Source organism: Calypte anna, chromosome 13, assembly GCF_003957555.1.
Source record: "Calypte anna isolate BGI_N300 chromosome 13, bCalAnn1_v1.p, whole genome shotgun sequence".
Classification (NCBI taxonomy): Eukaryota; Metazoa; Chordata; class Aves; order Apodiformes; family Trochilidae; genus Calypte; species Calypte anna.
In genome coordinates, this window is record NC_044259.1 from 8,354,753 (window position 1) to 8,426,353 (window position 71,601).

Here is a 71,601-nt window from a genome sequence, read left to right on the forward strand (position 1 = left end):
CTTGGCCTGAAAAGCCTGGTTCCTTTCTGGATCTCCTTCCAGATGCTCTCTCCCAGCTCCTTGCCTGCTCCTGTGCCCCAGCTGAGCATGGCCAGATTTCAGAGCTCTGTCACCACTCTGCAGGGACATTTGGAAAAAAGATCAGAACTCTGGCCTGAAGTTTCCAAGCAAGGACTTAGATTTAATTTCCTACTATTTTCTGCCTACAGACCAGGCACAACTGAGATCAGAGTTCTGGAGGCAGTGCAGGTCATTATATGAGGTTTTTTTTTCTTTGTCCCCAGTGCCCTGTGTCTGCAATGACAACTGAGCAAATGCACTACAGTCTAGTGCTCAGATTTTCAGATGTTGCTTCTAAAACTAAGAGATTACAGAGAAAATTGTTCTTCTTTTAGGGATAGTCTTCAGTGTCTTCCCAGACTCCTACATTCTCCTGAAAGGGGAGGCTTTGTCCCCAAAACTACTTAGCCTCTTTGACTTTGAATTCAGCTTGGGTTTTTTGTTTTTGTTTTGAGGGCAGTGAATTGGCCATAATTGTGCCTGCTATTTCTGAGAAGAATTTGCATCCTATGGTTTCAAGTGACAATCCCTAGAAGTTTAAATGAAACTTCAAACAGGTTTGATGGGGTTAGTTTAGGGCAAGTAAAGTAACTGGATAATATATAGAATTTACCACTTAGCCTGAGATTGCATGGAAAAGGATGCAAATCTTTCTAATTTGACATATTGCATGCACATAGAGAAAAGTGTATTGTAACCCACAGCTTGCTTCACACCAGATCTTTTCAGTATCCGAATTTGACTTGAAGCCCACATACATTTCAGAAGAGAACTATATTCTGCATCTCTAACTGCTGGAAGTTGGCACAGATCTGTCCCCAAACAGAAACCAGAGAAAAGGCTCTGTTCCAGAAAGTCTGTTGCCAGATGGCCATTTTGAGCTGGAGGAAAAGAAGAAAATGTTAAATACTGCTCTGCTTTGAGAGGTGGCTTCATAAATGCAGCTTAATGCACTGTAAAGTTATTGGTTGTTCTTTCCAAAGTAGTGCCAAGAGGTGGATGTCTACAATTCATCAATGTGTCTGTTCCCTGAAATGAATTTTTCTCTTGAGATACTTAAACCCACCTGGATACAATCCTGTGTAATGTGCTATAGGTGATCCTGCTATAGGGGAAGAGTTGGATTTGATGATCTCTAGAGGTCCCTTCCAACTCTGATAATTCTGTGATTCTATGAATGCAATAGAAATATTTAAAGCCCTAGACTCTTATTTTTTCTATATTGCATCTTTTTGTATTCTTCTTGTCTGTATAAATCACACTACTGTGTTGTACCCCTTGCTATTGACCAGTCCGTGAGTTCTTCTTTTTTTTTTTTTTTTTTTTTTTTTTTTTTAATACTTATTTCTCCCAGTATTTTTCCTGGCATCACAGTTAAGCATATAGGTCTATAATTGCCTAGTTCCTCCCATCCCATGCTTCTGAAGTAGGATGCTACCTTTGCCCTTTGCCCATCTGCTGGTATCTCACCTGTCCCTCACAACTTGCTAATGGCCAAGATAACTGGCTCCTGAGTATCCTGAGTATCCAAGGATAAAATTCCTCTGGGACAGCTGATCAGGAAATATCACTCTTATCTATATACTTTCCAGATTGTTCCCTCCCTGCTCAAAACTGAGCTCCCATTCTACCCTTGCTATTAACTGTGGCCACTGCAGATGCTTTTGGTGAAGAGAAAACCCAAAACTGGTGCCATGCACTGAGCCATCACCCAGGGGCCCTGTGCAGCTGTGAATCACCTCAGTCCTGCACTTTATAAAACCATGATTGAAGAGTGGTAAAAACCCCATTTAGAGGAACTAAATGAAAAGCCAGCAGTGTGCAGATGAATCAAACCATATCAAAACAATTCAGTTGTTTTTCCTCCCCGTCTCTCCACCTGCAAGGTGGGATCTGCCTTGGGCAAGAGAGCTGCGGTGCTTTCCCAGATGGATTCTTCTTATAGACATCTGTGGCGCAAGGTTGCCTTCAAGTGAAACCAGAAAGGTACTGCAGGGAGGGGAGGATGAGGACTGGGGATGTTGGGAAAGGCTGAAGCAGATTTCGGAGCTGCACTCCCAGCTGGAGCGGGGCCAGGCAGGTTTCACAGGCTGTGAGTAAAAAAGGCACAGGAGCAACAAGCCCCAAGCCAGCAATTTGAGTAATTGTACATAACTTTGGTAATCCCGACCACACTCTGTGGCCTCTACAACCCACTGGGTTTAGAAACAATTTATGCTCCTTTCCCACTCCTAGACGTGGCTTTGTGGGAAAAATGTTATGCCAAAAGGAGGTGAAGCTTTGCCTTGAAGAGTAAACATACAATGTGGTGGCTGTTCTCAGTCCTCCTCTGGTTAAGATATCTGGGCTTTTCTTTAGCAGAAATCAGATTTTATGTGCACTCACACTGACTGACACAAGGGGGAAAATGCACCCTGGAGTATGCAGGAGGATGAGCTTTGTCCTGCTTCTCAGCTGCATGCCACTCCACTTCTCTTTTACTTTTTTTTTAAAAAGGCTTTTGAAATAATAACTTAAAGCTTATTTAAAGTTAATATTGAGTTTCCACTGTTTCAGAACCCACTGGTCATTTTTCTGCTACTTGTAAATCAATATTCTTCCTATTTTAAGTACTTGCACCTCCTCTTCTGTTATTCTCAGTTATCTGAGAAATTTAGATACTGACAGCAGAGAGCTGAGTTTCTCTCCAGATGCAAGGAGACCTTGCTAAGGCTGTCATGAAACACAGAGAACACCTGAAGCAAACACCACAATGCACTTTGTGTTCCCTCTGCTTTCTTGTAATGTCTGATATTGCCTTAGCTGTGGGAGGTGAGAGTTGCTGTTGCTGCTGTGATTTCAGTCATTGCCTTTGCTCTCCCTGGTGCTCTGAAACTGCCCAGGACAGAGCATGAAAGACCTGGGTTGGGTCTGGGGAACAACATTTTAGAGGTTGTAGAGGCAGATGATACTTTTTAGACTCCTGCTGCTGTCTTTGTGCGGATGATTCAGAGACTTTAGCAGATTGCAGGAAAGGGTCTGTGAAAGCAGAAGAGTTTAACAATAAAATATGAATCTGGCAAACTATTCCCAGGTTCATTTGAACCCCTGTGTTAATGCTGGGGATTTCTGGGATGCTGAATGCCATAATTTTCCATCCTTAATAAAAATATTTCATCTACTGTCTGTTTTGGTTCTGGTTGCAAGTGCAGTCCAGGCTGCCGTGTCCTTCAGGTCCACCTCTCCATGCTGCTGCTGAGAAAGGTGCTTTCCTCCCTCTTGCTGCAAGATGGTGCTGCAGAATAGGGAAATGGTCTCTAGGAGAGGTCTGAGCAATGTGCAGAGGCTTTGCTGCTGGAGGCCAGGGCCCTCCTGCAAAGTTTGCACAGCTCATGGCTGCGGGAGGGTGCAGATGCTGCTGGCAGCATGGGTGGACCTTATGGGTCAGGGTGATGGAGAGCTCAGTGAGCCCCAAAAATGCTGGGGTGGGCTGTGGGTTGCATCTAACCTGCCCTGATTCCTCCTTGCCCGGAGAAAACTGACTCAGTGGTGATCCCTCCATCTCTTCTCTGCACTGCAGATATGGGGGTGGAATTACGGGGTGGGGTAATATGAGAGGAAATTCCTTATCTGCCTTTGCTGTATTGCTGTGCCTTTTTCTGTGTCATGCACAGGAGAAGAGCAGCTTTGGCTTGAGCATGGTGGGCTGGTATGTGACGAAAATCACTGACATTATCATGCTTTAAATCAAGGTGTTCATGTCGTGAATTCCAGTCCTGCTCTGGACTGATGCAGGTTTTAATTACTTCCTTGCAGAAATCCTGAGTCACTTTGTTGGGACTGTTTGCTGTCAGACTTTCTGTCTAATGTGCTCTGGTGAATGCAGTGACATCAGCTTAAGATTCCTGCCCTCTCTGACCCCCCCCCCCAAGTTCCCCATCTTGTGTTCCTGTGGGACAGGATGAGCTCCACTTCCAATTTGCCAGCCCAGCAGCTTATTGTTTAGCAGGATAAACTGACTTTTGCCAGTGCCTTAAGCTGATGTAGCAAACTCATCTCTGAAGCTCCTGAGATGGAGGTGTGTGTCCCCTAATGCTGGTTTTGCTCTAGGAATGGTGACTGTCAGCAAGCCACAGAAAAATCCTTTGGGCATCTTAAACTAGTCTGCTGTGGTTGACCAGAGAATGTAGGTCAGAGCCCTAAATACAACCCTTGCACTACGTTTGTTCTGGTTTTTGCCATACCTGTACACATTTACTTACACAGTTACACAACTTCCCATGTGTTTATTCAGATTCTCAGAAGGAGACTTTATTACATAAGAAAATGATGCATAGCACTTTTTTTGGTTCTTTTATTTTTGGCCAGACTTGATTTTCTTTTGTTATTTGTCTTTAAATTTAGCAGAATTAAAATTGGAATTCAGGAAAGAAATCACAAGGGGGAATTATTATCTAAATGGAACTGTCTAATGTATCTAATACATATGAAAAACAAAGCAAGTATAGAGAGGCCTGTCCTGTGTGTAAACCTGAAGCATTAAGGTTATTTTTAAGTAGTACATTAAATGAGGTATTTTCCCTGGTCGGGGTCTTCAAGGTTTTCATACTAGCAGAATGCATTCTGCAATACTTCATCATGGCTAAACCAGGAAAAAAAACTTTCCTCCTTTTCAAGTAATTAACACCTACATGGTAAAGTGCCTCAATCAAACCAATGGAATAAATCAGAATTAACAGTTGTAGTTCTTTTTTCCATACTTGCAGTAAAAGTTATTCTCATCTAAAGCTTGTTGAGCTTTTCAGCATGTTCTGATCGTGGTCTGTGGCTTCCACTTAACTTTCCTTTCAAATGCTGTCATCATGTATGATTTGGGCAATTTTTCTTCATAGTGCAAAGGATTTCAACCGATTATGGTATAAGTTTGATTCTGTGTCTAATGTAATTTAAAATGTAGATGAGTGAAATGAAAAAATAAAATTTAATAAGTTAATGTTTATTTACAGTGAGAGCACCCACTGTCTGTCTATATGTAACCCAGCAGGTCACTTTCTGGCTGACAGTGATTTTGCTGATGATATTGGCCTTGACTGGGCACAGTGTCTTTCTCTTCTCATCCTGATGACATTTATTCCTAAAGCATGTGGTCCTAAGAGTTTTTGTGAGGGTTTTAGACCTTTTTCCTCAGAGTCCACATGATGTTGCTTCCAAATACTTCCCGGAGGTTTTTCCCCAGCTCAGAGCTGAATCCTTGTGTGAGGGGACAGCCTCGCCCAGGGCAATGGGCACTGCTCTTAGAATAAGCCTGTAGTAAATTTTGCAAACTTAGGTGGCCTACTTGGCCTCCAACTGCTGCTCCAGAAGGCCACCAATCTCCAGAAGGTCCTGGGTCATACCTGCCAGCTCTGGGTGGATGTCTCGGACAACCGAGCACATGTCAACTGGTTCCTGACACCTATATTTTTGCAACAACCCCCTTCCACCTTGCAGTAGTTGTTGCTGTTGTTCTGCTGCATGCTTCTGAGCAAGTCACTTTTCACTGCTTCATTCATCCTTTGCTGTGGCTGTTTTGAGCGTCATCTCCTTGGTCCATGGACTCTTGTACCATGTATTTACCTGGATCTGAGGAGGAATAACGAGTAATAATTGTGTGGCCCAGACCCACCTGCCAACTGCAGCAGGTCTGACAGGTCCAGCTGGCCAGGCACACTCACAGCAGGCTCCTGGGATGTGCAGGACACTGCTTGGGGACCATGCAAGGGCATCTTGCCCAGACCTCATGTTCATTTCAACCTGGGGCTGTCCAACATCTGGAAATTGAGTAGGGCACTGTAAGGGATGGGCAGAAGGGGGGACCAGGAAATTGGTGGGTAGGTGCAGGAATAGCCAGGGATGTGGTGGTAGCAGGTGCAAAGTTATCAGTGTCTTGGCTTTCCCTTCCCTTCCTGCTGGACGAGCACATCCCTTTGCACTTGGAGCAGAGTTTTCAGGGACTGTAGCTGCCTCTCTTTGTGCTATGCTGTGTACACAAGGCTATGTCTCATTAGCAGCTCATTAGTAGTGCTCTTCCCTTTTTTATAAGATTTAAAAAAATTTCTTATATCTTCTACATACAGCAAGCAGCCAGTGGAGAGGTAACACATCTCTGGAGTGTTTCTATACTCTCTGTGCCTTATATATCTGCCCAGTGTCTCTTTGCAGAAAATATAGCTCCTCAGGGAAGGGATGAGTTTAGTTTGCCTTTTGCCATCCACCCACAGTGAACAATTTCTACTATCAGCTTCACTTTCTCAGAGCTCCTTAAAGTGGAAATTGTGGAGCAGCTTAAGGTTCTCATTTGCATTCCCTTCTTTCCAGATCTCTGTTCTTCCCTTTCTTTTTTGACTGTTCTTACACTTTCCTTTCTGATTGTTATTTCCCTCTCTTTTCCTTTCTTCATTTTGTCCTTCTCTCATTTCTCCCCCCTTTTCTTCCTTTCTCTCTCCCTTTCTCTTGCTGCTGGATATTATGAGCAGTGACAGCAGTCGCTGGGAGCTGGAATCCAGGCAGATAACAGCATTGCCATGAGAATCAGCCTGCTCAGTTGCAATTAGTCCTGCTGATATCTTTCACCTGGACAGAGCTGCCTTATCATTGCTACTTCTTGGAAAATGAAGGGTCACAGATACTGATCGCAGATAGCATGACTCTGGCATTTCCCTCTGGTTTTCATGTTGCTGGAATCCCTTTTTGGCTCCCTTCTCCACACGATTAGTTTTGCATCTCTCTTGTTCAGCTCTGCTGCTGTCAGATGGAAAGCAGGCACCAAAGCTTTGCAGCGGCTGCGTGGCTGAAACAGAGACCCTGGGTGAATTCACCTGGTGTGAGTGATGGCACATGCCGGTGGAGCTGGGTGTTTCTGAAGTTCAAAGCCAGAAATAAAAGAATGCGTCAGTGCCCCAGGGCCTCTTTATAGTAAATTGTTGCCCTGTTTTTGGAACCTATTGAGAAGGGTGCAAGGCAGAGCCAGCTGGGCTTGTTAATGTTGGGCTGATCCACCCACCCTTCTCCCGGCTGATTGCGCAGTTCCTGACTAGTGATGTGAGGATGTTGGCAAATGCTTCCACAGTTCTTTTTTCTTTTTTCTTTTTTCTTTTTTCTTTTTTCTTTTTCTTTTTTCTTTTTTCTTTTTTCTTTTTCTTTTTCTCTTTCTCTTTCTCTTTTTCTCTTTCTCTTTCTCTTTCTCTTTCTCTTTCTCTTTCTCTCTTTTTCTTTTTCTTTTTCTTTTTCCTTTTCCTTTTCCTTTTCCTTTTCCTTTTCCTTTTCCTTTTCCTTTCCTTTTCCTTTTCCTTTTCCTTTTCCTTTTCCTTTTCCTTTTCCTTTTCCTTTTCCTTTTCCTTTTCCTTTTCCTTTTCCTTTTCCTTTTCTTTTTCTTTTTCTTTTCCTTTTCCTTTTCCTTTTCCTTTTCCTTTTCCTTTTCCTTTTCCTTTTCCTTTTCCTTTTCCTTTTCCTTTTCCTTTTCCTTTTCCTCTTTCTCTTTCTCTTTCTCTTTCTCTTTCTCTTCTCTTTCTCTTTTTCTCTTTTTCTTTTTCTGTTTCTGTTTTTTCCTTTTCCTTTTCCTTTTCATTTTCATTTTTTTCCTTTTCCTTTTCATTTTCATTTTTTTCCTTTTCCTTTTCATTTTCATTTTTTTCCCTGCCAGGGATGGGCTTTAGCAACTGTTTCTTGAGTCTGGAAACAGCAGTGTTGTCCTTCCTAGCCTTTGTTTTGGTAGCAATTTCACCTAGCTGATAAAAAAGGCACTAAAGCAGTTTGAGGCAGCTAATTCAATCCCTGCTTCGCCTCTCCCCTTTCTTCTGATATCTTTCTTATAAATACAGCTCCACAACAGGAAGAAACCCTAATTCCTTGTCTTTCTGGAGCTTGAAATCATCCAAACTATAGGAGAAGTTCAGCAGAGATGGCTTTCTTGCTTGCATGTCTTCTTTCTCTCTTGCTTTTCAGCACCTTAGAGACAGAGTTGCCATTGTTAGAGATCTGTCAGGTTGCATTCAGATGTTAGGCATAGAAATACTGAAATTAAAGAAGTGGCACTTGGTCTTGTTGGAAGAGAAAACTTAGATTTGCAGGGAATTGGTGCCTCACTGACCAGTTAATAAAACCACCTTTCAGGACAGGTGTAGGGATGACTCCTGATGTGTTCTCTCTCTGGTTTTGCTAGAGATTTGCTCCATTTTCAGGTAGCAACAGAGTGGGAATCAGCCCTATGTAAGGATAAAAGCTGATGTTTCCTTGGCTTTATTTTTACTGCTCCACCTTTTCCTCTAATCTGGTTTGACTCTGTGCACTACTGGGTTGCTCAGAAACATACACCTGGTTGAGATGCACCACAACAACATATATTGGGAGCAGCCAGTTTGGGACCAGCTTTATGTTCTTGTAGTGATTGTGGTGGATTATGAGATTGCAATTTGAATGATTTCTCATTTATCCAATACCAGATACCATACTGGGGGGACACCACCCTTCATGTCACAAAGCCGCTGCGTTGCCACCCCCCTAGGAGTGGTCCTACACCTGATCCCACTGTGTTTCTGCCAGAGGAATGTTCTGTGTTGGGGTGTGTGTGTGTGTGTGACTGTGTGTATTACAGCCAGGGCTGGGTAAGCTTTACAACAGGTGTCCCATGCTGCAGCTACACCTGGGATGCTGCAGTGGCAGCCAGGGGACAATCCTGGATCCTGCAGCAGCACTCTGTCTTCTGCTGGTGACAGCCCTAAGGACAGAGCCTGCTCATTGCAACAGAGATGCCTCACGTGTTCTGCAGGCAGGGGTGAGGGCTGGAGGCTCTCTGCTGAAGCCCGTCTGCCTTTTAGGTAGCTGTTCCAGCAGCTCTGTGCCTCACTCTGTCCTTGCTGCTCGCAGGCTGCTGGGCACACACCCTGCCTGTTGCAGGTGAGCTGCTTCTCAGGACAGGTCCTCCTCCTTTCCTGAGGATCTTGCTCCCAAGCAATCCCTCAGTGGTAGTACCTGGTTTGTAAAGGCTTGGTGGGTTTTATGGCCTGTGAAGGATTTTAAGTTCTCTCGCCCATGGGAGAGTTGCAAGGATGGGAAAAGAGTTGCATTTTTCTTTCAAAGATAAGGATGAGGTTTCTTTTTCCCTCTGAAGCTTTGGCTTTCCATTGCAGCCTCTGCCTGTGCCTCTTCCTGATAGAGAATGTGATCCTATTAACTGCTCACCATCCACTTGAACCCTTGGTCCCTACAGAAGAAAACATAGGTGAATCGCCAGAGGAATGTGAATCCAATAAGTTGCAACATTTGTATATTTATCTGACCTTCAGTGTTTACAAGTTTGGCCGGCAGTCTCATGAGAGAGGATTTGACCAACTTATTGGTCAATTGGACCTTAATGCTCTTCTTGTTTCTGCTCGGTCTGGCAATACTGTAAGAACAGCTTGTTCCAAGCAGGCTCCTAAATGAGTTTATGTGCTTAAACAGCATCGTCGTGTATGCTCAGTACTGTCCCTGGTCTTTTTTTCCTCCACCCTTTCAAGTTTTGGACTTCTATGCTGTTATTAAGAATAATGGCTGTACTTTCCCAAATAAGTTGTATCATCCTGCTACCATCTTCCTTGGTCTTTCCTCCTATGAGGAGAGGGCCTGACCACTTTTCCAGGCTGTACAAAAGCTGTGCTATGTGATAGGATATGCTATTTGAAGGATAGCCAGAATTCAAGCAATATGGTATATAATGTCATAAAACCTGGTAAACTTTATTTCAGGTTTTAAAAAGCAGCGTTAAAGTCTTATTTTTGTCATATTTGAAGTGTCATACAATTCTGAATGCTGTTGAAGACACTATGGATTGTCTGCTTTTCCACAGTTTGCAAATGGTCTATTCTTAGGGAGTGCTGAAAAAACCCCACCCTGTGCCTCAGATCCAGGCATTTCTGAATGTGGGATGTTTGAGAACAGGTTATTTTCAGCCTCATCTATTTTCTGATTTTGTAAAGACTATTGCTGATAAGCCTTTTTAGTTAGAAAAGCTTCAGTGATTCCCAGCTCCAGGAGGAGCCTAATCCTAATGTCCTACTGTTATCAATAAGATGTTTTATCCAAGGCTTTGGTGAACCCAAGGTTGGACTTTTAGTTATTATTCAAGGCTCATTCCTCAGCCCTGGCTCGTCGGCTGTGGCCAGCTTTCAGTAGTCCATGTAATGCAGATAGCCACAAAATACATATCTCCCAGGAATCTGCAGAGTCAGCCAGCTGCAGCTGTGGGCTGCCCAGACCCTCAGGAGCCCTTTCTTGCTGCAGAGCAGTTTCAGCTTCCCTGGGCATCCTTTGCCCCTTCCAAGGCACCCTGGCTGCTCTAATTCCCTCCTTTTGTAGAGGCCAAAATCCTTTTACTGGGCTTCTGCAGACTCATCATGAGTTAGTGTGAGCTTTCGGACTAGCAAATACAGGTGGCAGATCTGAGAGAAAATTGTATAATTCCTGTGATTACTGTTTAGAAATATCTTGGGCAGTGAATTAATGCTGAGTGCCCAGGTAGACACTTTGATTTTCTGCATGCAGAGGCAAAGGATAGTGTTCCTTCTACCAATGGTGATGGAAACTCTTTTTGGCCAGGACTCTCCTGTGATGTATGGATTGGTAGCTCCAAGGCTGGGACTTGCTGACAGCCAGGAGATACCACAATTATTAATAATAAAAATAATATTTTCAAGAAGGCTTCAAGAATGTGCACCACACCACTCTGCAAACTGATTTCATAGTGGCTTGATTTCATGTCAGTTTAACAAAATGCTGAATGTGCATAGTTCCTCTTCATTTTATCTTAAAATAGGACATCTAAATAAGGCACTCCGTAGGCCTTTCCCAGTCTCTCCTGGCTGTCAGCTTTCACTGAGCTTCCCCACACCTCCCACTTCATTTTTCTCCAGGGTAGGAAGAGACTCTGCAGTGTAAGTGGGATTATTCATGGGTGACAAATGTAGTTCTGTGTGATTGCAGGATAGAGAAAAGCAGATACAAACTGGAGAAAATTTGAGAAATGGAAGTGGGGTTTACAGAGGGGATTATGTGCTATACATAATGCCATAGATAGTGGGGGTCTGATCCTGCTCTGTGTTAAAATGCAGCCTGGTTTTAGCTTTTCCGTTAGCTTGGGGTTCCAAAGACACCAGGGAACCTGGCTCTGTCTGTGCCATAGGGGCATTTAGTGCTTGCACTGTATAAACAGACCCAGGCTCAGTTTCAACACTCTTGAAAACCACGTGTCAGACCTGATCTCTGCAGTGTCACCAGAGCCACTGAGATGCAGGGCAGTACAGTCCAGGATGCTCACTGCAATGGCACTGTCCCTCAGGCACAACTTGCCAGCAGCAAAGGAATACCCTTAAAAAAAACCCCAACATATCCCCATCTATGTGGAGAACCTCAAAACAGGCTTTCCAAAGACTTCTTTTTAAAAGAATTTCTAAACAAACTCCAAGCCACATTTTTAAAAGGGAGGATGGTATTTGCAGAAAAGGTCAAGGCTATAACAGTCAGCATCCTTGGAGATTGGAATTCCCAGCCCCTGCAGCTTCCCATAATTTGTCGTGTCTTTAAACCCTCAAGTCCCTATTTTATGTTCCCAATCAAGACAGACATGAGGTTTTGATTTCAGAATGAAATGCTCCACTGGTTAGAATGATTTTTCCTAACGAAAACGTATAGAAAATAAATTTGTTAGGATTTCACTAATTATATGGTTATGCTTAGCCCCAGCCCTCTGCCACGACCTGTTAGTGTTGGGACTACAGAAAAAGAGCTGGGAGGGACCTTGCAAGGCATTGGTGGAGCTCCTGCCTCCAGGAGGTTCCAGCTGCACACCCTTGCATCTCCTCCTCACAATTCAATTGTGGTTGGTCACAGAGCATGTGGCCTTGGTGGGTCCAGATGGTGCAGGCTCCCCAGCATGGCTCAAGGCTGGAGATGGGCTGCTTTTACTGCTGGGGAATCAGGCAGCAATTTCTGACTTCATCAGGTGTGAGAGAAGCCTTTCCTTGGAGAGTCTGTGAGGAGAGTGGAAACGCGAACATCGCTAGCAGTAAAAACTGAGTGGGATTTGTGTTTCTGGTGAGGTGTCAGGAAATAGCTTGAAAAATGCACTGCTGAGAGGCTTCCCAGCGAGCTTTAACTATTCCCTCTCCTGGGAAGATCATTGCCATGAGTTCATTAGGCATGACACAGCAGAGAGCTGCTCTGGAGCTGCCTTGACTCTCCTGGCATCTCCAGGCGTGGGCTCAGGGAAGGGCAGTGCCTCGGAACTGGTAATGAAGGCAAAAGCACTGGCAGTAGGTTTGACTCAGCTCACTATGTGGGCTGACATATGTGAATTGCCATATACATTTGTAAATGTTTTGGTATGCCTGAGCAAGCCAGTATCTGGAGTTAATTTTGTTCTTTTGGGAGGCTAGACAGGGAGCCTGTAGCAGAATAAATCCAAACGGGTTGCATGTATGGATCTTGGTGGCACTTGTTCAAGTGGATGAGACCTGTGTATGGACGTGCAATTGCAGTTTGCATTGCTTTGTTTTGGTTTTCCAAGTGACTGTAAAGTGGCTCAGACCAAATTGAACTCAGATCACTCCAGTCTTGAAGCAGACTTGTATGCTGGCATTAAAACGTATTTTATGTTACCCACTTCTCGTGGTTGTGCAATGCAGAATCCCTGCTCTGCAGTCTGTACTTTTCAATATCAGTGCTCTGTTACTTACTATTCTATTTTGTGAGCCACAACGCCCTAAGGGAAGGTAAGGATCACTTCTCCATCACTGACATCTAGCTCCCTTTTGGAGCAGAATGCAGTCTCACCACTTTACGCATCAGGAGATGAAAAATAACTTCTCTAACTGAAACTGCAAGGAGGATGGTAGAGGGCAGAATGCAGTAACCTTAGCAGCATCACAGACACAGTGTGGACCAGCTCCTGAAGAAAAAAAGCAGTGGGATCTTTAATGCCAAGGAGTGGTCTGACACCAGCACAAGCTATTCCTTGTCTGTAGCCTGACTGCAGTTTGGTCTGAGATGTCCCTCCAAACTCTGCTGGCAGGATGTACTTTTCCATTGGTGTTTGATGACAATCCATGGCAGGATTATAAAGAGCTGTTGCACCTAAAGGCAAAGAAAAGCTACAGGTCCTAGATTGCTGCAAATCACATTTAGGCTTGTGAAGCCCATCTCATCCAAAGGCTTCAAGTGGATTAGTTATTTTTAAACCCCACAGAAGGAGTGTTAAAAATGTGCTTTTTCATGCAAGCAGCCTTAAAAAAATGTTCTGAGGTGCTTTCTCATAATTTCTCCATCCCCTTGCTGCCTACACCCCAACACTGTATGAAAATGACTTTGGAGACAACATGAAGTGCTGTTTCTGCAGCTTGCATTTTGTAAATCTTAGGATTTTGCTTTTCTCCTTCACTGAAACTCCAGTAAGCATTTAAGGTTTTTGATATCTGATCATTGCTGGAATAGTGATGAAGTGATCTGAGACAAAATTACAGGTATTCTATTTGCCTGTCACATCCTTGTACAGTGTCACTGGCTTAATGGCTGGCAGTGGAGAGCCAAATGGATGCCCTCTGCTAAAGTACTGGCTCTTTTACACATCCAGGGCAAATCTTATCAGCTATTGTGGCTTTTAGAAAGTGTTGCTGTTGTATTTGTTAATGGGTCTGGCTGAAATCCAGGGTTTAAGGCTTTGGTCCTGTGCTGGGGGCTGCTGACACCTCGGCCACAGGCAGGTGCTGTGGTCAGCCACAGATCCCCACTGTGGCCCTTACCTGATGCATTTATGGGATGCTGAGTTGTGTCTGTAGCCAGCCTGGCTGAGCACCATGTGCCAGCTCCCCAGGGACCTCTGTAATCCACAATTCATCAGGGCAATGAGAAGGAAACCACAAGCACCTGCAACCCCCTAGTCCCTTTCTAACCTGAATACAGACTGATTTAGAGCAGATGACTTTAACATACTGCAGTGAACTCAATCCGTGACTCCTTACTAAGGGAAAAACCTGCCAGAACAAGAAGGGCTTTGTCTGACTGAAACCAAGAAGGGGGACAAGCTTCTCCTCCTCGTGTTTTTCATCCTCTGGTTTGTTCCCCATGTCCCTTTCTGCCCCCAAACCAAGGTGCCAGATCACAGCCAAGCAGCCAAGAGGTCTACCTCCCCCAGGGCAGTGACACAGGTGGCAATGTCCCTGACTCTTGCACTGGCTCTCCCCACTATACAGAGTGGAAGAGCTGGCTCTGATCCTGTGTCCTGCCTCAGCCAGGACACCTCTGCTGCTGTCTGGCTGGCACAGGGGACAGGACAGGCTCTGGGGGAACGTGCAGACAGATATCCTCTGCCCCTCTTGGCTGAAGCTGCTGGACCAGCTTCAGAGGGCTTTTCTTACCCCTTATCTCAGCAGCTGAAATTCCAGCTAAACAAAACCCAGCCACAGACTTACTCAAAACATTTATTAGTGTTTAAGGAAAATAACAGTGTGAAAGGTACAGAGCTTTGTCTAAAGCCATATGCATTTTCTTTTTTTACAAGCTTATTTGGCTGCAAATTCTACATGACATAAAACTAGTATGTTTTTCTCCCAGAGATTTAGAATTAAGGAAAGCTTGTCTTTTTTTTCTTTTTTTTCTTTTTTTTTTCCCTTCCTTTTACTTCAGCACTTTAAGTTAGGACAGCATTTTCCAGGCTTTACGGCTATCTTTTTCCAGTAGGCATTTTGCTTCTCCCAGTATTTTCGTTCCAGAACAAGGCTCACTCTGGATGCAAAGCATAAAGAAAACATTCATACCTTGGCTTTTAAGCTAACCTCCTTCATGAACAGCAAGTTCATAAGGAATGTTAATTAAAGCATCATACAGTATCTAAATGGACATTATTTTATTTTTATAAAGAATTAAGGCTATGTAGATGCCACAATAAAATAATCTCAGGTAAAACGCACCGTATTTGTTAGATATGAAAGAGGGTTTAACAATAAATAAATGATTTATGCTGTCAATAACATTATGGAACTGTATAAAACTATATTTACGCAGCTTTAAACATAAAAAAAACCCATACTAGTGGCATGAATATATACAACACAGGTCATGACATACATTTAAATTATCATAGCCAGCAGTGTTCTTTTTTAAATGGAGACACTATAATAAATAGAAATGTTAAATATTTACAATAATAGCATATGTGGAATCAGTAGATGAACACATGAAATCTTCACACACCGAGGAAAAAAAGGTTATGCCTTATACAAAAATCCCTCCCACCCACAGCATTGGGTCCCTCCCTCTTCACTCCCCCCCCCCCCCCCCCCAATTTTCATTGACTAAGCAAGGGGAATATACAATTTTCCCCACAGAATGAGTGAATACAAATAAAACTGTATGTGTGCTGAGGTGGTATGTTGACTGAAACATTCATGTTGATCTATGTTTGGTTCCCACTGATGAATCAGATCTCTAATTAGAGAGGGATCTTTAGTTCAATGCAAGAACACTATGTTGGTAGCAAGTTGCTGTTTCTGTTTTGTGGCGCTTTTAAAATTTTTTCGTTTGTTTTTTTGTTTGTTTTTTTTTTTTTTTTCTGAAACTCTTGGATTGTCTTTTTTGGTTTGAGCTTGTTCTTTGTCGTGGCCATATGCCACCAAGGGGGAGAGGACACTCACAGGAAACCCATGGAGGGATGCTAGAAACCTTCTCAGGGTATCACCAGCAGCCACTTGGGTTTTTGGAGCCGAGGAGCTGGTCACCAGGGCCAGGTCCAAACCAACCTCAGCAAGTTCCTTTGTGGGACAGCCTGGGTGTCCCATCTCTGGGAGGGCTGTACAACAACCCCAGGGGCAGCTGCACTCTCACTGCCAGGAGCTTCACTCCTCAGGTTTTCACCACTACAGTACCTGGCCCAACCCCACCTCTTGCCGATTATGTCAAATGAAAACTCTGTTACAAAACTTAACTAAAATCAGGCAGGATCAAGGTGATGTCTTTGAAGACCTGGTGATCACATAGAGACACACCTCTTTCAACTTAAAGGTCCTCTCTTGCTTCCTACATGGCTTCTATTAAAAGCACTGCCTATAACTTCTGCGGGTGGATACATACATTAAACCCTGAATGTAGCTATTAGGAGCTGTGTTCACTTAGCTGTAACTAAAATCTGAGTTGGAAATTGTAGCCAAATTCCAACACCCTCTACTGTTTATACAGCTCCTTCCCACCATGCGACAAGACGTCCCTTAGTTCACTGGGTACGTTCTGTCTCTGCCATCCTGCCCCCACAGCTTTCCTCCCAAACTTTCTAAATGAGAAGGCTCATATCCCTGGTTTGATTCCCACTAAGAAAAACTTTTTTTTCTCTAGAGGAAGCTGAAGAGTTCACACTTCTGTCCCTGTGGATGCTGTAACCTCCATTTCCAGTACAGTATCTGGGGATATATAGGATTGCAGATCTGCAACCTGAGAATTACAATTGCATAGGGGGTAGGAGAGGTGTGTCCAAACACCTCATTCACACTAAAAACTGCTTAGAGACAATAAGACCTTGACACTCTTCATCTTTAGTAACTCATTCTGCAGAGATAGGTGGTCTTGATCAGCATGATAATGAAAAAATCCCAAGGCAACCTCCTCTCCTTATCTTTGGCGTTTGGATAAACCACAGCGGGTAGGTTAGAGTGGGGCTCCACATCCTAGCAAACCACTACATGCTACTGCTTAGGAGAGACATTTCTGGTCCTTTCAATACAGCCCTACAGAAGAACTAAGAATATGGGGTCCTTCATTGTCTGAGCCTATGCCCATCTTTTCAAGCTTTAAGGCTGTCCCAGGGGTGGAGAACCTGTATCTCTGAGTGGGCAGGTGTAAGCAAAGAATATGCACAGGGCTTTTAGAGGTCCATGAGCATACTCTGGAGAGGTCCTCCATGTTGTTCAAGTCTTAGCAGTCACAGTGCCTTGTCAGGAAGCTGACTACTCACTGCAGATAGGCTGAAGTGACTGAATTAGCAAGTGTCAAGTTATGCAGTGGTTACAAAACAAATAGGGGGCACTTAAACTGGGGCAGCATCACCCAGATGAGAACAACGGCTCAGACATTTGTTAAGAGAAAGTGGTGGAGCTCAGACCACATGGTTCCTGTGCAAGAGATGGGTAGTTGTTTCATTAGAGAAACATATAGGGAGCCTTGAGCTCTTTCATTCTCAGCAACAGGCAGAAACCAAATCCCCCAGGAATTCAGCCATCTGCTGTAAGGCTGCACCCTAAACCTTCAGAGGTGCTAAGCCACAAGCAGCCACATGCAATCTGGCAGAGCCCTCTTGGAATGTTCTCCCCAGCCAAGGGGACCAAGAAAAAAAAACAAAACAACAAAAACAAAACCCCAAAACAACCCAACAACCCCAAACAAGATCCTAAATTTCAGCTGAAGTTTGTTTCATAAAAGAGGGGAAAAGAATTTAGTTGGAGACATTTTGCCACTTTTGGTGGCTGCTCAAGTGTCGAGTTTGCAGGATCAATAACCCATTTCCACAGCTCTCCTTTTGATACTATGTACACTGTTGCTGAGGTCCATATATATCTTGCAATGCCCTGTGCTTGATCTCTGAATGGGAAATGCTTTGGAATGTCCATAGACAGGAGGATGGGACTTAAAGGAGGAGGTTTCCAGTGGAAGGGGGAGGATGGGGGAAAACAGGGACTTGGTGCCTTTTTTCACCTCCGGATGTCAGAGAAGTCGGACAGTTCATCTGCCCGGTCCATGATCCCATGTGCCCCTTTGGGACCATGGCCCCCAGATTTCACCCGGGCATGGGCATTCAGGTGCCCCTTAGTACCTCTCTCCCCCTTGGATGCTCGTGAACTTTCCCTGTGGTCAGAGTCGGAGTGGGCTAAGATGTCCCCCCGGCCAGCAGCACCTTTGCTGGCATCACCTGGCTTCTTCTCAGGACCCAGGTTGGTGTCACCATGCACAGCCGAGGTGCAGAAGCTCAGGATGGAGCAGAGACTTCCCCAGTTCTGTTCACACTGGGCGTGGACACTTCTTGTTATTGCCTTTTTCACCTCCTCGCCACAGGTGAGCAGGATATTCACTAGGTCAACATATGGTCTAGAGAGAAAGGAAACAGTGAGAGAAGAGTCATAAAATATATAAGGGTTATCTATCAGCAAACAAGTGTAATGGCCTCTCAGCCTTGTCCTTCCTTGTGCACAGCACAGCTTGGTAGCATTTGTCTCTTGCTACCCAGTGACTCAGCAGCCTTGTAGAGCAATTCTGCATCATATGTTTATTATGCAACATATTATATTCTAAGCAGCCGTATTGCTGTAAGAAATGCACAGGATGGCATCCTGTAAACCAAAACTTCACTTGAGTGCTGAGTCTCCCTCCAATGCTCCCCCACTGGATATACTCTGGGAGAGCGGTAATGTTCACCAGAGGAACATATGAGCTCTATATGCTTGGCAAAGGGGGCTGTCAAATGGAAGAACTGCTATGTCACACTTTCTGCTTCTCTTTCTATGTCCCCTCATCTTTATTAGTCAGGACTCATGACAAAGGAAACCCTCTCATCTCCAGAACCATGTCTCATCCACCAGTTTGCTATCTCCAGGTGAACAGCTGGTGAACAGAGAATTACTACTGGTACACTGATTATTAGCTGGTACACTGATTACTAGTCTGCAGGAGGGAGACATTCCCTCTCCCTGTGCAAGATCAACGGATAGATCAATCATCTAGAGGTTCTCTGGCTTCTCTCATCATCTTTAGCTTTCCCTGAACACCTTGTGCTGACCTCCACCACAAATAAGATCCCATCTGGACTCAGGATCTCACTGCACAGAGCTCAGACACATGGAAATTGATGTCACTGTTTCTTTCCACACCACTTTTTCAAAAAAATTTCCTTACACAGTTGAGTACAGCTTTCACTAACAAGGACCCTAAAGGAGCCATGGGCTTCTTTATGTAAGAATGTAAGAAACATTTCTGTTTCTTACCTGTCCCTCTATGCTCCCACAGCACAAGGCAGCCCAAGCACAGGCACTTTGGCTTCCTCAGCCACAGGTCACCAAGTGCAGTGATTTTAAAATAGTCGTGGTCATAAGTTTTGTGGGTCAGTGTTGATGTTGTCTATAAATGCAACTGGGCAAAAAGTCCACAGCTCTGGTGGCTGTGAAAAAGCCTAAATCTCTTCCCATGAACTAAGTCAGAAGAGATGAGGAAAACCAGCAGATTATGATCAGCATCTGACACTACCATGATTTTGCCCAAGTACTACTTTGACCAAGTACTTAAACTCATTTTGAATGACTAATCTTAGAGAGCCACCTATTACCCTATCTGAAAATATTTCTCATGTTTGGATTGCTTCTGCCTTTTAAAAAGTTACTTGGAATGCAACAGTGACTGATCTGCCAGGGCCTGTCACCACTTCTATCAGAGCAAACTGGCCTGACCCCCATCCCACCACAGCTGACTCAGGAGGAGACTTCACTGCCCTGGTCACGTTCCTCAACACTCATCAGGGGAAAACACTTGCACCTCCACTCCTTAGTTTTTGTTTTAAATATAAAATAGAAGCTGAGTGAGAATGGAGCAGATTGCATACAAAGTGATCCAGCAAAAAGAGAAAAAAAAAAAAAAAAAGAGAAGTCAGTTGAAATTGGGCATAAACTTTACAAAAATCTTTGTAAAAAAATGCTGCTGGTATGAATAAAAAGCATCTCAGCTGCCAAGTATTTCAGGTATTCAGAATCTGCCAGAGCTCTGCAGATTACTACTGGCTCATTTCTCCTTCACTGTTTTACTTTCTGCATTTGAGCTGGCCTGACCATGGTACCTGAACTGAGCACAAGGCTGCGAGTCAGCAGACGTGATTTTATTTCCAGCTCTGCCATGCTTGCCTATTGATCTTAAACAAGTTCTTCAGTTCAAAGCTTCAGTGATGGCCTCTAAATTTAGGGGAGGGGAAGAAGCTGGCTGGCTTCTATTTGGGGAGTCCCACACAGGAAGGCTGAGCTCTGACTCTGTGAGACGCTGAAGTGTAAAAAGCTGTAAATGAGATTGTGCAAATTACAGGTGTCCAGCTGAATGATCTGTCTCTTGGCTGCTCAGAAACAAGCAGCTGCCTTTGAGCATTCCTGCTTTACCCTGTTTGTAAAACAAAGAGAACTAACTTCTCTTTGGACAGGCCTTTGACTGTCATAGCTTTCTCAACTCCAAATGTTGTGGGTGTATATATATAAATATATATCTGTCATGATCACTGGGACTTGGGGTTTCTGTGCTAGTATCTGCTAGGGATAAGGTGGCGTAGAGGCATGGTAGATGCTCTGAATTAAGCCTGATTCCAGGCTTTAGCTCAGCCTTCTTGTTTGGGAGTGAGATGTTCACCTTCAAGAAAAACAGGCTCCGATTTTTGCATCTGTGCACCAAGAGTTGGTACAAACAGCTTGTGCCTGGCTTGTTGCTGTCATGTAGCAGCTTTGATCAATTCCAAATAGGGTTCATGCCTGCCATTCCTTGGAGGGCAGCTGTGTTCCCAGTCAGAGGGATGAACTCCTCAAAATCTGCCTTGTGCCTTCATTTTGCACACCTCCATGTTTTATTAAAAAGCAAATGAGATTAATAAGGAGTAAGACGAATGGGAGAATACCTGGGGGACTGCAGCTCTTTCAGGGACAATTAACTATAAGACATTTGAAAGTTATGTATTTAAAGAAGAAATTATCATCTTACTGACATCTTTGCATAGACCTTCTCCTTCCCCCTTCTCCTCTAGCTGTCATCTTTAACAAGATACTGGGGTCTGAATGCTGCCTTTGAGCACAGAGAGCACCAAGACATTCTGAGATGCCTCTGAAAACAGCAAAACAGAGACCCTGCATTTGCTGAAGGACAAAAGTGACAGCCAGATCCCATTTCAACTCATTTCATTCCTTTCTACAGTCACATCTAGCCCCGTATAAATAAACTAGTCTTTAACAGCCCCTGTGAAGAGAGCGTTTCCTTGGTCCGGTACATGGGAAAACAAGATACGCGTAAGGCCAGAACAGCTCTTGGACAGATGCAGAGCCCATTGGCATCATCCTGCTCCTGGAAGGAGCTTTTCTGCCTCTGACTGCACTAGCAGGGAGGCACTTACTCATGCTGCAGCAGGTCTTTGAAGTGAATCATCTCCACAATGACCTGGACGTTCTCCTTGGCAGCGGAGCAGAGGTCATGCTTCAGGTAGCACTCCCGCTGTAACTGGAACACCATCTCTTTAATGGCAGGGCACTTACGGCTGATGCAGCTGAATTTATGCCTCAAGGCATGAGCCTTACACTTCAGAGCGTCTTTAATGAAGGATTTTCCCTGGGAAGAAAAGAAATGGAGTAGGTCTGTATTTTTGTCCATTAAGCACAGCAGCTGATTTATGGCCAGCTAGCTACTCCTCTGTAGGACAATGTCAAGGGCTATTAGATTGCTAAGGGTGCCACTTAATGGCTTTTCCCCTTCTGCTCCCTGTTTCTCTGCCCTTAAAGATCAAGCCAAGCTACCTGGTGTCAGTGGAACTGAACACACAGGGCTTCCTCACTGGTATTCTGAGGTTCCTTCTACCCCAACAGCTGAATGCTTAACAAGGAAAGGGCAAAAGCACCTTGAAATAATTCAGTGCTTGAGTTACTTCTGGGGCTTTGTTCACTTCTGGAGTTTAAACAAAATAGAAGGCATCCTGCCATGGCTGAGGTCCCCAGTACCACAAGTAGATACCCATTCACTAACTGCAAATTTTGTTTTAATTTTAAAATTAGCTTGTAAACTCATAGCCATCTGTGCAGCACCTATTTGCACCTGCCCCATTCCCTATTTGTCAGTATTTTCTCTACTCCTGCTCCCTCAGAGCAAGACTCAAATCAGCACTAACAATCCTACAGTGTCTTGATGTCTGCTGCAAGAAATTCTAAGTGAGAGCAAAAAAAAAAAAAATCAAATCAAGAAACTCAAAAAGTAAGTTGCAGGAAAGAGGCTTTAGCAGCACGTCTTTAACCACTGTGTGATTCAGTTGCTTGGTGAGCATCAAAGCCATCTTCTCTGTTTGCTCTCTGAACCTATAGCTGCCATACACTGTGTTGCAGTTTGACAGCTTTGCTCAGGCTCCCTTTGCTGAGCAATAGGTGTGGGGATGCCTCCTGCACTGCCTCTATCTCTTCATTAGTTTCAGATTATTATCCATAAGTGCTTCATAAAGACTGAATTATTGCTAACCTTTAACCAGGGAGTACACTGGCAGAGCTTTACTGACATTAACTAAGATTTGCTCAGACCTGCAAGCGTATTTTGTCCTCAAATTGTTTCAAGACAGAAATGTTTCTTGCTGATCAAAAAACTGCTTCTATTCCCTATACCAAAGGCATTTGCCCTTCCCTTCAGTAACATATACAGCACATTAGGCAAGTAAGCATAAAAAAGAAAATTCTTATGCAAACCAAACCTGACATCAATTGTCAGGTTTCAGAGAGAGAAGAGATAGCAGAGAACAGAAAACGGCCAGTGTTAGTCTTATCATTTGATGCAGCCTGAAATAATTGTAGATAATACAGTGATAAGCCATGAAAAGCCATGTCATAGCAGAGGCTAAAGTCACCTCTATATTAAAAAAAGGTCCAGGGCCTTAGTAGTTCAGTACTGCAATGGAGACAGGCTGGATGTGAAATGAGCTATATATGATTAGCAATATCTGGGGATCCTGGAGTACAGGCATCAGTGGCTATGCTCAGCCTTTGCAGGAATGTTTCCCCTCCCCTCCCAATAGGGCTTCTTTGGTCAATTTTGTTCCCAGAGAATATTGTGCAAAAATAAATGAGTGTTTTATGGAAGCCACTTGGAAATTAAGTTGCAGGTTTTCAGATATCCACAGAAGAAATAATTCCTGTTTTAATGGCTAGCCAAACCCTTCCTACATCCTTGAGAATTTAGGCCTAAAAATCCAACCCTTCAAAAGTGTTTCCTAGTGAGTGGTCTCACTATTCCTCATGGAGCAAGCTGAATCCTGAGGACAGTTCTACTTTATGCTCTGCTTTTAACAGGGCCACTGGTGCTTTTAGTCAAGTTATCCTGTAAACTGCATGGTCAAGCCATATGCTGCTGGCTCATTGCAATGTTCTCTGCTCTCCACACTGAAATGGGAGAGTAGGTTCACAAGACATCCTGTTATTATGTCTCAATGATGCATAAATGGTCTGAGGAGAAAAGGAAGAAGCAAACTTAATACCACATACCATATATGTAATGTATTGTAACATCAGTGCTTGAAACAAAACCTAATTTGAATACAGCAGCTTTAGGAAGGTGCCTGTACTGGCTGTGTGCAAATCTTAAGAACCAACTTTAATAACTGTACAATGGAAATTTATGGAAAAGGTATGTCTAAATGAACTGGGTGCCCAAATTGTATTTCAGAAACAGCTTTGAACAAACATAGTGTAGAGGATTAGGCCACTTAAGTGTTTCTGAAAACCATGTCCAGCTACATTAGTGTTCTGATGTAGTTACCCTGGCTACATGAAGAGAAGGGTGTAGGGAACTGTACTGACAGTCTGTTTCCTGTGACAGGTTGCACACCACTGCTCTGTTACTGTTTTGAAGTCTCAATTTTAGCCCCTTCAACAGAAATTCTCATTGTAGCTGGTCATGTGCAAAACCAGATCTGCTCCATAATGGTAATCTTTTTTTTTTTTTTTTTAAAAAAAGTGTTAAAGAACTAGAACACATGCCACATGTAATTTGGAAGCAAGAAGATATGTAGCACATTTCACTGTCTTACCTGGGCATCAAATTTTCCAGCGTTGTGCAGGAATGTCATGCAGATCTCGTGTAAGCCTCGGATCTCACAAGAATTGTTTTCAAAGCATTCAAACACTCCACATCCCACATCACCAGCGTTAACCAGGCAGTGCTGGATTTCAGCTAAAACAAGCATTGATTACAGTTAATTGGAAGATCTGTTCGTGGAAGCTGGGAGTGGGTAGGGTGGGGAGGGAAAGAGTTATTTTGCTAACATCATCAGTTCAAAAGAAAAAATACATGTGACAACAGTTATTGTACCCACAGCATGCCTGCTTTTTGCAGAAATTAGGCCAAAACTTGGGTGTATTATGTTATGAAAGTGATATCCAAAAAGCAAATGCCAAATCCACTATGCTTACGTCAAGCTATTTCACTTGAGAACTGTCTAATGCTTTTGCATTCCTCAGGAGCAAGGGACAGGCAGGATTTTTGCTGCCTGACTTGTATGAAGTTCCCCATCAAATTTAAGTACCAAACTGAGAAGCCCAGGACTCAGTCAGCTAAAACTGCTTATTTCTGGTACTTTGAGCTAGTTTCTGGTGATTTAACACAAGATTTTTTACAAATCCTGGCTTTCCTCTGTCGTGGTGTTCATGAAGCTAATGGCAAAACTCCCACTGATAAAGTCTTTTGTGCTGAGTGTTGCATAAAGCTGCAACTATGTCCCCACCTAAGCAGAAACTGATTTTAAAATATATTTATATATGTAGTACATAAAATAGATCTACTGGAGCTAGCCATTACATGTATTTACTCTGTCCTTTCAGGTGTTACGCAATACTGTTAAAAAAAAATTTTAAAAAATGCTGTCTAATACTCACTTACCAAAAAAACCCCCAAAATCTAATTCATTACAAGACAGCTTCTGGTCCTTTAAAAAAAAAAAAAGGATGTAGTAGTACTGCCAGAGGGAAGGTGGTTGTTGAAAAAGCCTGGGGATAAAGTTAAACAGGGGCAGCTTTTAGACCAGAACTGAGGATGCTAAGAATTCCTGTACTCTGTGCCCTAGTGGTACCTTTAATTAAAGCTCGCCCTTGGGAGCCAGCCTAATCCCCCTTCGAACCGCAGCATGTTTCAGACATCCCCAGCCTCCCCCTTTGCCATGCGGTCCATTTGCAAGTCTTTACAACAACTTTCGGTCTAATTTAAACCCGCTGCAAGGCAGAGAGAGGAGCCGCGGATGTAAATGCAGAGTCTGACGGAGTTCACACGAACTCTCTCCCCCCAGCTCAAACCAAATCACTGCCGTTGCCTTTTTTTTTTTTTTTTTTTTTTTTTTCTACCTTCCCCGAAGTGCATCTGGGGGTGGGAGATGGGAGACCCGGGGTCGGCTCCTGGGTCGGCTCAGCCACACGCGAAAAGCTGCGCAAATACAAACGCACCGGGGTGGGCTGGTGGTGGGGAACGGAGCTCTTTGTGGAGCTCTGCAGAGCGCGGAGCTTGGGCTTTTTTGGGGCCGGGATCTCAGCTGTAGTGCTTGTGTTGGCATCCGGATGCAAACCCTTTGCCGGATCACATGTCCTGGCTCCAGCGTGCTGAGAACTGCACAGTGCCGTGATTCACATGTGGCAGTCCCTAATGGGCATTCGTGCATTCCTGCTCGTGTGTGTTTAAACACGTCTCGCAGCACTGAGAGTGTTAAAAAAAAAAAAAAAAAGAAAAAAAAAAAGGAAAGGAGAAGAAGGGGGGGGGGGGGAGGGGGAAAGGGAAGCGTCTGGATCCCGCGCTCTCTCTTTGCACGGCTGGGAAGCGATCCAGCAAAGTGCACGCCTCAGCTCTCTCTTTCTAGGCAGATAATGCCCAGGGGAGGGAGCGCAGCGGGCGGGAGATGAGGAGAGAACCCCCCGGTCCGTTGCATCATTGCACGACCCCCTACGGAGGGGGCCAAGCACCGGTCATTTCCAGCCTTCCCTCCTGTCGTCGTACACCCCCCACCCCCCGACCTCTCGACCCGAATGCAAACGCTGCGCCGAGAAACTTTCTCCTCCCCAGCCCAGCATCCCCGCAGCGGGCAGCATCCCCCGGCCCGGGCGCCGCTCCGCTGGTTCCCCGCCGCCCCCGGCCCCACTCCCCGCCGTACGGGGCCGCTCGGCACCGACTTTGAGCCCGGCGCGGCTGCAGAGGCGCTTCGCCCAGAGTGCTGCCGGGGCTGTTGCAAGGGCAACACGTGCTTGGCAAAGCCGGGTTTTAAAGGTAATTAGAAGTGAGCTCTTATTTCCTCTGATGATTTATGCTTGACAGTCAGACACGGGGAAAGAAAAAAAAAAAAAAAAAAAAAAAAGCTCCTGTCACAACTCAACGCGGCTATTTCCCCGGCGATGCAGAAACAGTGAGGTGGGGGGACACCCACACCCTTTCCCCTCCCTGCCGCCCCGCCGTACCTGTGTTCTGCAGGGACAGGCGCCCCTTCTGCTGCGGGGTCCTGTCCTGCGGCCCCTCCGGCGGGTGCGTGGCCTCAGTGCCCGCCGCCGCCCGGGCGCTGGCGAGCAGCAGGGCCAGGGCCAGGGCCAGCAGCTTGCCGCGGAGCTCCGCGCACATGGTCGCGCCTTCCCCCCGCCGCCGCGTCCTCCCCTGCGGGGTACCGCACCCGGACCCAGCGCGCTCCTCGCCGCGGCCCCACGAACCGCATGTGCCCGGCGCGGCGGCGAGCGCGGAGTGGCGGTGGCGGCCCCGGAGGGTGCCTCAAATATCCCCGCCGAGCCCCGGTGTCACTCGCATGAGGGAGCCGAGCAGGTGTCGCTCCGCGCCGCGGCCAATGGCAAACGCCGCCCCGCTCCGACCGCCCGCCGGGGGCCGGCCCTGCCCCGCCGGCAGGTTGCAGCCTCCCGCCTCCCCCGGCCCCCCCGCTCCGCTCTGTGCCGCGGGGGATGGGCGTGCGGGGCGGGAGGGGGGGGTAGTGGCAAGGACTGCACCCCCGGCGGCTGAGAGGGGGGGTGCGAAGGTGCCTCCCCGCGGCGGCATGGGTGGAGAGGGTGAAAAAAAAAAAAAAAAAAAAAAAAGGTGAAAAAGCGGCATTTTGACAACGCGCTGCATTGGAGGGGGGCAGGCAGCAGCGGGCGGCTGGTTCTTCCGCAGCCGCGGAGCCGGGAAGGCAACTTCGGGCCACTCCAAATGCTGCTTTGGCGCGGGTCTGCGCGGGGAGCTGAGGGGGGTGCCCGTGCCGGCTGTCCTGCGGCACTGACGCCTCGTTGCAAGAGTTGATAAGGGGGGGAAAAAAACCTCCGAAGCAGCTACAGCACTTTCTTGAAATCCTTCCCCCTCCCCCCTCTTCTCCCGTCGGGATTTTGTACCTGGCGAGTTCCGAGGGGATCTGGGTTAAATCCTTCACCTGGGTGGGGGGGTATCTAGGAGGGGTGATGTGGTACCTGACAGCAGGCCCGGGCGCTGCTTTCCTTTAACCCCCCCGCCGACACCGAGGGGAGAGCATCACCCATGCAATCCCCCAGCTCTAGTTGCTGCCTTTGTGCGGTAGCTGGACCGGAGCTGGGGGAGGTGGGCACGACACATAGGAAAATCTGTAGTAGGTGATGAGAAGTGCCGCACTCGTTGGGGAGAGGGCGTTCGTGTCTCCCCTTGTCCTGCCGTAATGCACATCAGATGTTTCATCAGAACACGCTGGCCCCATGTGGCTTCTCTCCCCCCAGCAGCCCCCCAGCCCCCGGCGCTGCCAGGCGCGTTGTGCCGTGCCGGGGGCTGGGGTCCCGCGGGGGGGGGAGGGGGGGGGATGGGGGTGGGGAGGGGGCAGCCAGGAATGTCTCCGGCTGCTGTTGCTGCCGCTTCCTCACAGCTGTCAAAATGCACTTGAGGAAATCCACTCACACCTCCCCAAGCTGGGGTCTCCTTGGCGGGACGTGACACCGCGCCGCAGGACCATGGCTCCACGGCTATGCACCAGCAGGCACGTTTCGACAGCCTCCCCCTCCTTTCCTCCTCTTGCAGCCCCCGAGACATCCCTGCTGGCTCCGCTCTCCTGGGCCTTCCCTGGTTTTGTCCCAGGCCAGGAGGTCTGTTTGCTGGGTCTAAGTGGTGCAAACTTTGTTTACTGTTCTTAGGGGTTTAACTTAGAAACATCTTTTTAAGATTTAAATTCTTAGCGTTGGTGCCAAGCTCTTGTGGAAATTCCCTTTTATCAATACGCTGCTGCCTTGTAAACTGCACTTGCCCATGTGTGATGATGGGCTTTGCCCTTATTGACAGCAGGGCTGTTAAGGGAATAGGTTTTTCTTCTTTTTTTTTAACCTCACCCGGAGTGCTTGGTAGCCCTTCTTTTGTCCTTATTCTCTTACTATTTATACTGCTGAAGAGTTTTGCTATTTAATTGCCTTTGCTAGGTCTAACTAGCTTGACTTTAACAATCCTCATCTCCCATATTCAAAGACTGAATAAACTCAAGAGTGGCAGAGATGGAGTCAGGGCTGGAGAATTTAAGGGACAGCAGTCTGTCTCTGCTGGAGGAGCTAACAACCAGTGTACTGTTTCTAACCAGCAACTTTGTGTTATACATATAATACACTTTTTTTTTTTTTTTCCTTGTGCTTCACAAATTGTGTGTTTTCCTAATGCTTTCTCCCTGCTGCTTTAGATCTGATGCTTTCCTGCAACCAGTAATCTTATAATGGCTCATTAATTTTGCTCTTTTTAAAGTAACAATTTTCAGATGAGTTTTGCACTTTGCCTTAAAGGAATTCCACTCACCTTCTGTGCACCAGACCCCAGGTTCCCTCTGGTTGACTTCTCAAGTCAGGTCTCGTAATTTCTCAAATTCCCTGACTGTCCTAGTCCGGCTCGTCCCCCCCTTCAGCCGATATTGTGTTAATTCTCCATCCAAGGTTATTTTCACGCCTCTTTTCCTTACCAAAACCGTCCCTAAAATAGCACCCCCTCGTGTCACTATTTGGAAATGCAACGTGGATCTTCCTCGGATTAGAGGATCCGGTCCCCCTTAGCCCTTCCTTAGCAAGGCAAGAAACTGTGCCTGCGTTTTAAAGGTGGGTGCTGCCAGGAGAGGTGACCATGGATGCTCAAGTAATGCTCGAGCAAATTTGGCACCCTGGAGCCCAGTAACTCACTCCCTGGCAGCATGATTGACTGCTAGGCTGCATACCAGGGCATTTTATAAAATAGTTAACAGTTCCAGTGATTTAGATGCTGGTTTCCAGGAGACTTGGGGTGCCTGAATCCCAAAGCACTGAGGAACTGAGCCTGCAGCTTTCCTCCAGCAGCAGGGAGTTTGTGTGGAAGAAGGCTCCTGATTACAGGATGGTGTTTGGCTGCAAGGCATTTGATGATGTGTTTAAGGAGTAATGCTTCAGAGAGGATCACAACTACTTCCATCAGTTTTGGACGGCTGTTAGCTTTTAGGAATAAATTTCTGAGTTCCCTTTAGGTAACATATGTAGAATTTTTTTGTTTTGTTTTTTAGAGTGTGTTTGGTAATTTTATTAACGCTTCATACAGCAAGCAGTAGCACAAGTGTCCTGCAACTACCTTTATATGGGAAGCATTTAGTTGTTTGAGGTTTTTAGGGAGACGAGCTACTTTCAAGATTACTAAAAGGGCTGTCTCTGCAAGGCTGTTGCAGGTGGAGGTTGAGGAATGGTGTGCAAGAGGCTCCAGCACACAGGGAGAGAGTGAGCACACCCAACTATGAAGGACAGAGAAGCCAATGACTTCAAAAAGGAAGAGGATGCTGTGGGGAAGGTGTGATGAGGTCTGAATTCTGGGGGTTTTATCTGTGACTAAACACATTTCACAGTAGAGTTAGAGTAAGCTGTGCTGCGCAGCTCCAGCAGCACAATGAGATTTCATCAGACTTGGGAAAAGAAGCAAGACAGGGGAATTTATTGTTACCTCCTCTGGGTAATTTCCCCACCTCGGGGCTTAGTGCAAGGTGCTGACTTGCAAATGACACATCATTATGAAGCCAACCCAGAGCTGCAAAGCATTGCTGGGAAAGTGGTCGGAGAAAGCAGAGGGAAGCTGCCTCTTGGACCTGGTTCCTCCTGATGTGGGACCTGCTCTGGGAACATGTTGATTTAATTCCCACAAGTTGGTTCTCGGATGGTGTGAATAAAGCTGCTGACAGTGACTGAAATGGGATTTGACACTGTAGAACCTGTTAGGCTCACTAACTGTAGGGCCTTTGGGAAGCTTCAAAGAGCTGTATTTTAAGACACTGTTTCTCCTTCTATCATTGATTTAGTATTTTTGAATCTCTGGTAACTGTAGTTTTTATGATGAATGAGCAGAAATGGACAATAATGCCACAGAGAAGGAAATACAAGAAAAGTCAGAGCTTATTATTATATTAAAAATTACGCAGCCATTTTCCACTTGGACTTTTTGTATGAAAATCAACGGTACCAAAGAGTTACACACCAGGTTTAAAGATGGTTGGCTTCTTTGTTAAAATATAAACTATTTGAAGGACTTCTGGGGGTCAGAAATCCCCCCAAATGTTTTAGTGTTTAGAGCAGTAGGGAAACTATTCTGTGATGTTTAAAAACAGGTATTTATTTAAGTAAATGGTTACTTTTTATGAGAAATAAGAAAACCTGGTGCAGCTATCTTGGCCTTGACATAAAAGAGAGGTATGTAGTTTGTGAACAAAACAGGGTGGAATGTACATGTTGTACCTGGGGAGGTATTTCAAGAAAGACAACTCCTTGAGACAAAAAGCCAGAACAACAGACACGCTGGGTTGCATGCCAGGTTTGTTTATTCCTCAATTAATCAGCTGTGTAATGAGTGTCCAGAAAAAAATCCCTTCTGCCCAGGTAGTTTAAGTTTCAAACTTAACGTTGCAGCCTTCATAAGCTGGATTACATGGAGTTGGACCAAAAACACGTTTCTGAGAACATTTTGGTTCAAATAAAAAAAATGGCAATGTCAGTGCCAGCAATTTACTACGGAATATCTGAACCAGATGCTGTTAAACTATAATTCCAAACAATTTGCCAGAATTATGTATTTACTTTATTCTTTAAGTCAAACTAACGATAGGCATGTTTTTTATTATTGTGGATATAAACAAAAATGTGATGTGATTACAGCTAATGTAAGGCAGATAATGCCGAACAGTCATGATTTCTGTGACTACTGAACCAACTAAGAAAAATGGAAGCTCTGTTGGTAATTATGTGCAAAGGGGTCATCAAAATGTGGCTGTTCAGCTTGACACATATCAGACTGCAGTCTGCTTAGTCACCAGACAAGAGCATTGGCCAAAAGCATCTATTTCTCCCCTTTTCTCACAGTAGTACATTTTTTTTCCCTCTGAGAATGGGAAAGAGATCTCCAAGACATGCTGAGTTACATTCTTACCTAAAATAACATAGAAGGGATTTGTGTTAGGAGATAGTTGTAGGCAATTTCTGCCTTGCTGGTTCTTATCCAGATGAGCTGCTATGTGATGGTTGAAAAGACACACATTGACGTCAAAACTGCTGTCTTGAGAGGACAAAGTGAGTTTTAGCAGGAGTTTTTATGACATTACATGTCATTCAGGTTATAAAGGGTTCTAGCTGGCACTCCCACAAGCTGAAACAATCTTTACCTACTGTCAAGAGGCTCTCAGAAAACCTCAAATAATTGCCTTGAGTGAAGTGGCTACCTCAGTCAGCTGCAGCTTGACGCAGAGAAGTGCTGAACATCCTGTAACACTCATATTCCCAGGTCAAACTCCAAATCAGCAGGGAGAAAAATACATCAGAAACTAGAGAATAGAGTTTAGAGGAGAAGCTTTGATGCAGAGAATTGTTCAGCAAAGTCACCAAAACTGAATCCCCCTGTGTGCTATAAAGAAAAGAAGAATCTGCAAAAGATTTGCAGTGGAGTCTCTGGTTTCATCCAGACAGCAGCCTGCTGGGATATAGTGAGCTCCATCTCCCAACCATGGGCTGCAGTGTCAGATCCTGCTTGGAGGAGCATGGAAATTTAGCACAGCTCTTCTGCAGAAATCCTCTTTGATTTGGGAAAAAAGCATGGTTTCATGTAAAGTGTTATCTGGGTCCCCCTGTCAGAAGACCACTTGGTACATATGGTGTCCTCTTGGTTTTACACATTCAGGGTCAACACATGCTTCATTATGGGCAGGATGAAACTTCAGAGATGAGCTCGGTTCCACTTGCAACACAAGCTTGTTTGGCTTCTGAATATGCCAAATCCTGAAGGAAAAACTGTAGGAAAGATGAGAATTAGAATACTAATGCCAAAACTCTTTGCAGATAATTTAATTAAGTTTAATTGTCACAACTGACATATTTTTTGGACACACCCAGCTCATATGCAGTTATGGTGCAGTTAGGTATGGTGTAGTTACAGATGGGTGAGATTTGCTGGTTCCGGGGTGTCCTTCTCCTTTGCAGGGGCAGATTCTTCAGATGTTCTCTTTCCTCACTTCCTCCTCCACCTCACCTGAAGGAGCCAGGAGTGATTGTTTTGGGCAAAATGGACATTAACTTTTTTTTTTTTTTTTTTTTTCCTCTGGAAGAAACTGCCTTGGCACGTCTGGCCTTGCAGTTAATACTAACCCTACCAGCTTTTGGGTTAGTTTGTACTAACCATACAGCAGGTCCAAAAAAATGCTGTCACCCATCACGCTAGGATTATCAGAAGCCCAGGTCAGGTAACGGGACTGTAATTCCATGGGGCTCGCCAAGAAGGAAACATCCCAGTGTAATTGCAGTGGTAATTACAGCACCGTAGTCACCACCCACAGAGTAGGGCTCTCTGCAGAGTACAATGATTCCAGAATCAGAGTCCAAACAATATAATGATCTTAAATTTCCCTGCCCTCTGGTCCTGGCTCTCAGTTGGATGGACCTCAGACTGAAAGTGATTGCTCCTCTCCTGTGAATGTCCATGCAGGTGCCAGCAAACATGAATTGAATGGATGGCTCTCCTGCCTCTCCTGTGCTTTTTGTCCACCGATTCACTTCAGCCAACAGCTGATGCTGCAATTAAAGGTCAGGTTTTGTTTTCATGCTGGATGTAACATGCAATTCATCAGAGTGTGTGGGATCCATGACACAGAAAAGTACCTCCCACCTTGGGCTCTTATTGGCTTCTCATAACCACATTTCACTTTGCACAGATAGGTGGTCTTCCCACTGCTTTGGGATTTCTCAGTGCAGATCAGACAAGATCTAACCCATAGTTCTAACTGTTCCCATGGTGTAACTACAGTTTCTTGGTGGGACCCATTGTATGGGATCTAGGCAGATGGTCTGAGATGGTCTGACATAAAGCACAGCCTGTAAACCATGTTGGCTTAGAGATGTTTCATGTCCTGGTCCATTTGTGACCTACATGACACAAATTACGGGTTTGTATTCTTCTTGTGAAATAATGACTATCCTGAGTTGAAATGCACATGAAAAAAAGAAAAAGCTCTTCAATGAACAGTTAAGTGTCAAGCCCAGGCAGTTGAGACTAAAAAGGATTCTTTTAACCCTAGCAGCTATGAGCAGACTTGCAGACAGTGTGTAGGAAAACCAGAGCTCAGGGTGGTGAGCAGAGTGATGAGCTGTGGTCCTACTGCATTGTCGGTGCTAGATGAGCAGTTGCCAATACTGGAATGGGCAACTTTTAAAATACTAATTAAAGTCCTGCTGCTGTCATGGGGTCTTCTGATTCCACTGGGACCACTTGATGCAGGAACCTGTCTGAGTCATCTTTTTGCAGCAAAGATGTCAGCACTTTTTGGAGCTAGCATCTATTTTCAAAGTGTCTTTATTAACCTCTTTTATTTATTATTTATCATGAAGTAGCTTGATTTTTCCACTGTAATGTTCTTGTTGCCTGCATCATCCATATCTATATTTATTCCAAGCATCACTTAATGTGTTTATAGTATGATTAATCTAGATTAGATTTTTGCTTGCTGTGGAAGCCTTAAATTTTCTGTGCTGTGGTGACAGGAGCTCTGTCCTTGTGCTTATACATTGCCATGTGCTTGCTCTGGGGACATTCTGCACAGTGTGTCCACAGGCACGTCTGCCTGCTTTCAGTGGGAGCTGATGCCAATGAAAACACATTTTTTGAAGAGATAGGTAATTACTTAAGATTTTGTCTGATGTTATAGCAGGACCAATAGACTATTTGAACCAGTTTAGTATTCATAATAATACATGGTTCCAAACAGAATAAAAAGCTATAATTCTTTTGAGGGGTTCCGCTGACATAATAAACCACGAGAGCTCAGCTAGTCAGCAGAAAGCAAAGATTGAGCTCATCAGCATGGGACTGTACATGTTAGTTTTTCATGTCTGCATATGGATTATTGCAAAAGTGTTTTTTTTTTCTCCTCAGTCTAAATTGCTTTAAATCTGTAACCCAAAATGGAAGAATTGCTGGATGGTCTTTTAATGTGAGGAAAACCCTCTGAGATAATATTTGCTGTCTTCTCTGTTGTAATGTAATCAGATTTTATTTTGGAAATGTGTCCATGAATGGAATTAATTTCTTTTACTCTTTCATCCATCCACATGAATTGTGGTGCTGCAGTACTGTAAAACTCTATCTACACATCTAGCTGGTGTAGTTGTCCACCCAGTGCTGTTGTTCAGGCAGCTCTTCTCCCACCTGCTGAAGAGTTTTGCCAGCTTGTGGACCAATTCTGGCCCCTACGTTTACTTAAGTGGATGCTGTGTATGGGTTGGGTGGGTCCTTTCCCAGGGCCATTTCAGCGACACCCATTTTCATAGCCAGTAGTGGGTCCCATGTGCCAAATATGCTTTGATTTTTAGTTGATGTCATATTGCATTTATAAGTAATTAGGGACCATTTCAAAATAGAGCTGTGTTTATATAAATATTTATATATATTTTTAATAGCCTCATGAAACCAAGTCAATGACTGAGGAAATAAACAGGCATGGAAAAAATCATAAGGGTATTGTTTATGAATAGATTGTAGTCAGATGATAATAACAAGCAGAATGAATAAACTGGAGGGGCAGAATTGACATGATGGATACCAGCTTTATTAACATGTACTGAACTTCCAGTACATCTTTGTGGATTAATTTTTCTTGAAAATCCGCAGGAATAATAATCCAGACAGAACTGACTGGAGGGTGGAATGTGCAGAACGAGACCACATAGAGGGTGTCCATGGTCTTCTGCTGCCACCTACAACTACTCTTCTTTCTGCCTTTTCAAATATCTGTGTTTAGTCAAGTTTCTATTCTGATAATTGATGGCACATTGGCCAAGGTAAAAGCTGCCTATGCTTTCGTGTCTTTCACCATTGGCTTTGCTGGGCTCCCCAAGAGCATCCACTGAGATTTATGTATATGTATAGTGTCCTCAGCAGAAAGGTTGGGGTTGGCTCTCCACAGTCTCCTGTGACACACAAGGTGTTTCATCCCAGGTAGACACCAGGCTGTCTCTGGTTCAGATGTGTAGTGACTGTGGAGTCTCTCCAGGGCTGCAGAGCAGTCGCAGCCTGGAGAAGGACTCAGCCTCTGGTGGTGCACGGGTAGTGACATGGCAGTGTCAACCTGAATCAGACTTGGGTTGGGAAATATGATGGAGAATGGGCACAGCAGCCTGAGCACTCACTGCCAGTCTTTTTTTGGAAACTGCAGGGCACAGACTTGAGATAGGTAGAAATTGCACTGAGGTCAACCTCAGTTTGGATGGTGCTAGAGTTGGATTGCCAGAAAGGTTTCAGTAACATCAGAAACTCTCTTAACTAGTGACATACTAATTTATATGATTTATGGGTACACTGTGTGTAATGATTCCACTGTATACAAGTGGAACTGAACTTCTTTTTAGCCTCCTGGGTAGAGACAGCCATGTAATGCACACAGGAGCTTAGTACTCATAGGGATGTCCAGCACTGCCTATGGCTGGAGGAGGTGTTTACATCCATCATTTCAGCTGGCCCCATTAAGAATTTTGGAAAGCAGCAAAGAGATTTCACTCATGTTGAAAGCAGGAGACCAGGTATCCTGCTATCCACATTGCCTTTCCATGTTCATCTGCCCACTTGAGGAGCACAGTCAGACATAGGGATGTTGTTTGCATGTGGGTCTAGATTATCAGTGAGTATAGAGCTTGGCTGGGCCCATCATTGTGGGCAGACTGTCTGACTACAGTGGGTTGAGTCCTGAGATCATACCAGCAATTCTTCTTCCACAGCCAGTCTCCCATTATAGGCCGCTGGAACACACTGGGGTATTTTCAAATTCTTTTCTGCATCTGTTTGGGAGGGTTATGGAGTTCCCTCAGCATCTGCCTTTCTTTCAGGAACGTGTGTGGCAGCCTTAGTGTACTAAGCAGGCCAAAGTCTTTGGTTTTGCATTTGCAAAAAATAGGCTGATCAGTTCCTTCAGCTACTTCAGGTACTGAAAGCACAGCACAGCCCCACTAGAGCACTCCTGACACAGAACAGTCTGGCACATCCTTGGAGATGAATGGATATACATCTCTATGTATGTATGTATGTATATCCATTATATATCTCCAACTGTGAATACATTCCTCACTGTGTGCCTGAAAAGCAGCATTCAGTGCAGTTGCCCTCAGCTGGCTAAAAAGCAGTGAGAATAAATTCAAACTGGTTTTGTGACAGGGTTATGCAAGAATCAAGTTATACTTTGTGCATCAACAGACGTAACAATAGAGAGCCAGATGAGTGGTTCCCTTCACTTGAGTTTCTGTGTGTTATCCACCCTGCAAAAAACAGAGGGAGTAGAGGGGCTGTATCACACTCCAAGAAACTCCAGACTTACTCATGGTCTTCACATATAACAGCTCTGCTAACCAGAGGCTCCAGCTTAGTAGTGACATACTGACTGGTTTCAAAACCTTTACAGATTCCTCAAGTGGCACAATCACTGCCTACCAATCACCTCAGCTGGTTCAAATGCAGATTGTCAGCATCCTGAAGGTATTTTGGGGAGATGAGATGCACGATTTGAGGTCAGCTTGGTTTTTAAATCCTTTGAATTCAGATAAATGAGAGGGGATTGATTTCAAATTATTTTAACTGTGTAAAATAGATTGAGTATTCCTTTTTTCAGGGAAAAAAAAAATCTCAGCCAATTAGCTGACATAATGGTTCTATGCATCTTCTGTGAAGTTCTGAGCAATTCTGTACTGTTTCCTGGGGCCTACAAACAGCTCCATAACCTCAGTGTGCCAAAATGTGCCTCCTGAAATAATCAGGATTAAACATCTCGCCAGGGGGATATGATTTCTCTCAAATTAATGTCTGATCCCTTCACATTAACACTTTATCTCATCAAAATGATACGGAGTCTGTTACTCTCCTACCAAAAGTTCTCTCTGTGTTTTAAGGACATAAATGACATAAGCTAAGTGACGTTTTTTTAATTTCTCAGATCTTGGGTTACACCATGTATTCTCTGCCATATCTCATGAACGTTTTTTGGGTCTGAATGACATTCACTAGGCCAGGGCATTACCTGTTTACCCTTGATATTTGAGTGTTGCTTTGGTCTGATGATGTTACAAGCACCATATCTAATCTGCAAACATATTTCACTCCTGGTGTTTTATCCTGGGTGCCTGCTGCATGGGGGTAACAGTAGATTTGTCTGTAAATTAAGGTTTCAGTCAGTGCATATGCCTAAGTATCTCTTGGCATTTCTTACTGCTGCAGTTGGGTCTGCTGAGGGCAATTCAAGTGGTTGCTTTTGGCTGTGCTCCAGGGTGTGATTTTGTTTCCCTTTCATTGCCATCCAAGTGGTGTGATGATGACAGAGCTTCTGCCTGGTGTAAGTCTCATGTTGGATAAGGACTAGGTCCTAACTTCTTGATTTCTGGATGAATGACTAGTGCTTCATGAGAGCTGCTCATTACATCCTTTCTCTTCCATCTGCTGGCACATCTGCCAGCCTTTCCCTCACTGAGCTATTTCAGAACCATCCTCTTCTCTGGTGACACCAGGTACACTGAACTCTGTCCCTGTGATGTGATTTCCCACCAGTCACACCTGTTACTTGGTCATGTCCTTCTCCTGCAGAATATTGTCTGTGGTGCAGCATGAACTGGTCCAGCAGTGAGCAGCTGATTCCCACCAACCCTGCTGAAATGACACCAGCACATGGAGAATCTTTTCTGTCACAAACGGGGTTTGCTACAGTTTTACTCGGAGTCCACATGGAGAGCCATTCCTCTCTGTCACCCTGGAGGAACGGTGGGGAAACCACAAGTTGCCCCTGTAGTTAGCACTTGTTCTTATTCCCATCCACTGGAGATGTCTGGAAACTGTCCAGGGGAAAAAAAAATATTATCACAGTTAATAGATGGATGAACTCACTCCAAACAAGCACCTTCCTCAGTTAATTCAGCTCAGTTCATGGTGGTGAAAGTAGCTGAAGTAGAGATCCCTCAAAACCCCACAGCACTAGAGTTAGTGATCATTTTATTAGAAGTCCACCCCCTATATAGCCATGAACTTCACTAAGAGCTGATAATTATAGTTTATTTACTTTTTACAGTTCCCATGTACTTCAGCCCTGCATGTTTTCCGTGGATCAGAGTTATTTCTGATCAGCATTGTGGCTTTCAATCTGTCAGTGTCAAACCTTCAATGGCAGCCAAATGGCCAAAGTTTTGCCTGGGCCTTGGGAAGAGCTGCGGATGGTGTCTGCTGCTTCAGCAACTTTTAGTTTTTCCCAATGTGGTTTCCCTACACTTGGGCAATCCTGTCACTGGTGACCTTTGCCTCTATACTGCCTAAAAATGCCATCTGGCCTGAAACCCATGTGGGAAACAGATGATCTCCTCTGAGCTGTGGGACACCTACCACAAGCTTGTACTTGGGCCTTCTCCAGTTTTTAGCCAGTTCACTAACAATCCTTTTTGGAAGGGCTTTATTCTACACAGATGATAGGAATGGAAATTACATACAGATGGGAATTAACAGCTGCTGCTTTACTAAGACCCCTGTTTTCTGCTTCCTGGGGAGATCTGTCAATTCAGGTTTATACCATACCTTCCTTTTCTTCAACAGTGTACATTTTGAAGTTCCTTCAGTCAGTTCTTTGTGAGCTGTCTTTTCACAAAAGCTTTTTAGATGGAACCCTTCTAAGAGTAGGGATCTTTTTCCACTATGAATTTTGCATTCAGCTCAGTAAAGCTGCTTCCCAAATCCATCACTGGTATGAAGTGCTCCATCAGGACCTACCAAACCAGTCTCCTCATTTCACATCATGTCCCAGCTCCATTTCCTGCCTCTGTCTGACATCTCAAAAGGTTTTCATTGTAGCTGTCTGCAAAACTAGAGTCCATGCAGGGAACAGAGAAAAAATATTTTACAAATAGATATTGCTATAGCATTTTGATGGAAGGACCTAAAATCCTTCAAGAATACTGCACTGGCTTCTCAACAGCCTTCCAGTCCACACAGCCTCCCATCTGATGTGCTTTTCCAGACTCCACTTCTTTTTTGCACCCTCCTTCATATCTTCACCAATAGAATAGCTTTTTCCTATCTGAAAGCCTTTGCCAGCTGTGCTAATACTTGCTTATAAACTTGCTTACAGAGATTTCACAATTCCAACAGACAGGACTTCACTTTTAGCCCCTGCTTAAAATGCAGGCTGAAATCCTGAACTTGGCCTTTTCAGAGAAGTAATTTCTTTCCCTCTGCAGTCACACTGCAGTGAATATTCACTCCCTATTTGCACACACAAACCAGGCAGTCCACTGTCAACTTCAGCTACAAAATGTATGTTGTGTTCTTCGTAGTGAAATAAAAAGAACACATTTCCACCTTATTACAGGAAGTTATTTTTGTAGTACTTTATATTTTGGGGATAAGAATTGTGTTGGGCAAAGTTTGATAATGGGTACTGGTGTTGTGCAGCTGATCTTGCTGGATCATCACCAACTAAATAACCATTTATCTGCTTATCATCTTTTTCAAACTTCTTCCTTTGAAGGCTCCAAGACTGGATACAGTGCTTGCACAGGATCTATTCTTGGAGCAACTTAATTCAGTGCTGTTGAAGTATTGCATTAGCCCCAAAAGTCAGAGCTCTGTCAGAAACAGATGCAGCACAGCAAGCATCAGCTGAGGAAAGTGTACTGGAGAGAGGACACATGTTCCTTGCTCACTGCACCTGCTGCCAGCACAGTCCCCTGAAGCCCAGCCAGTGCAGAAGAGGATGTGCCACGGGCTCCCTGGGTGTGGGGCTGAGCCTGGAGCAGCATCTGTGAGAGCTGCACAGCAACAGGAAACAAATTCAGCTGCCAACCTGCTGCTCCACCTCTACAGCTCCTATCTCTGCCAAGCTCAAGGGTGGGGGGATGGAGAGCAAGAATCTCCCTGCTGGGGTGCCCATGTAGCAGCCTTGTCCCTGCAGCAGGCACTGGTGCAGATGTGCTAACATACAAAATAATGGGTAGTAGCAAATTTGGGTGGGATAGGGATGGGGAAGAAGAGAGAGGAAGGGAGAGAGTGGCTTAATTCAGGCCTCATTGAAACCTATTACCTGTTCTTCAGCTTTGGGATAATACCCTTCCACATTACTAGGAAAATGTACAGGTTTACTTCTGCCATTTTCTGCTTTTACAGAAAGGGAAAATCACCTTGGATTGTAAGTAGTAAGAAGTAAACTCTTACTTACATCTCTGTATGTTTCTGGGATGAGGTTCTCTTGCCTACTCACTCATTTGGATCTTCAACCCGGCTGGAATCAGCACCAGAATGATTACCATACAATCTTTCTCATTATTTTCTAGCTTTTTATTTTAAACTGGGGGGTTCTAATATTTCTCTGCAACATTTGCCCATGGATTTGGTTGTTTTGGTCTTGACTTGACAGTTGAGATAGTGTTGCTGTGTTAGTATTGTGCATGTAAAGGAACAGTGTGTTTTCATGAACAGGTTTCAGATGTTCCTTTCCTAAGCAGATCAATCCAAATGAACTCTTGCCTAGCAAATTATGTTTTACTAAACATTTGCTCAGAAAATACATTCCATGTTTTGATGTACTGGCATGTTTGCTGATCTGACCATGCTTCAATAGTACAAAATAGGAGCTGGCCTGGTGATTTAAGGTAATAGAGTCAATTGTAAAGCAAGGATTGGTTGCTTCTTAATTTAAAAAAAAGAATTAGGTAAAGTGTAAGGGTGAAAATCAAATCATACTTTTAAAAGTATATGAAATTCAAGAAGAGAAGATAATAGGTATTTAGTCTGAACCTTGACAGCATCCTGTTGTGTGCCCCATGCCAAAAAACCAAACCCAAGTGATTTTCAAGCTGTTTAAAAAAATAGGGGAGAAAAAGAGCCAGTCTTTCATGCCAAAGCCTCAAGCAGAGGCTGACGCTGTTGTCAGAAGAGAGCTGCTGTGCTTGTCTTGTTTCCTACGTGATTGACAATCCATGTGACACCATCCCTGTGCCCAGTACAACTCCTTTGGAGTTTTTCCATTGGCTTTGGTGAGAACTGGCTCAAATCCTACAGTTGTCTAATGTGTTAATGTGTCAACTGTGTAAAAAACTTTGAAACATCATTAACTGTTGTACAACTAATGATCTGTTGGATGATAATGGTATCTGAATAGGGCAGATGACCACAGGAATTTCCCTCAAATGCCTGTGCATTATTAAAGACAGAACTATGGCATGGATCTGGCAGTGCAATTTCATTAAAAAAACCAGGAGGTTTTCTGGAGAGCTAACGTTTAGGTTGCCCCTTAGTCACCAAACCAATGAAGTGGTGTTGGACTGAACTGAGAACAGTTTGCCTTTGACAGGATCATTATTATTTTTAAGTATCAAATAATTTCCTGTTGTTATTTTTGGTGAAGAATTAGAAACAAGTTTCTGGTTTCTATTCAAGCTTTAGATAAAGAATATCATAGCAGAAAGTATGGGTGGAAAGCCCTACATGCCCTCCCTGACATTCCTGTCATCAAGGGGTTTATTGTAGAGTTTTGTGCCTAAAACTCAGTGGCTGAAGCACTCAATTTACAGTTGTATTATTTATTGGTGTCATTGTTTAAGGCTGGGCTGGCAATTAACTGAATGAGAGATGCTCCCTGTTAATCCCCCTCCCTGATAAAAAAAAGGAGAGAGAGTAAGGGAGGGAGACTTAGGGGTTGAAAACTAAACTCACAGCTTTAAAGAAAGAGTAATGATAGAAAAGGAAATAATGAATCTGTACAGCACTTGCATCTGCAGGGCAGGTCTGTCTTATCATTCTAGGGCACTGTTAGGACAAACAGTCCTCGCAAGTCAAAAATGATGCAATGTTTCACCATTCATCTTCGTTGATCAAGCCTGGGAGCTGTGCCTTCCCCTTTCTCAATGCAAAGCAAAGAATGTGCTTTCAGCTGAACTTTCACTGCTCACTCACTTTGTTCTGTGAAGGTGTTTTGTGTTTTCATCAGCTCTTAAAGTCCTTGGTGACTGTGGCTGAACCCCAAGGTCCTTTCTGAGGCTTAATGCTCTCTCTTGATCACACTGAGCTCCAGGTGGTTTAAATAGGATTCCTGCTTGAGGAAGAGGATGAAACTTGGGATGTGGTGGAGTATGTTCTGTGAAAGGACTTTCACCCATAACCTATATTGCCTTGACTTGGCAGTATTGTTTTATCTTGTATATCTGACACTCTCCCTTTCACTGCTTACGTAAGAAAACCGTTTGTACTGTCAACAGCTCTGTTTAACCTTTAATAGCAAAATTAGTAACTAAAACCAAGAGGCCCAAGTCCTGAGGCCCATATTTGGGTAAAATTTCAGTGTAAGCCAATGGTAGTTTTCTGAGGGACAGGTCTAAAAAAGCCCTGAATTTTGAATTTAGAATTTACTCCAGCAAGCTTTTTCAGTAGCTTCTGTTTCTGCTCTCCAGACTAACAAGGACTACAGTGGCAGGGAGAGGAAATGTTAGAGGAACCTTTCTTTACTTTCTATTTAATGACTTTATTGAGTGAGAGGTCTGATGATACCAGGTTTTTCTAATTCTCCTTTTTCTAAGCTATCTAATGCACAAAAACATCAGTTCTGGACATGTGTTCCTGTCCCTGGAGTCTTGTTCAGACATTAGAGAAACATTTTCTAACTCAAAAGATAAACACTTCTGCTAGAGTTCAGGGATGGAAATGGTTTTCATCGCAGCAGGTGTTGCCTATTAGTTCTACTAGTACTAAACCCTAAGCTGGGCTTTAAGCAAGATGCATAATCAAGCTCTTACATCATTGTGAGATGTACTGTACTTGAACCTTTTGCTTGCTGAGACTGTATTTCCTCCAAGAAACATCCTGTTTTGCAATCCCCCAAATTCCCCATGTGCCATACAGCAACAGAGATTTCATCACCTCCTGGGCACACAGGCTCTGCTTTCTGCAGAAGACCCATAGGGAGGGAGACACAGAGAGCCAGACAAGTCAGAGGTTTCTCTGTTTCCTGGTGGGAACATGTGATCTTTGAGAGATAGCTTGATGTTTATTCCTCCCTCCCTCCTTCACTTCATGCTGCTTCCATTCTAGACCTGAGTCTGCCCAGCAGGCTGCTGGAGGTTGCTGCTTGTATCACATTGAAGAAGGGATTATACTCTCTTCATTCCTTTTCAGTTGTTTAAGGTCCCTTGGTGGCTTGATTTCTGTCCTTCACCTTGATAGCATGCACACAGTGGACAAAACAGGCCAAAGGCATCACTGTAGAGTTAATTCTTTATCTCCAGCTTTCATCCACTGCTTCAGGCAGTGGATTTATTTGCAAGTCCCACATTTTGTATTTTAGGTCAGAATATATTTTAGTAAGTTTTCTTTCTCTATCTTTGCAGTAAATCTTCACTTATTTCTTTTGGATCTAATTTGACACACCTAAATTCTCTGGGGATTGTTAGTCTGGATTTATAGAGTTTTGCCACATCCCAGAGGGTGCTAACAGGTTCTGCCTGCCCCTGAGCATCATCACCTGTGTCCCTACCCATGCACTCTGGGCCCATTGGTCCTGATCTGCATTTAGGCATCCCTGTTGTTTGGGGGCTGTTGTGTTCAGCCTTGTACTTGGGTTTGGACTTGCCTGGCACCCTGGACTGTGGCTGACTCCACTTGTGACCAGAAGACCTGCTCAGCTCTTGCCCAGGTACTGGGGGACTGTATCTCCAGTAGGGGGGTGGCCCTGTTCTCATCCTTGGTCCTGCTTGTCCCTTGCAAAGCACCCTGCTTGGTCTTCTGTCTGGCTGTGGGAAGCAGGATCTGTCCTTCAGCTACTGCAAACTGAGTGGTATGCCCTAAGGACTGCTCACTTGTATTTTATTCAGCTGACCTAGGTCAGGGTTTGAAACCTGTTAAGCTCTGCTGCTTTTTAATAGAAACTTCAGTCCTCTTTGTTCAGCAACAATATTCTACTTTCCTTCTTTTTACAGTTAATTGCATAGCCCTAATACATAGAGGAAAACAGGCTGGATATTTTAGATTTTTCTCTAAGCATTTTTGTTTTGTGTGGTTTGCTTTCCTTTATAAGCAAAAGGAAGATGTAATGATAGTTACAGCAACTCAGTAACTCACTGGACTACTCACTACTTAATCACTTATGAAACTGTAATTAAAATGATACCAACTGTGAAGAGTGCAAAGCAAAGCTGGAAAGAAAAGAGCCCCCATTAAAACTTCTTGGTGAAACTTGCCAAGGCTGTAAGTGTCTTTTAGAGCTCATGTGCCTTATCAACCCACATCAGATGATGTGTGGAGAGAAGCAGAGAGAGAGAAAAAAAACAGCAACTTAAATTTTCACACAAGTATCCTACGTGAGTGTTCTCCCAGTATCCTGGTGAGCTGTGATGTGGGGCAGAGCAGCCCCTCCTGGGGGGTGGAGGGTGCTGGAGCATCCTGGAGGGCTCTGCAGGCTGAGGGGGGAGTGCCTGGGTACCTAAAGGGGGGGCTGGCACTGAGGATTTCAGAAAATATTTAGGTTTGGGAAAGGGCATTTTCCCCTCTGTAGTTTGGAATCAGAAGATGCTATGGTTATTAATAATGCATTTAGTGAGGCAAATGGTTTTGTTATTAGTATCTTCAACCAAAAATAGAGGGATTTTAAAAAGTGATTTAGAAGTTCCTCATGTTAGTATGCTCTGTAAGACTTGTAGGCATAGCATTTAAAAAGTGCTTGCTTCAGGGTGAGAAAAAATAGAAGAAATAATAGATTAGACTGCATTTCTTGGTTTAGTATTTGCAAAATCATTTATTTTGTGACAAAAAGACGTACAACTAAAATAATCCCCTGTGATCTCCACTTTGGAAAATAAACCCAGATTATACTAAAATATCAGTAGTTTAGAAAGGATAGGATTCATTATAAAGCCATCACTATCATCAGAGCCAACTTCATTAAACTCTACTTCAGATACAACAGGCCAGAAGTTACAATTTCAGGGGGTTTATTTTTCACTTGATCTATTGATTTGCATTGTAGGAACTGAGCATGCAAACTTGGTTTAGAGTAGACCTAAATCTTTTTGCAGCTGAACTATATAAAGCTTGTGGAATACAGGTAGTAAAAAGAGATGTTTATAAAGTTAGGAGTGGGAAAATCTCTCTAAAAAGAGATCAAGTAGACCAACATTAATTTAGTGTTGAATAAGGCAAGGAACGGGACTAGAGCTTTGTGAAACACAGAAAGGTTGAAGAAAGAATCCTATGACACTACTTCTTCTGTAAGAGAACACCTTAACATGAGTAAGAATAATATTGCTTTCTGACAAAATTGAGATATTTTGTAAAGTCTACTGAGAAGCCAAAGGCTTGTTCTTAAAAAGGGGATGTGTAGTTCTACTAATCAAGCTGAAATAAAAAGGAAGAAAGAAGAAAGAACAGTCCTCTGACTTTGACATGTGCTTCTTCATGACACCTGACAGTCTTACATCTCTGGGCTAACATGGTATAATATTGCACAGTTGTATCCAACAGTAGTCAAATTTTGCCCTGGGTCAAGGGCAAAATATTACACCACTGACTCAGGTCCCTTGCAGGCTTTGTGTGTCCATTATTTTTAATCTTTCATTAAAGAATCAATGTTGGCCTCTGCTGGAGACAAGAGACAAGGAGAAGATGGATCACCGAGTCTGTTCTGGTGTGATGGCTTCAATGTTTTGTTCCATAGAAAAGGTTGTGATCAACAAAAGCATTGCCAGCCCAAGTCACTTGCCAGCTGATGAGCAATGGGATTGCTTTGCTGGTTCATGCAGCCCCAGTTGTTTTTTTCTGTTATTGAAATGTGACATTGGCTGACAGCTCTGTGGGACCTCGCATATGGAGGCTTTGCTCCATGAGGATGGGAGAAACTGGACAAATTGTAGTGGGTTTTCACATATGGGGCCAATTCATGCCTGATGAACCCCTGTGGAAGCTGCTGGCACTGCACCAGCCAAGAGGCTGACCCGTCATATCCACTGACTCATTGTGGTGCCATTTGTCATGATTAAAGCACTTGAAATTTTCCCCCTAATGGGGAACCATGCTGAGTTTCAGCATGTACTGCTCTGCTGCCTGCCTGTTTCCAGATCTTCTGGAATTGTTTGTGTTTTGTTTAAAAGGAGGACAGTGAACTAAGCTGGTGGTTGATCAGCACACGTGGTTCTGTTGGATTATAACACAGCATTTAATGTTATTCGTCACCTTCTTAAATGTGTGATGTGAATGACTATGAGAACAGGCAATGTGGATAAAGGGGAATCAGATGATAGAAAGGAGGCCAGAGTGGTGGAAAGCAGAAAAGATGGAAACATTCTGGTGATTCATTCAAGGACATTCTCAATTCATCCTGCATCCAAGTGGCTGGGAAGAAGACAGCACTGCTGTAGCAGTAATATACATGTTTGTGGAAGATGGTACACTAAGAAAATGCCTGGGGAATAGAGGGGAGGAGAACTTGCTGGGATTTATGGACCTGAGAAAGGAATTCCCACATCTTTCAATGGGGTTGAAAGATCTGTGTCTGAGCAAGGATGGGGGAAACTTCACCCTTGGATTGTAGTGCTAGATCTGTGTGTTGTGCATGGGTGAATGTGGCCTGGTGAATTTGTTGGGCCATATTTGCAGTATTAGAGAAGCTGATTAGGGCATGGACATGATGATAAAACTGCTGTGCTGTTTTCCCAACAATTAATAGCAATGGTTTATAAAGCAAAGAGATTAAGATATCACTATGAGTGATTTAGTAAAACCAAGCTTGAGACTACTGTTAAAAATACCCACTCAGGGCATTATACAAGGCTTGCTTTCCTTGTTTGCAGTGTGTTGTGGAAGAGGGCACTAGAAGAAGAAAAGTAAAAATTCAAGAAAGATGTAAGAGTGAAGCTTGAAAAGAGTACCAGGTTCAAGAGGAGAACCAGAGAAGCATTTCATCTAAATAGAATGGACTTTTTTTTTTTTTTTTTTTTTTTTTTTTAAGAGAGCTGGCAGTAATGCAGCTTTACTAGGCAGGGCAGTGGAGGTAGATGAAGAAGTAAACTGAGAGTTAGGGTGTTTAAGGGTGGTGGAGAGAACTGGAAGCATCTTCCCTCGTAGGGAAGGGGGGGCAAATTAACCATGCCCATCCTCACCTTTAGGGCAAGTTGTTAGCATTGATATTGTGCACAAATATACACAGCAGGCCACAAAGAAATCACAGTTATGATCACGTAGAGCCCTGAAGTTCCAGAGTAAGCCCTGATTTTAATGTTTTTCTGAAAACTTGTGTGTCTTGTGTGTGAAAGCTATGAAGTCACTGTATGATAGCAAAGATTTCAGTTTCAGCGAAACTTTATTCTGCATAATTTGGAGGAGTAATGTTCACAGGTAGTTGGTTTTATTCTGTAATTTTTTTGAGATAATGGCTGGTGAGGTTTTATTTTGGAGTTAGAAATATGAGGGTAAGCCAGGGATGACATATGAATGATGCTGGTTGTGTTTGTAGAGGGACCATGAGAAAAATGAGGAGACAAGGAAGAGAAGGTTGACATGTGGAGGACACAGCTGTGAGATGCAGGTAAAAGGAGGATGCAGAGGTGAAAATAGGCTAAAACTGAGGATAAGGAAGGTTCAGAGTCAAAGGGTGTGGATAACTGGTAGAGACAGGATGTTGAAGATGGGGGCTGAAGCTGATGGATACGAATCAGTTCAGTATTCATACCCTTCTTTCTTGGGTTCTGCTGACTCTTTCATATCTCATTTTGTCTTCTTTTTGTGCTACAGAGTAATGGACCCTGTTTCACACTTCTTCCCCTGCTCATAACCATTCCCAGACACAGGAATGGGACTGAATGCACTGAAGCCCTCAAACAAACAAAAAATGCAGCCCCCCCCCAGCCCTGCTGGTGATCCAAAGGCCAAAGTCATTTCTGTAAAGCCACTGATGTTATGCCTGGGATAGATTTTGCCACTGTATTTGTGAGTATTCAATGTGCAAGGTGGGCATCTTAAAAACTAGTAATAAAATTAAAGAAAAAAAAGAGTATTTATTGCCTTCTACATCTTGCTTGTGTAATCTGCCTGCAGAATCTCCAGGCAGTCTTCTCCCAATTTTGGTTTCACATATATAGTTTTCACAGGGCCACATCCACCAGCCACTATGCACTAGAGCTGTAAAAATAAGAAAAATAATTATGTTACTCCCTGGAAACCAAATCAAACCACAGAACAGATCTGACAGCTGTCCAAGCAACTGAAAACAATCAGTCATAAAATGTCTTTAAATGAACAAATAGAGAACCAGAGAAATATCAAGTGAGATTAATCACTATGAATTGTTCCAAGTTTTCCTCCTGCCCCTTTGTTATAGGAATTAGGCTTGCAGACTTTACACATTTTTTTTTTAAAGCAGTAGTTATCCAAGTCAGTAAAAATGAGGTAATTATATTGCAAAATTCTTTGGATGAGAATAAGACTTAATTCTAACATCATTTGCCCACAGCAGAAAATTGCTGGAAATCAGGAAAATAGCATCTTGCATGTTTATTTTTCCTAGAAGAAAACAATTGACTCTTCAGAACTTGTTTTGGAGTGACTGAAAACAGATGGTGGTGGAGATGGTCTGCAACCCAGAAGCAGCAGAGTGGTTATGGATTCCTGGGGGCTTGTGTCCTGTTTGCCTGTCTCAGCCTTAACAAAAATACAAAGTGGATTGGGAAGCAAAAGAGCCTTTTCAGGAGGCAGGATTTCTCAATCACTGTTCCCTTGTACTGAGAGAACAGGAACACAGCCATGGTGTTGATTTTGCTGTGATTATTAATTGGCTTGTTCTGTGCTAAGGACTGGGCAGAGCTGACCTTGCCTTGCTGTCAAATTTGTATTCCCATTCTGGAGCAGGAGGAAAAAGGTGTGTAAAACTTCTAGAGAGAAGCTTGAAAAAGAGGGGTCAACCCAGTTTTGTTTGTGGGGTTGTTCAGTGGACACAGATTTTCCTGGTAACTGTGTGACAAAGTTAATTGGTAGTGCAGTAACAGTGGATTTCAGTGGTTTTGGGGATCCCCTGCTCTGAAGGCTTGCAGTAAGGAAGACAGACTTGTGCTATGGATGTCAGCTTTCTTTATCAGAATAAAGCTAGTTGGTCAGTGTTTGAAAAGAGCACATTTTTCTATGATGCTTTTATGTTAATACACTGAGATTTGGAATTTTCTTTCCAAGTCAACAAATAAGTGCATTAAATGGCAATCATGCTAAGTTTCTACTTGCCAGAACTCTCAAACCAGGCTTACTATTTTTTTCATTAACCATCAAGAACAGATATAAATCACCTTGTATGCTATATGCACTGTAAAGGAATGGGTATTCAACTTATTTTATGAATTAATCTTCATAGTTTCTAGATTTGTGCTACTCGATGCATGATTTTTAACATTCTGTCATTAGTATTGGCTGATTCAGGTACTGATTCAGTCAATTGTGCAGCTAGAGGACACCCATGACAATACTTTCCTGACCCTGAAAAGTATTTACTTAATGCTTAAGATCTTCAGATTGTGAATATCCACGCTTGGTTAACAGAGGCTCCTGTATTTAAAGGCTGCCTGGGATGTCTCTGTTTTCTTGGATCAGGGAGGAGGTGTGCATTTTCCCAATCCTGTTTTTAAAGTTCAACTGATGCTGTGGGGAGAGAGTCCAGACTCTGACATTTTCAGGTCAGACCCATACCAGAGAAAACTTCCTGGGATCTGAAGATGGAAATGTCACTTTCTGGTCACTTCCTTCATCCAGATGGAGATGGGCCAGGCTTGACTGCCCATGCCACAGTTATTTTGAGGGCTGGCAGACTTTGAATTTGCTGATGCAAGGTTAATTAGTGTAAAGTTTGACCCCTTGCCCCACACTTTCTCTCTCTGAAGTCACAACTAAACCCTTGTGCCCTTTTATTTACCTTGCATCTTATCTCTCTTTGTTCTCCTCTCCCCAGGAGTCCAGTTCTCCATGGCTTCAGTCTCTCTCCTTTCTCTCTGTTGTCAGGCTGAGCCTGTGGCTTTCTTTTCATTGAAGAAAGGCCAGAGGGAAAAGTCCCTGCAGCTCAGATCTCCCATAATCTGACCTGAACTTAATCCAATTTGTTTCAGCAAGGAGTTTTATAGCTGGAATGGGCAGCCTTGGAAGACCAAACCTGGGCTGACTGTGCCTGCTCCTGCCTCATTGCATTCCAGCTGGCTTGGTCGTGACTGAGAAGGTGCTGAAGGTTAAGGTCTTTAAATAAACTAAAAATGGATGGATAGGCAGTACAGGAGGAGTCTTGCATCAGTCTTTAGCAGAAGAAACAGCTAGGACTGGACAAGTAGAGGCAGCAAAACGTGTGTGTGACTTCAAGGGCACCAAGGGAGTGAGTGGCTCCTGTGCAAGTCATTGTCCTTGGAGGTTCCTTCCTGGCTCCACTCTTGCAAGTGCCATCTCTTAAGAGGGTTTCTTCTGGCCCTGCATGGTCTGTCTGCTTCTCTCTGCACTCCTCTGATCAAGTGGAGGAATATGTCTATTGATGGAATCAGCTGGAACTATTGATGTGCTGCTTAGATGGATTTATAGGAGAGATTTCTGCAGAACATTTTAATAAATCAGCTGCCAAACTAGTTCTTGCTTCTTTCCAGTGTATATTTCTTCCCCTCACAAACAGTGTGACAAGGGTGCAGCAGAGCAAAGAGGACACGTGGCAAAATCTTTGTGGTGGATGTGATGAGTGTGTCCCTGTAGGCATTAGTAAGGAAGCAACTTACCAGCTTCATCAAGGAATGCCAGGACCCCTTTGCCCTTCCCAGAAGGACTCTGAAGGATATACCCTTTTTCACTCTGGGTGTGAATGGGAGCTTTGGGCCATTTTGGTGGAAGTGAAGGCTGAAGAAATAGAGGAAGTGATACAGAACTGCATGCTGCCTGCATTCTAGTAGCACCAGAAACCACAGCTTCTTCCAAGACTTTTTGACCTAAACACTGCTCTCTAAACAGCCCATATTTGTGGATATGGTGGAAATGTGCATCATTAGTGCAGCTGAGGCCCCCCTTCCAACAAACAGTTCTTCAGGTGCTTGCTAATAAATAAATATGGCTGGAGTGCTTTGAATGTGAGAAGTACTCTACCAATGTTGGCAAAGGCAGTTAATAGTGTTCCTTGTGTTAATGTTCCATTTAATAATAGCCATCAGTCCATTTTGAGGCATTAATTGTACTTCATGGGTGCTCAAGGTCATTAACCTTTGACTATACACCACACTAGAGGCAAACTAATCACTCAAATGTTCTCCCCAGTGTGCCTTATTGCTTCAGCATTCTGCAGGAATGAAGTGTATCACTGGATAAATCATTCACTATGATATCATCAGGACTGCAAGTTTACCATTTAATTCTAGTGGGGTACAGAATGTTTCAAACCATGGCAGTTCACGTTTGCATTGCCTGGAAAACCTGATAGAATGATAGACATGGATTTTCCCCAGAAGAGAGGAAGGAGAACACAGAAGCAGAGAGCTGCATGTTGGCAGGTAGCTTCATCTTTCCTCTGGGCAGGTGCAGTAGCTTTGTGGCAGTTCACTCTTATCTCTGCTGATCTGGACCATCTGCCAGGTCTTTGCTATTATGTGCTGAAGGCATGGGGTTTGTTTGTGACATAGCAATGGATTATAATGGGGCATACTGGGATGTAGCTGTGCTCATATGCAGGAAATCTAAAAGCATCCAGAAAAAGCAATGGAGACAGTTTAGAGATCTGTATTAGGATATTTATTTTCCCTTATGTTTCCCCTGCTGTCTGGGGGATGTTAGTTTTAAATATTTTTAGAAGTGACTTTAAGCTGCAAATGTTGGTCTGTTTGCTGGCTTGGATGAAAGCTGAAAGTACTTTCTGGGCTAAAACTCACCCTGACTCTCATAAGAGTTGTCTTGGGATGAGTATTCAAGACCTCTTTGCTGGTACTTTCTGCACTGAACTGTGGTTGGTGAAAGCACCAAGAAAATGAATCAAAGGATGTATTATTGTCACCAGTCTTTCCACACAGTTAAGACAGAGACCTCCCTAACTCCAATCTTTCTGGGGTCCTCCAGTACTTGCTCTAAGAGGGGGGATTTCCTTTTCTCCCCACCTGACTCTTGGCACCACATTGCTCTTTCCTCTCCTTTTGGATGGGTGCTGAGCTCTCTGCTCATCTCTCCCAGCAGCAGCTATTGGGAGGTTCCCAGACCACTGCATCCCAACACAGCTTCAGGTCTTTCAGAGCTGAAAAGCACGAAGAGGCTATTCTGAGAAGGAAAGGGCTCTGTCTGCCCAAAGGCAAAGGCAGAGACAAGTCCTCATGCCTCATGCTGATTCCAAGAAGCAGCTTTGGATATTCTTGTCTCTGCTGTCCTGGGGCTGATGGGGATCTGGAGGGTGACCACACATGAGTAACAGCCCCCAGTCACCAGTCACAGTCCCCAGTGAGAAGGACTTTGGTACCAGAGACGATAAGATCAGAATATTCTGTGTCTTTTTGTGTCAGTGTGACCTTAAAGAAATAGGTTTCCAAGTTTTGTGGCCAGTGGCTATATTCCTGAAGGAATCTAAAAACCTCCAGTGTGCCTATGAGCAAAATGGGGAGGAATGTGTAGCTACTGGCTTCATTCTAGGACACTGCAGTCCCCAAGTCTAGCCTAAACTCATTGCCAGAGCAATGAAAGAACAGGGATGAGTTCGAGGGAGTGCAAAAGAACATGAGCTCACCCTGGAGGTCTTAAGTTGCCAAAGTTTTCCTGAAAAGGGAGCCGATTTCATGCAGACAGAATACAAGGACCTGAATGTCCCCAATAGGAAAGTTTCTATTAAAAAACCCAAACCCAGACATACACTTTGATATTAATGTGAACATTCCTCTGTTGTTTATGAAATCAACTTTTCAAGGGGGGTGTTGGGGGAAGAAAAAGAAAAGAAGCTGTTTGTTAGCAAAATGAAATCCAGACAAATATTTATAGCTACTTTCAAGTGGCTTGTTCTAACATGAGTTGACTATCCTTAATACCTACCATTAGGCATCTTGCTGGCACTCGGAACAAATTTATGAATGTCTTATAAAAGTCAACAAGCCACGGAAAAAAAAATAAATAAAAAAGAGCCTTTTGCAAACAGTGCTTCATCGCAAGAACTCAAACAAAGAAGGTCATATTCATCATTTGCTCACAGAGCGGGAAAGCCAAGAAGACTGATGAAAGATGACACAAGACCTGGCTGACTTTAAATCTCCACCTAACAGGAGTTTCTGTAGGTGCTGCCAGGGTGGCCATGCTCTTTGCAAGCTGCTTCTCCCCTGCCTCCTGCCACATCTCGGATGTTCTGGGAATGGCAGCTCTCCATCAGAGCATTGGCATTTGTGTGGATGCAAAGATAGGGGGGAACTGCAGGAATGTGACCCGAAGGGTCACTTTGGGAGATAAACTCCTGTCCAATGCAGTGTGCTGTTCAATGGTTTTAATAGAATTAGGTGAAGGTAACTTAGGTTGTTGGTCTTGTCTATCAAACAGATGGATAGGTATCAGCACAGGGGAGTTTGGGGTTAATCAGGTGGCCACATGTGACTCTGCTTGAGATAAGCTGTGAGTGTGACCTAAGGAAATCCTGCTGGGTTAGGATGTAATGTAACTTCTCCCAACAGCAATTCCAGAGTTCATATGAAGGAGTCTGGGTAGTTGCATTTGCTGGTTTCCTGTCATATTTAACTACTGTGATAAACAACACAGCAATTCTTTAGGAACCCAATGCAGTTTGTGAGTCTTCATCAATTCAGGAAGGATGCAAAGCCAGAGGAGTAACTTCACCTCAGCAGTGCCATTTTTTTTCAGTGGAAACTGTGCTGTGAAAGTGGGAGGACATCTGCATGGCAGATCTCTAGAGGGTAAAGTTGGGCTGATGAGGGACTGTAGTAGTAGGAAGGATGAGGTTCAGTTCAGAGTACTCGGTAGCCAAGTCACCCACTGTAATGGGGAAACATCAGGGGCTGGGTTCAGGTATGGAGAATAGGGATATGTCTGGCTTTAGGGAAATGTTAAAAGCAATCGAGATGTGGGGACGGTGACAGGGATGTGCCTTGAAGGTTGAAAGAGAAAAAAGGTTATCCTGTATCACAGGATTTATCAGTGTGCTGATAAATCTGTGTTAAACCTGGGTCTAGGGGAGTTTCTGAGTGTGTTAGTTGGGTATTTGATAAGAGTCATTCTTCCTGGAAAAAACTCCTTTCTTGTGGCACCTGTGCTGTTTCTGATGAATCACTGAATTGTTCTACCAGCCCTAAAACCTGCTGTCTATTTCCCCAGCTCTTGGAAATATGATCAGAATTGAAACAGGGTGGTTTTGTATTCTTTTTTTCCCACGACAGAGAAGCCCATGTTTGCACACAGGTCATGCACAGATTGCCAGCACAACCCCCTGTACACAGTGCTCTGTTTTACCCAAATGAGTCCTGGTCTCCCCATACCACAGAAGCAAATGACCTACAAGGTGTCTACACTGTTATGGAAGAGAGCTCATGACTTTCGTGTCCAGGGCTGTGAAATACTTTTAAACTGGCTAAGTGCATACCTTTGTTACTGATCGTGATGTTCCTGTGTTTGAAATTCTGTGGCAAAAGGACTGCTGCCATCATGCTTCTGTTTGCTCTTACCTGGAGTCTGACAAGCAGAGAAGATGTCCCTAGGGTCCTTTCTACCAAGACCTTGGTGTCTGAGCTGCAGAGATGCTGGAGCTATGGCAGTCTGAGCTCTGGTTGCCTTATGCTGTGGCTGTGCATGTCAAGCTATCAACACCCTGCAGCCCCACAGTGGATCTACAGAGTTAGTGTGAGGCTGTTTCCCTCCCCCATGACAGTGGATGCTTAACTCTCTTGCTGTTGCTGTCCCTGTCATTGTTTTCATGCAGGGGACTCGTAAGCCCTGTCACCAAACATGACTTGAGACAGCCTCTCATCCTTGTCACCCAGTGAGAATGGGGAACACGTGGAGTGCAATAGTTCCCTGGAACAGAAGCTGTCACAGGATGCTTGTAAATCTTACCTGTTAAACTCCTTTTCAAGCAAAACTGGTAGATCTATGCCCATGAAAGAGCCTGCAAGTTCAGGTGAAGGGGAGTGGAAAAAGCAACTGAAGCTTTTCATAATTCACGTAGAAAAGAACTGTGGGTAAAAAAGTACCAAGTGAGGGATGATGAAAGAGCCTTGTGGTTTAGAACAGTTGTTTTCTAGGGTTAAAGTCTGCCTGCTGTGGAGTTAAGACTTTCTTGTGCTCTGAAACCATGTAATAGTTAAACAGTTCCAAGTGTATTTTATGCTGTAAATTACTATCCAGAATAGCAGCACTTTTGGTTGCCTATGGTTTATCTCTCATGGATGTCCTTTCCTTCAATATTTAAAGTAATTTCCTGCTTTATGGCATGACATAAACTGATAACAAAACCCTCAATAGTTACTTTAACCACTTATTTTCTTTCAAACATTTTGTCTTGCTGAATTATTGAGTCAGCTGTAATGACCTTGATGTAAACATGTACTTTTGAACTTATATGAGGATGAAAGACAAAGAGATATTAAATGGAGACTGGAATCTGGAAATTATCCATGTGAAGTTGGCATCAGTCTTCTATCTTTTTTTCATTCATTTTTGCTATATAAATTTGCTCAGTTGAAAAATGAAGGAAATTATTTTTTATAAATGCTAATGCTTGCAAACGTTGTGGTGCCTCAGTGTCAACCTGTCTTGTTTCTTGCTTTAGCCTGATCATGATCAATGTAACTCATGCACAAATGTCAGAGAAAAAAACCCAAAACAAACCTGTGTTATTTTCTGATGGCTCTTTTGGTTAGATTCTCTGAACTAAAACACTAGCCAGGAAAAGCAGTAGATAGCACTTAACTGCAGGCTGAAGTGTTTGAGACAGAATGTATTATTTGTCTGCAGATTTTTTTTGTTAAAGATATGAAGAAAAAGGGAGTTCAAAATCACTAGACTGTGTTTATGATTTTTCTACTATTATTGACTTTGAGACAAACGGATCAGCTGTTTATCCTTTCTAAAGAAAGTGGCCAAATCTGTACTTAATAGAAAAGTTAGAACTTTGTTGCACTGAATAAATGAGGGATGAGTTGTGCTGGCAATAGCAGTTTTGCTTCACAGTTTTACCGCTGGCTGGCAGTGGAATTGAGAGGAGGCTTTGTAATCTATTAAAGCTGACATTTAGCTTTGCTTAAGGTGACTTAAAACTCTAAAAACAAATGTTCTGGCAATTTTATATGCTGCTCTGAGAATCTGCACAGAAGTAGAAGTCCTTTTCAGAAGTGGCTTCTGATTCTGTAGACCTCCCCTCTTAAATTGGGGGTTGGACTAGATGATCTTTCGAGGTCCCTTCCAACCCCTAGGATTCTGTGATTCTGTAAATGCTTGACTTCAAATATTCCAGTTGAGATGCAGAGTATCTGCAGCTGCCCTTGGCTATAGCTGGAAAAGGAAGGGAAAACCAGGCCTGTTTTGGCCTTTGGGCTGTGCATTCAGAATGAGGAGACACATTTAAGCATCCTGTCTGATGTACTCCCTCATACTATGAGGGCAGTCAGAGATGGAGCAACAGCAATAACACAGTTTTGCAGGTTTTCTATACTTTATCTTGTAGCCTGCTCTTCCCTGTTGGTAGGTGGAAGACAAGGCTCTTTGAGGGTCAAAGATCCCCCCAGCTCCTTGAATGTATCTGGTGCTGAAATTAGTAAAATCTTTGTAGCTATTGCATCTTCTTCGTAGCTTGATTTGGGTTTCTATGAGTAAGCATCATAGAATTAAAGAATAGTTTGGATTGGAAGGACCCTTAAAGATCTAGTTTCAACACCCCCTGCCATGGGCAGGAACACTAGTTTGGGTTTTTCCAACCCCCATCCAACCTGGTCCTTAACACTTCCAGGGAGGGGGCAGCCACAGGTTCTCTGGGAAACCTGCACCAGTGTCTTACCACCCTCACAGTAAAGATTTTCTTCCTAATATCCACCCTAAATCTTCCCTCTTTCAGTTTGAAGCTGTTAACCCTTGTCCTTTCCCTACAGACCCTTGTAGAAAGTCCCTGCACAGCTTTCCTGTAGACACTTCAGGTACTGGAAGGTGCCACAAGGTCTCCCTGGAGACTTCTTTCCAGGCTGAACAACCCCCAGCTCTCTCAGTCTCTCTTCATAGGAGAGATGCTCCAGCCCTCTGATCATCTTTGTGTCCTGCCTCTGGTCTCACCCCAACATCCCTCTTGTGTTGGGGGCTACAGAACTGGGCAGAGTACTCCAGGTGTGGGGTCTCATGAGAGAGGAGTAGAAGGAAGAATCCACCTCCCTTGACCTGTTGTCCCACTTTTTTTGGTGCATGATCACCTTTCTGGGCTGCAAGTGCACATTGCTAACTTATGATGAACTTCTCATCAACTAACACCCCTATCTCCTGCTCCTCAGGGCTGTTCTCCATCCATTCTCTGCCCAACTTTTATTTGTATCTGTAAATGTTAAATATTTAAAGAGTTAATTCACCAGGCTTTTAGTGGCATTACACAGTAGATAGGTTTTATGCAATCCCGATTCTTCATCAGCTGTAAATCTCTAACAGTAGCAAAATAAAAAAAATTAAAAAATCTGATTTTTTCCAGCCACACAAGCTTTAAAATATTAACAGGGTTTTTAAAATTTTATTTGTACCAGTAGTCGTTTTTCCAGCTGTTGAGCTTGATCAACACTTTCATTCTTTGCTTTCAGCCCATCAGACATTTTTGCCTTTTTATTTTAGTTTTTAACAAGGAAGAAGCTGCCCTGACTTCTTGGTCTTATTCCTAAAAATATATTTGAGTGCAGTTAAAGGAGGCTTGTCACCAGTGTCTGGATTGCTCAGAAGTTCTCTCTCATCCTGCAGAGCAACATTTTGCAGGCATAAATATGGAAAAGACTCTGCTGCCATTGTAACACAGCAACAGAATACTTCATATTTATTTGTACATACCAGTCCAGTTCTTACATCAGTGGCACCACTGCAGAGTCAGATCTAAACCTTTTTGGGACACTGTGGTCCTGCACTGTGGCATAATGCTGGGACAAAAAATGTTCCCAGTAACTTTCCACTTGCCTTGTGAAGACCCTCTGCTCACAAAAAAAAACCCAACAACAAAACAACAACAACAAAAAACCAAAACACACAAAAACACCAAAAAAAACCCAACCCCAAAACCAAAGAAAACAAACAAACAAACAAACCCCCTCTCTTCCCTAAGGAAGTTCTCCACTCCTAATTGACATTCTGTGACATTTACCTTTCCCCCCCCCCCCCCCCGCCTTCTTTCAGGAAGGGCAATGTGACAGTGTGTGGTATATAGGGGAAAATAGGGGGAAAAGGACATTCCCAGGACCCCCACCCAAGGTCTTTTCTAACTTGAGTCAGTCCCTCTGTAATGGACAGCTTCAGTCTACTCCTGGAGGAGAAAATTGCCTGATGCTTAAGGTGGATGGAAAAATCTTGAAAAACTGTTCAGGATCCTGAGAGCTCTTGGTGCAGGGGAACTGAGCAGTGCCCATGCTTCAAGAACACCAAATACTTTCAAACTTTTTGCCAGTTGCAATGGCCACTGAGACTTTTGCACCCATTCGTAAAGCTTCAGGGATTAGAGAGGAGGTGAAGAAAGACTCAGTCAAGGTGGTGGTGAAGTTTAGACATTGTGGAGTATTGCCTAATGCTTGGCTGGACTCTGCAGGACCACTGGTTGTGTCATCTGCTGGTCAGTGTTTGCAGATCTAGATTTGGTTGTATAAAGGCAATTAGAAAAGAGTATCAACTGAATCAGTCATAAAAGCTCAACCTCAGTAACCACCGAAGGGTTTGTAAGGGGCAGATGAGGAAACCAATGACTGTGCTTTTGCTGGTAATTTTGATTCTTTCTGGTTTATAAAAGAGGTGTATTGGGAAGTTGCACAATCTGGAACTTGAAATGGAAATTAATAGAATTCACAGAAACAGATAATTCTCTTAAGTGCAAAATAAACTCCCAAGGAAGTGCCTGGCTCAGTATTTTGAGCACAAAGGTTACCAGCAAATGGGAATTTAATGGACCTGACCATGTATTGCCCTTTGCTCTGCTGGGCAGCTCTGGGTTTAGCACATCTGTCAGTCATGGCTCTGAGGTTTCTGTGGAGAGGAATGATTTGCATTTATCTCTTCACTAGAAAGTGGTTGAGTTTAGGATGGATTTGGTGGGTTCCACTGATTATGCCTGACTTGATCTCAACTTTTTTCTAAGAAATTGTCTTCTAGCTTGTCTGAGGGAAAGAAACAATGCACTAAGGCAGTCACAGCTAAGTGGCACAAGCCCCAGCACTACCCATTCCTGCTTGGTACACTTCAGCTTTCAATTATTGCAGAGCAGGTTTAAAAATCAGGTGACATTCACTGGTCTGCATCTGGGTTACATTTCTCCTTCCATCTTCTTTAAGCTGGCAGTGAGTTCTTGGGCAGCACTCCCAAGTTTCTTGGAGGAGGCCATTCTTCACACCCTCTCATTTTGAATGCTTTGGGACCACAGTTCTGCAAACTCTCACTGTCCTCAAAAGACTGATGTGGGGCAAGATCCTGCTCTCCTTTGTTTAGTTGTTCCTGAGATTGGGCCTTTTTCTTGGACTGTTGCCCAAATATTTTTACAAGTCCAGACTTTCACTCTGCCCTTGAGAACTGCTAGGATTTTTTCTCACTATTTCAATTATACATCTCTCCCTAACCTGGCTCTCGGGGGATGGTGAAAAGTAGAAGAGCTGAAGAATCTTGATACATCCCATAATTTGTTTCTATTGGTCAATGAAAAAAACCCAGATGCTCACCTTGGCCTAAAGTGTAAGTTGTGTTTAACCAAAGGACAGATCAGCTGACAGTCAAAGTTCTTGCACAATAAAGAGAGAACATCAATCACTGTTTCATTCAAGTTGGGGTTTTGGTTTTTTTTGTTTTGGTTTGGTTTGGTTGGTTGGGGTTTTTTGGTGGTTGTTTTGTTTTTCCTCTGACCTGGTAGAACTCTGTTGGCATGGCAGCCAATTTGCCCATCAAAGCCAATCCTATCACAAAGCCATTCCTTTCCTCCCTGCTGTGAGGCCAGGGTTACATCAGACAAGGTGAAATTGCTGCAATCTATCCACCACTACCCAGGGGTTATGTTCCAGATGGGTATGTGGTTTGATTTGCCTCCTTGCCCTCCCTTCCCTGTGGCAGCATCCTCTTCTCTCCAGCCAAGGAGCAGATTTGCAGGCTTTGCCCTTACTAGCAGAAAAGGGGATTGCTCAGTTATGTTGTGAACCCAGTCAGGAGGCCTTTTTAACTTGGCTGAAGATGCCTACTGTCATGCTTTGCTGGTTTCCATCAGACCTAGGCAGGAGTTGCTTTAGGTTTCTCAGCCCCTTGGAGCTCTCTCTAGAAGTCATTTCATATCCCTGGCACTGCTTGGATTTAGCTGTTGTGGATGCAATGGCCATAGAGATGACACGGGATAGAACAGAGAGAGTTTAGAAATAAGAGCTAAATTTCTTTTTTTTCCAGGCCCATTGACTTCCAAATTCCTATTCAGGAGGGAAGGTGTTATTATTTTATTTCCAAAAAGATTTTTATTGTTTTTCTGTTTTCTCTAAGATGACAGAAGTAAAATGTGTTAAGATACAGAGTTGGAAAGGGAATTTACTCTGGCCAGTGTCTTCCTGAAAGAAATAGCTGGATGTATATACAGCAGTGTCTGTAGAATTGCACTGTACATCAGACAAATACAGTTTTACAATCTGGCATCATTATTACTATTGTACCACTTTTATACTTCCTGTATTATTTGCAAAATGCAGCCTATTCCCATTTGAGATAGATTTATGTTGTTACACATTCTGTGTCTGATTTGTACTGAAACTGCAGAGTCCTTTTGACTGAACTTGAGGCCTGGAGATGAAGGGGAATAAACACAGGAGTAAATTGTAACCTGGATTTGTAGAATTCTTGCATCATTATTTGTGCATCTGATTCCTTGAGTTTTGGGACTGTACACTCTGTGTTACACTTAGCAGGTAAAAATCACCAAAAAGGTATCTATAAGCACAATTCCATGGTCTCCTTCAGAAATTATGCCTGCAAACTTTGTAAATGCATATCTGAAAATGTCAGCATGGAGGTTCAAGGAGAGATTCATAGCAGTTAACCTGTCTGAGCAACCCTTGAAGCCCTCCAGATATTCAGGATTCTCTTTTGCTACTGAAGTTGGGCAGTAGGTCCAGAAATGAGGAATAAGTCTAGATGTGAACTTGAAGACTATGATAAACCCAATAGAAGCTTCATAGGAAGATAGTAAGAAGCAACACAAGCTTTTTTCTATTTTTTTTTCAATGTTTAGCTCCTATTCAAGGCACCAAGAATGGATGAATTCCACTTCTGCTGAGTCTCCAAACCAAAGCAAAGGCAACCCATGTGGAACTAAGGTAACTTTTATTTCTAAAACTAGAAGTATTTATCGTGAAATTCCCAATGTCATAAAGGAAAATACCCATGCAGAGAAGTCACATTTCTGCCTTAAAGAACAGGCCAAATGAATGATGTTTGAGCCATGCCTCTTTCCTTGCCTCTGCCTGTTTCTTTTCTACCGTGCTGGTTCTTGGGGCAATGGAATCGTTCCAGCCATGCACCCATGACTTTCCATGCAACTCTGCCTGCCTAAGGTCCTGGCACTGGGAATGTTCTTTGACTGCTCTGGAGGATCAGTTCAACAGATTCCTGCAGCTTTGTTCAAGTGGGGACATTGTGCACCGTACCAGTGAACCGTACAGAACCAGTCTGGAGAATGAGGTTTCTTTAATTTTTCTGAGAATTTGCTTGGTTTGTCTGGGTGAGGTTTTCTAAACCTTCACAATAGCAGTGTGACCATACTGAAGAATAAAGCAGTGTTTTTCTAATGTCTTCCACTCTTTAGTACTAGAGGCTGTGAGAAGGAACAGAGGAAGAGCTGTATTCCATCATCCCAGAAGTGCAACCTGTCCTCTAGCTTGAGTCTGATTTGGGTCATAGCAGTTGTGTAAGGAGAAATCTATAACACAGCAAGAATACAACAGTTCCCTTGATTAAACCTTCCTAGCCTGCAGTAGTCTGCAACTGATAAACTCTTTGAACCTGAGTTTTGTTCTTTTCCCCTCTTCAAGATCAGTGGCAGCTGTGGGCACTCAGTAATCTCTGAAGCCCAGACTACTATATTTAAGTGTCTAAATATAGATGTAGAGGCCTATGAGTACTATTGAAGTAGACTGGAAATTTCCTATTTGCCTTTTTGGGGATTGGATCAGACCCTATTTCAGGTAATGAGCTTGAAAAAAATAAAATTGGATTAAGTGTCTTGTGCAAGATGGTTGAACAAATGGCTGGCAAGGCTCAGGAGCTCTGGATGCCATTCCTGTCCTCTGACTGCTGAATTAAATTTGTTCTTGTATAGAAGAAGCTCGTGCTGGCAAGCATGCAGTGGAGGTGCAAAGGCATCTTAATTGTGTCTTCTCAGAGCTCAGTGCTGCAGTGTTATTTCTCACTTGCTGCTCTCTGCAGCAATGTCTAAAGGAGCAGGAGTCCCCAGGAAGCTTTAAAATGACTTCTCCTTGGTTAACAATATGATTGAGATGAACTCCATCTGTTGGTCCAGAAAGGATTAATGATTATCTGCCCTCTGTTCATCCTGAAGTGTATCTATGTATTTAGTTCTATAATTTAGTTATTTATAGTTAATATAGTTATTTATAGTTATATATAATATAGTTATTTATAAATATTAATTTAGATCTATTTCATGGGAAGACATTTAGAGAGGGAGGTGGCACAGAATCTTCAGAATTTGCTGTAGCAGGAAGTGGGTGTAATCTGGAGATTTATCCTCTGCATTCTGCAGCTACAAAGCCCATGACAAGGAGGTGACCCAGTGAGCTGTGCTGAGGCCCAGATCCCTCTCCCTTTGAAGGCAGGGGGAGTTAAACCATTGACTTCACTGCAGCTGGGTTAAGCCTGTGAATAGTTCATAACCCTTGCATGTTATTAGTTACTCTCCTTTAAGCATACTTGATCTCTGGATGAATTTGCCTTTGCATACAGTCAGACATTCCTAATTTCTCATTAGTCAGGTAAACACATGTGCAGAGAGGTTGGGTTTGTTTTCTTATCCCAAGTGCTTCTTCCTCAGAGCCTGATGAATGCTTGTGCAGAAACAGGGTGAAATGCAGCATTTCTGAAAAGAAATCTATAGCTCATCTCACAATGAACTATGGTTGTGACAGCTGAGCAGGGAGGACTCAGGCCTTGCATAGGTTGGAGTCTTCTATGATGTGGGGTTTTTGGCATCTGCTCTGCATATCACAGAACGTAAGCATAGCAAGTTCAACAGCTGGGATGGGAATGAGGAGGGGGATGGCAGTGAGCTGTCATGTGATGGCTTTGGCAAAAGGAATGAGAGGCTTTGGAATACTGTCTGTAATTTAGTGTCATTTGCTTTGTGATATATTAAGTTTATGCAAACTATTTCTCTTTTTCTTCATCTTCTGTTCTTTAGTACAGTTGCATGCTTGTCCTTTCTCAATCATACACAGAGGGAAACTATGGATTTGTCATTAAGAAAAGAAATCAGCAGGTGCACTTGGCACATCACACACAAAGGAGTGGGCTGCAATACTTGGTGCTGGAGCAGCAGCCAAAAGGTGGGAAGCTGGATGCACATAAAAGGTCTGAAGTCCTTGTACATTGCTTTCCTCAGATGTCAGGGGGGAATGATCACAGGACTCGGCACTGGGTGATCCAGCACGGACTTGAAGTGGGAGGTAGCCTCATGCGCTGGAACAGCAGGAGCACGGCTTGGATAAGCAGACTTGAGATCATCTTAGTGTTGCTGTTTAATGCTCACAGTTAGGTTTTATCACTCATTTTTAGCCTGGTTTGATCTTCATTTCAACAAGGCCCAGTTGCTGTATCTCAATCATACGCAGTGCACTTCTCTTCTAAGAACTGCATGAGCTGCATCTTGTCTGGCTGATATCTCTGGACAAATTCCATGCAGAAAGCATGAGGCAGCCACAACCAGGGCCAGAATTCTCTCAAAACCACCAGAGGTTGTTTTTTTTTTCCAATACTACACATGCAAATGCAAAAGACAAAGTGAGCAATTTTTTTTATTTCCAGTTTCCAAGTACAAAGGCTTGGACCTGGACATGTTGATTAGGAAACCAATCTAAAATTAAACTTACCTAACCTGACCTTACAATTAAGCTTGATACCTAAGCATCGTGGGAACGATCCCCATGCCTGAAGCTATTGCCTGTTGTGAGCTGGGTTGTTTCCCTGTCTGAGGGTAGTACTGTGCTGTTCTCTTAAGGGTTGTGAGTCACATCTTCTATGAGTTATTCTATCATTCTCATCAGTGTACGTATTGAGGAGGAAAAAAAAGAAGGGTGTATAAAAAGACAAAGGCAAAACTTATTAGGAGTCCCTGTAAACTTGTGAGGGTCTCCATATGATGTTCTAGTTGAGAAATTAAACACTTCCAACTTCTTTCATCTGGGCTACAACAGTGGAATGTCTCTTCCTTGTGTTAGTGGTGTAATCTACAGAATGAAAACCTTCACAGATGGACTGGCTGATGCAATGGACATTCTTTTCTTAAATTCCTTCTCACTTTTATAATTTTCTTTCATTTCCCACAAGATGGGCTGAATATTGACCATTACTGAGCTATTACTTCCTATGCTGTGTAACTTACAAAAATGCTCTAACTCAGTGTGGTGAGATTTTGTTCCAGAATAATCAATGGCACAATACAGTTAAAAGAAAAAAAGGCAGACATGAAAAATAAATGACACTGCCCCCAAAAAACCCCTCCAAACACCTTTAGAATGTGTTTGTGCTTTTAAAAACAAATAAACAAACAAAACCCACTTGGATGTCATACTTTACTTTTTGACCAATGTCATTAAGTTAATGGGGTTTTTTTTTCTCCCCACAGTTTACACAATGATACAGCTTTTCTGACTGTCTTGGAACTTGTTTGTGTCTTTGGCTTCTGAAGTTTTTAAAACTTGTTTTAGTTTTTATTACAAATGCTTTTTTAAAAGTGAAGGCCTTTTAGGAATGCAGGAAAATATTTGTTTTGAAGGCCTGCTTTCACCTTCATTGCTTTCTTTGGCCAAAGCTCATCAGTTATTCAAATTCACAAAGTTCTAGGACTTCAGATTTTATTTCCACAACCCTACTTGGTAGGTTAGAGATTAAAACTTTTCTGGATCCTCTCTGCCTTTCTCCAAAGACAGTTTTTGGTGACGTGGTTTTAAACTCTAGTTACATCGAGTGTCCCAGTTATTGCTGGATCAGAGAAGTAAAGTCAGAGCAGTTGAATTTACAATGACCATGTGTCTAGGACTTGGAAGAGCTTTGTGGAAAACAAAAGTCTAGTTTTTATAAAAGAGGGCATTTTCTTTTCCTGTGTTATGGGGATGCATTGTCCCAGCCAAGAACCTGGAAGACATTAAAGGAGATGTGAGTGTCACAAACACTGAGGTGTTTAGTTTTTCTAATGGACTCGCTGCACTTTCAGACAGTATGAGGTGGAACTGTGACCCACAAGTAGGTATTAAAGTGACATTTTGTTTATTCAGGAACAACAGTGATTTGCAAGAGTTGTCAGCTCTCATGAGATGTGTGTGTGAGGAGAACATAAAATTTTATGTTTTGATGTTTTCCAATAAAAGAAAGATAACCCAATCTTGGAGTGAAACTTTGACATTCACCAGTCCAAAGAGTTTGCCTTAGGCCTCCCCAGACTCACACACTCTCCTTTTATTTTTCTAAATAAACCTAAATTTTATTTAGTTTTCTTTGTTTTTCACAGCTGCCTGTGAAACATTTATTCTGCTTACAGAGAGTATGTACTCTCCACCTGAATGTATGATTGCTCTGCCTTATGTACCTGTAACAACAGTGGTGTAATGGCACTAGCAGATGCTTAATTGCCAAATATATTTGCAAAAGTCTTGGGCAAGCACACTGAGCCTGAGCTGAAACTCCCACTGCTGTCAGCTGTACTTCTGTGCTAACCAGATCAGGTATCAGTAACACTTTAAGCTTTAAGCTGAAACCTTTCATAGGGGTTTCTGTTCCATCTTTCTTTAGACTCTTCTCAGGTGTTGCACTAGATCGTATCTCCCCTTCCCACTTGCCTAGGACCATGATTTACTCTCTGGTTTAGGTGTGTGTTTTTCCAATTGTTTTTGAAGTGTAGCTTGCAGCCTATTCTACAAGGTGAACAAAAACCAGGCTGGTTGAAACAACTCACTCAGGGACTCACAAGCAGCTGGGGCTGAGCTAAGAAATGAGTCCACGTTTATTGAATCCCAGTGAAGTTCTCTTTCTACTTCTAGAGGAAGGTAGAGGACTTCTGGATCTTCCAGAAGAACATTTTTCTGTTGGGACTGTAGTTTGAACTCAACTTTTTAAACCTGGGTGTTGGAAGCAAGATACATCAAGTCATACTTTGTCCTATTGAGCAGTGCCCCTTTCAGAAGTGATGTCTGTCCTCAGCTTCCAGACCTGCACCTACCCAATCCCTCTGCAAACACATCCTCTGTTTTGAAGCCTGATAGCCCTGCTGTGCCTATAGACTCATGGATATTTGTGAATTTGGAGCCAAACTGTGGTCTCTAAGGGCCACTGGTACCTCTTCAATTTGGAACATCAATGTCAAATATTATTGCATGCTTCAGGCAACTTTTAGGCTTTGATCAGTTGAGGTTTTCTTGGCAAATGAAAGAGAACAGAGCCCATCCATACCTGGTTCCAGCTCAGATAAGCCATGGCAGAAGGAGGGAAGCGAGTTCCTGATTTATTATTGGTGGTGTGTAACATGATGCAACAGCTGCACAAAAGAAGATGAGGCTACATTTGTATATTGAATGATTTTTAGCTGAATGTCCATTCAGTTTTGTCCTTTTCTGCTTATTCATCATGGGTACACAGACCACTATTTCCTCTATCATATTTTGAATCCAGATTAGCAACTGATTTGTTAAAAGCTGTTAATCCATGAGATTTTAATCACCTTTCAGGGCTCATCAAATACATAAGAAAACTTAGTATCCAGCTGATCAGTTAACTGAAATTTATTAGAGAATACACATAATAATGTTATTGTCTCCTTGAGTGAGTGAGTGTTTAAGTATTTCCAAGGTAAATGCAAATATGCTTTCTAAGAGCATTTATACCATTAAAATCTGATCTTGCCAATACTCCTGGCAAGCTAGCACAAACGGTGTGTAAGCATGGAAGGAGCAAATCTATATAAATATTCAATAACATTCATGTTAACTCTCCATTTAGCTGGATTTCTGCATTTCTGTTAATTGGGAAAGCACTGAGTCTGTGCAAAACCTCAGTTCTCGTGGGCTTTCCTGGGGCCACTGAATGGAAGGAATAACTCCTGCAATCACAGTGTTGTGAAGGTTGGCAGCAACCTCTGCAGATCATCTGGTCTGGTTCTGCCCCTGCAAGCAAGGATGGCTAAAGCAGGGTTTTCAGAAGGGCCATGTAGAATGTCTGCTAGACAGTCACAAGAGACTTCACAACCTCTCAGGGCAACTTGTTCCATTGTTCAATCCCCCTTCTTGGTAAAACCGCTTATTTTGTGTGTGTTGACATTGAGTTTTCCTGTATTTCCATGCGTCCATTTCCATGAGCCCATTGCCCCTTGTGCCCCTGTATGCCAGTGAGAAGATTTTAACTTTCTTCTTTTCTCCCCTCATCACATATTTCTCCACTATGCTTTGTATCCCTGCAGTTATGCAATTTCCTTAACACTTCACCAATCATTTAAAAATAGGATTTTTTGCTTTTTACTCTAAAGGCACAGGAGCCAGGAGGAAGGTAGGGTTTGGATTAGAAATGACATCCAGTCCCCTGCTGAACACACTGGCATCTCTCCTCTGCATGGAGCAATGCACACCTATGGCACTGTGGTGTTATCACAAAATAATATTAAGCAATTAGCTTTTTTTCTGCATCCACATGTGTACTAAATCCTTGTATGAGTGAATGTCATCTGGTGTGTGATAGAGAAAGATGAATTTGCTTTTGTAGCTCATACTGAGACAGTTGTCTCAATTTCTCCTCCTCCTCCTCCTTTTTGTCTTCTCCACATCCCTTGCCTTATTATAACTTGGCTAAGGACAGAGAAAATGTTGGCTTCCCTGGTTGGTTAGTTCAGTGGCAACGCTTTATTTACTGATTTATTTATTTATTTTTAATTAGTCCTAATTAAGAAGTTGTCCTCATGACTTGTGGCTTTGTATACTGGAAAGCAGGCCAAAGGCTGTCTGATTTCATTTCTGTAAAAGAATGTAACTCCAATTTCTTGCCAGTTTATACCATTCCCCATGCCGGGCAGTAGATAATTTCTCATGGTCCCAAAGCTTTCAACAATACTCCATTATGTTTCATGACTCATAAATGGGCTGGTGCCCATGGAAAGCCATGTGTCTCAGTGCAGGCAGCACAGATCCCCACAGTATGTTTGAACCGATTTCATAGCCTCCAGACCTAGCATGGTTTATTATTTTCATGACTTGCTCACTGTTCTCATTGTTGCTAAGGCCACATTGCATCAGTAGCAAGGAATAAAATTAAAGACACTGATGTATTTCGGTGCAAAATTAAAAGCACGATTATATGGGGTTGGAAATGAATGCAGAAGAAAACAAGATCAAAGGGAAGACTACACTAAGTTCAGATCTAACAGCTTGGAGATAAGGAGCTCAAATAAACTGCAGAGACAGCTGATAGATAAGGGAATATTACCAAGCCTGATAGAGCTGTGGTGATTATTGCTGGTTTAGCTGGGCACTCAGGCTCTGATGATGGATGTTGCACGTCCTCTCTATTAGATCAGAATAAACTGAGGATTAGAAAGATACGAAGAAAAATCTTGAGTCTTGTCTTGCAACCTTTGTTCAATGGAGTTGGATCAATGAAGCCAACTGTTCCTTGCATAATTACCATTTCTTGCTTCTTTCAGCCTGCTAAGTAGTGTGCAAATACACATGAAGCCACAGCCCTGAGCTCTACACCTGAGTAAAGGTTGGGAGGTTACAGTGTCATATTTATGGCCTGATCTTGCTTTTATTAATGCTCATGGAAGAACTGCTGGTTGGCTTCTTTCCTCAGGATTTTTTAATCCTATTGTGATTTCCTGGGGTTTTGATTCAGTTGGCATGATCTCAGCAGCCTTGTGGTATGGGGAGGTCTGTTCCAGAGGGGCTATTTCGGAATGGAAGCCAAAAGGGGATCAGTTTAGGAGGGCTGAATGGAGAAGTTTTGTCTGCTGTTGTAAAGCTGTTTTGTGATACTCAGATAACTTATTGAAACTGCTGCCAGGTACTGATGCAAGCATGACTGTGGAAAGAGCTGCTTGAGTAATAGGAACAATAGAATTTGAAAAGAAAAAAAAAAGCAATTTATATTATTTGTCTTTTTGTTGTAGCTTGGATAATAAAAACAAGTGAGTATTGCATTATTTGCCTGGTTAGATTTGCTTTCAGAGTCCTGTATTCCAGGGTAAGACAATATTTAGATTGTAATACTGAAGACTTACTTATTTCTAAGCAATAATCCCTTTCCTTCGTATCTTTGTTCTCTCTGTAATGGAACCATTTATCCAGTGTTAGATATTTGAATATTTTAAAAATTATTATTTCACTTAGCCTCAAAAGAGTGTGCATAAAGTATTTTAAAATGCATATACTTATTGAAGTTGCCCTTCATTACATAATTTCCCATTTATTCTTTCTTCTCATTTAGCCAGTTACCAGATCTGTAATGTACATATTTATTTGGGAGGGTTGAATATATTTGGTCTAGTGAAAGAAAAGTATGTTCTATAAACAGATTTGTTCCTTCAGCAGAGCTTCATTAGTTTAGTTATTTAGGTTTTTTGTTTTTTGTTTTTGTTTTGGTTTTTTTTTTTTTTTTGCAAGGAGCTGCAGCAGTAACATTGGAAATGTGCTTGGTTTCTTGAAACAATAACTGAGCATTTGTACAGAAAACAGAGATTCAAGTCAGGAAGCTTGAAGAAGTAAAGCATGTGTGGATCTGTTGTGATGCCAAATGATTCATTTAGTGAGCTGTGGTTAATGATTATAATGACTATATGTGGTAATCCTGCTACCACCCTCACCTCCCCCTTCCTCTCTCGCCCCTTTTTCCCCTGAAAAAGGCAAGCAAAAAAAAAAAAAAAAAATCCCCAAGCAGACAGTATCAAACCCAGCATTAGGCAGGCTTGGCTGGCAGCAGGTTGTGTGTTTACCATCCTCAGCAAGATTCAGAATCAGTTTGAGAGTCCAGGTTTCCTGCAGCCTGGCCCATGCTCTTGGCTCCCACTGATTTTCCACAAGCTGCAAAAAGGAAAATTCCCCACTGTGGCCCAAGTTTGATGACTGCAAGCTATGGAGGACTCAGTCCCTAGCTGTAATTAAAAGTACCTTCCTATTAGTTTGTGTAGCTGGAGCCAAAGGAGCTGGAGTCATCCTCTGATGCTGACAGAGGCAGGAACAGTAATTAATTAGCTAGATGAGCTTCTCCATCGTGCCCAGTCTGCTCCTGTGACCATAGACAGGTTTCATTGTAAAGCAAAGTGAAGATTTATTTATAAAAGCTTAAGGCAAAGGTACAGATAGATAGGTAAAAGTTTTGGAAACAACCTAAAATCCTTGTAGTGTGTAGGAGCCTGGGGAACTGTTTGCCCAATTTTCATGCAGAATGCCCTCCTTCCATCCCACCTCTGACCAACTCTAGACTATCTACCTGCAGAGACATGCTCCTTGGGGATTTTTCTCCCAATTCAAATGCAAATGCTATGCTGATAGCTTGCTCAGGAGGTTGGCAGTAAGCTTTACTCCCAGTGCAGTTACAGGAATGTTTTTCCCAGCAGCAGAGGCAATTTAAGTTTTGCCCCCACCTTCGGCCACTTGCTCTTGGCACTGTAACACTCAGGTCATTGCCCCTTCTGTGGTGCTGAGGCAGCAGTTTGTGAAGACATGGAATAATCCCAAAATAAAACCAACTGACCCTACTGCTATCCAGAAGAAGTTTCCCTGGTCCAGTTTACCTCATAACCAATTGCATCAGCACATGGAAACAGAAGGCAAACTGAGGTGTAGGAATGGGAACAGGAGACCTGGTCAGGCAGTAAAGTGATAACTTCTTGGGCTCTGATTT

The 71,601-nt window shown here is 43.4% G+C and overlaps 1 protein-coding gene across 2 annotated transcripts; it reads right to left on the reverse strand.

Moving 5' to 3' along the window:
- Positions 1-14,515: 14,515 nt before the first annotated feature.
- On the reverse strand, positions 14,516-26,503 carry STC2 (stanniocalcin 2). Of its 2 annotated transcripts, XM_030459022.1 has the most exons (5): positions 26,286-26,503; positions 23,882-24,024; positions 21,218-21,429; positions 17,906-18,177; positions 14,516-14,832 (listed from the first exon to the last, which is right to left on the reverse strand). In XM_030459022.1, exons 1-5 carry the CDS (start codon positions 26,440-26,442, stop codon positions 14,828-14,830), a joined length of 789 nt encoding a protein of 262 aa, XP_030314882.1. In that variant the 5' UTR covers positions 26,443-26,503; the 3' UTR covers positions 14,516-14,827. The 2 variants fall into 2 exon arrangements, with proteins under 2 accessions (XP_030314882.1, XP_030314881.1); XM_030459021.1 differs by having other exon boundaries at positions 14,516-18,177; positions 26,286-26,497.
- Positions 26,504-71,601: the final 45,098 nt, after the last annotated feature.

Excerpts from the sequence above, each read along its gene's own strand:
- STC2 (XM_030459021.1), bottom strand. The coding sequence starts at position 26,442 with ATGTGCGCGGAGCTCCGCGGCAAGCTGCTGGCCCTGGCCCTGGCCCTG. Across the intron at positions 21,430-23,881 it reads CTGGAAAATTTGATGCCCAG|GGAAAATCCTTCATTAAAGA; the intron begins GTAAGACAGTGA and ends TTTTCTTCCCAG. Across the intron at positions 18,178-21,217 it reads AAAGACCTGCTGCAGCATGA|ACCATATGTTGACCTAGTGA; the intron begins GTAAGTGCCTCC and ends CTTTCTCTCTAG.